Raw genomic sequence first — 64,827 nt, forward strand, 5'->3', positions numbered from 1 at the left:
CAAATTTGGCAGCATACCATGTCCAAAATTTAACTTATGTCCAGCAGTTTTTTTACCACTAGTCTGATATGATTGCTGCATAACCTACTGCTGCCGAATCCTCACATCTACTTCAGGTAGCAATTACTTTGAATGTCAAGTAATGAGCATTTAGGATATGTTGTAAAATGTTGAAGAAGTTGTGGGACATAGTAAACTATATGTTTATTTTGTCCCCCATGCCTGGTTCATTCATCCCGACCAGGAGGTAGGCTACGAACATAGGCACATTCCACTTTTGTAGAAATAATTCATGAAGGTTTTTTTCAGAGCTGAAAATGCAACACTATTTGACAAAAGACAGATGTAGTTTTGCTAGTGACAAAATATTAGTTTTCAGTGTGGGACAAGTAAGGGATAATCAGAAATCAGAAATAAATGGACGACGCGTAGGCGTGAACAGTCCGACGCTTCGCTTCGCGTCGAACAGTTGCTTCCGCGAAGTCCATTTATTTCTGATAATGGACGCATCGAAGGGAATTATCCTGTTTATCCCATGGTCACTTACGAAATAAATAAATATGAAATCAATTATAATAACTTTTAAAGCTAAAATCGTTAGTTTTTTCAGCTGTTTATCACAACGCTGTAGAATGTTGATAAGTTACATCTGAACAGACTAACTCAGGCGTTGTCAAGCAACGTCATAATAATTTTATAGGTGTAGTATATCACTTTTTAATCGACACCCTTTTCAACCTAGACCATGGTATAATCTCTTTGAAATTATGTTTAACTCAAACATGTTTCAATCATCTGGGCTCTCCCTTATAGTAGGCTAATGGTGTCTCATTTCCAAGGGGAATATTTTCACCCCTATGTCTTGCCACTCAGTTTCAAGGACAAGGGCTAGGGGTCAGACAGAGGGAAAGGGGTAAGACAGAGAAATGGGATAAAGCTAAATTTTACCTCAACTAGAGATGAGCATCAGTACTCAGGATGGACAGAAATGAGCATCAGTACTGGTAAGACAGAGATGAGCATCAGTAAGGATGGCTTCAAGAAATGAGAAATGGATGCTAAAGCTTCACAGAAATGAGCATCAGTACTCAGGATGCAACTAGAGAAATGAGCATCAGTACTCAGGATGCTAACTCTTAGCTTCACAGAAATGAGCATCAGTACTCAGGATGCTAACTCTTAGCTTCACAGAGATGGGCATCAGTACTCAGGATGCTAACTCTTAGCTTCACAGAAATAGGCATCAGTACTCAGCACTCTTACTTTGACAGAGATCATGGGCATCGGTACTTTGGACCTGGACCTTGTTGTTCATTCTCAGTTGACAACTCAGATAGATTTTCCTACAACTAGGAATGCCTTTCCTGGTCAGAAACATTCCATTAACTATATGCTACACTGCTCCATATTGCAGCATACTTTAGATAGATAGATAGATAGATAGATACTTTATTGATCCCCAGGGGAAATTCAAGGAAACACACCTTTACACTCTTGTTTACAACATTATAATCAGAATAGGATTTTCAATAAAGATTTTAAAAAAATGCAACTAGAGTGGACCATTTTTGTTGGTCATTATTGTTCTCATTTTAATGTGTTGTGAAAATTATCACTCATTCATTATCATTATTATTATTATTATTATTATTATTATTATTATTATATCTTTTCTTCGCCACCTTTGGGATGCCAACAATGTCTGAGCAGTAGGCTAAGAAAAAATCCATCTTGTTAAAAATACCTAATGTTTTTCTGTTATGCTAGCAGAGCACAACTATAACTAATAGATCAAGGAACTGCAACTCCAATATCCAATGCACCAATACCCATCAGCTTTGAAGAAAGTGTAGCCAAATTCCAACATTTGGAACCAGATTGGAATTTGGTTGACCATGTTGTTGGGCTGAGATATGGTGACCCTCAACCGTGTCTGAAAATGTGAAGATGGAATTTTAATTTGGCCAATTGGACCATTCGTTTGAGTGGGTGAGACAGATTGACCTTATTGGTTAATTATCTGATTGGCAGCTCTATATGTAATTTGTTGTACCAGTCAGTGTATGAGTCAGTGGGCAGGGACCTGAGTATGACCCCCTTCGACCCCTACTGGGAAGTGAGGGTTATGATGTTGAATTTACATAGATATAAAAGCCAGGGAGTGTATTGTATTTCAATACTAAATAGTTACTTCTGAAATAGGTCTTCAATGCCCTGTCTAACTGGGTGTGATTCTACTCACATGATGGATTCACCTGTGAGAAAGTATATTCGATCTTTCTCCAAACTCACTTTTCATGAAATGTAATTATTTTCAATAGAAGACTCTGTACAATACCACAATTGGGCTGCTTGCGTTATGACACATTGTTAACTTGCCGTTAGATCTCAGGGGTTCGCTTGCACTCCTACTGATAATGTTTTGTCTTCCTTGACAACACATGATTCTTTATGAAACACTAGGGGGAGCTAGAGATACATCGTTGCCCTAGTCTAGTGCCACTTTGCAGATCCCCTGCATTCCTGCAGTGCTCTCTAGTGGGTGCAAAGGGAACAGGTGCAGAGCATGTTCAAGGTGTACAGCCCCCTCTGGCATGCTGGAAAAGACATGGAGTAGACTCATTTACATGTGAGGAAATAAAAAAGAGAGATATATTTTGTTATTTATGTTTCCCTCACCATAGATATTAGAAGGCTAGATACTGCATTGTCCATCAAGTTCTATTATATGGCATATGTAAACACAGCCGCCATATTGCGGGGGGCAAACACCTTACTGTCTATGGGCAACACTTGCTGACATTCAGAGACACCTGTCTGTTCTGGAGCCACCAGGCTCTGATGGCTCATGACCTTTGATCTGCATCATGATTCGGCACTGTGTATGTTTTAAGATTAAAATGTTTAAAGAAGATGTTCATGATGCTGTCATGCAGTGGTTAAATTGAGAAATTGAAAAATACATGTAAGCGGAACCTAACACAGGCTATTTACCTTAATATGTAATAGGTTAGGCTGCATATAATTGTATTGTAGTCTACTAATTATAAGGCATTACAAAATCCTTGAGGAACAAGAAAGACATGCAACATGGAAGACCCTGTCCTAAATATTTGTATTAGATAGATAGATAGATTGTTGGTGGAATGGGTTGGCCAGTAGGCCTAGGCCTACTCTCATAAGCGGAGGGGAGGGGGGGGGGGGGGGGGCGGTCGCTCCGGGCCCACGACCTCAAAGGGGGCCCACTTTTGGCCAAATCGATCTTGATTATTTTTTGTATTTACGATGCTTATTTGTACTGATTGCTGGGGAAAATTATAATAACAAAATGCTACTAAAGATGCCACTGGTCCGTAATGTAGAGTGCGCTCACAATGGGAGTTCATCTGTCATGCTGCAAATGAAATAGCCCGCACTCTCCCTCTCGCTACACCGTTTTAAAAGCGAAACTGATGCCGCAACCGGTCTGGGTTTGCCGAAGTAGCCTATGCTACAGGCTGCATTTAATACAAAAAATCAAGCAACATAGCAAGTAGGTCTATAGAGACAGGAGCCTAAGCTTACCGCGACAACAGCAATCACTATCAGGCGCACCAGCAGGAATGAATGCTATGGTACGCACACCCATCTAGAGACCCCCTCCTCCGTGCGCAACGAAACATTTAATGTCTGTATCCCGGTTTCGCTCGTGCATTGGTCACCTAAAAAGTAGCCTAGTAGCCTACAACATCCATATATGGCTTTAAACAGCGTGTGCGCTTTAATCCAGATGTAATGCTAACGTTTTGACAAGCAAACCAATTTTGACTACCTTGTTCATCTGACATACTCCTCTAGCGCTAGAAATAACTAATATAGCTTCGCTGCCTCCATCCTTTTGTTGTTTAAAAAAAACGTTTTATATCCATGATAGCCTTGAAGTCTTGAGTTAGTGACCTTGACATTGTGTGCTGATAACAGGCAACCATATAGCCTAGTAAAAAAAAGCAACAAGCCCATAACTTCTGTAATTGCTGCGTGCGTTTGTTGGGCTATTATTCTCTCTCCTGCTCAAACAAAAGGTGCGTGCATTAAGGAGATTTTGATAATGTGTTTACAAACTTTACAGAAAATTGTAAATAGCCTATTGTCAAGCAGTTAATGGGATACTGCACAGAAGCAGTTGGGAAGTTATGGTGGGCTAACCTGGTGTGAATACACAGGGGAAATTATCTCTCTTCTCTCTCGTTGTTGCCTCTTTTAAAACTATTTTTTTTAAACTAACTTTTTTTTTAACTATCCTAGGCTATTGTTTTACTTTGTAAGTCGCTTTGGACAAAATATTCCATAACCATAAACATAAATTGTGCCCCCTAGCTTTGAACCCTAACGTTACACGGAAATTATCAAATGTCGAAACCGAAAGTAATTGTCGCCGTCTGAGATGAAGGTAGGTACGCGCTGCTTTTTCGTTGGCATTTTGACCAATATTAATGTATCAATAGGTCGAATATCAGGTAGACCTAAGCACTGTAATTAAAATCACGAGGCATTAATCTAGAATCTAGTTATTCCTACCCAACCGAAAACTTTTGCACCTAGTCTACTTTATTAGAGAATTTTGCAAACACAATAGCTGACCGAAAAGAAACGAGGTGCTCGACTCACACAACTTTTGTGATCGTAGGCCTGTGGTTTTCATCCCAGTGGCATACGGCATCCGTGTCTAAACTCTAGACTAGTCTTCTTGCTCATGTTGATTGTGACTAAAAAGGTAGTTCCAAAGGACTTCGAAATGCGTGTTGTATTAGCTTACGCTACGAGTTGGAGACTTCCAAGTCAAAGGTCTGTAGCCTTGGCTACTAAGCGGATACTGAAGTCTAGGCTAAACTTGTTATAGGCTACCTGATTAGTCGACATAGGCCTACTAAGTAATTCGATTTGAACATGTTATGCTCAATATGTGTTTGGACACTTCACAGCTGTTGTGTTGAGTGTTGTATTTGGAGCGGACACTTCAGGTATAGGCCCAGGCTATTTATTAGCATGAGACTCCTCCTCGTGGCCTATACAAATATAAAGTGCAACAACCCCTTAAAAGAAACCTTTAGGTAGCCTACTTAACTCTTTACATAATTTGTCTGCTCTCAACGTGCTCCATAGTTTATATGTACAGTGACATTTTCATGATAGACCTACAGTTCATTTTTATTGTAGACTTAATTGCCTTAAGTCAACTTAAATAGCCTTAATACCTGAGTGACTGGTCTGCAACTCAAATTAAATATTTGTTTAAACTTTGAAGATTATTAGTCTACAGTAGTTGCCTCAAATATATTGGGTTAGTTTAACCATCCAGGTTTACAGTGCTATTTATGTTACATTTTCATAGGGGAGAGCCAGGACAATTGAACAGGATGAATAAAACACTGTGGTTTTCTCCGAGTGCAAAGATGAGAGTTAGATATTATGAACCGGGACGAATTAAACACTTTTTTTAACAAGACATCGCACCACACTGTAAGCTAATATTTTGTCACTACAGTTGCATGTTCAGCTCTGAACAAAAGCGTTTAGGAGTTTAAAAACAAAAGCTGAATGTGTGTTTTGTTTAATTTGTCTCTTCTGGACATGGTTTTATTTCATCCCGTACTGACTGTAATGCACTCTTCTCTTCACTCAACAAATCTGTCCTCTACCGCCTGCAGTCCTTTCAAAACGCTCCTGCTAGATCACTCACACAAACCCCTCCTAAAAAAACGCTCCTGCTAGATCAAACAACCCCTCTGCTCTGCTCCCTACACTGGTGCCCTGTAATGTACAGGATCCAATTCAAAATTCTCACCATAACATATAGGGCTCTACACGGTCAGGCCCCTGCTTACTGTATCTTACAGACATAATTCAGCTCCATACTCCTTCCCGCTCTCTTAACACTCCTGTTGTGTTCTTTTTATGTTTACTAGTTTTGTGTTCCCGGTCAAAAATGACTGCTGCATTATAACTTATTATTAATCCATTGTAACACATATATTATCATCTAATGTTGTGATAGACCTTTGTATCAACTTGAGTTCTATTGGATATTACCAGTTTTGAACTTCTATTTACTATTTATGGCCTGCAGGCCTCATTGACCTGAGCTCATGCAAGTCAGAAAGGGGGTAGATACTATTGGGGAAAGGTTCCGGTGGAGGCTGGCTTAGATGCAGAGGGGGAGTGGTGGTGTGTGTGTTTTAATGTATAGAAGCACATCTATAGTCCATCTGATCAATAGGTATGTGCCTGGACTCAATTGTATACACTGACAATTTTCTCACCCATTCATTTCTAATGGCTGGTCATTTTTGACTGGGAATACACAGGTATTCTGAAAACACCCAAATTGTTATGAAAATTATCAACGTTTGTTTTGTGTGTTCAGATGCCCTCTGTTAACAAAGTCATGGAGCCTCATGATGGTCAGAATAGATTAACAGTATTTTTTAGAGAAAATAATTGTCCATTGGTCAAATTTGACCGCAAACACAACAGGAGGGTTAAGTCCATTAATCAAAACCTTTTGTTAGTCCCACAAACTTCAGAGGTGTGGGGATAAAGCGTTTGCCTCTACTGCCCCAAAGTCTCTGGAATGCTCTTTCAAATAGCATTATAGGTTTGCTGAAAAATATTGAGCGTTTTAAGGGGCAACTGAAGACTCATTTATTTAGATTAGCTTTTGGGTAACTTCTTTGTACAATATCCTATTCATTTTATTTGTTTTTATTAAGTTTAATTTTATCTAATTTATTTACCCTTAAATTCTATATTGCTATTACCGGTATGCTTTTATTTTTCATGCATTTTTTGTGAAGCTCTTTGTGATCCTGTCTGTGAAAAATGCTATATAAATAAAATGTACTGACTCACTAAAATAGCATCTTTAGGACCATTAATGATGGGTTGTAAAATATTGGAGCTGTGGGAAATTGGCAAAGCTTAAACTGTTATGTCAAGAATTTACAACTCAGTAGTGGATATATCCAAAGAGGAAATACAGGATATATTGGCATTATTGCATACATTAATTGAACGATTCATTCATCCATTGACCTTTATTGACACACAGAAAGACACCTTGGGGCCTTGTCTCTCTTATTTGTCCTGGGAGTACAACAAAAAAACAGCTGAGACAACTGCTCAGGGACAACGGTCACAGACACTGAAGCCACCCCAGACTCCAGCCATCCAGTAATAATAACAATTGGGACCCCAAAATGACCGCAACCCTGAAGGAAGTGATGAGGAACACCCTGGACAATCTCACAGGGGCTGACTTTAAGAGGTTTAAACATTACCTACGAGACCAGGGTCGATTCGCATGGGGGAAGCTGGAGAAGGCCGACACAGACGATGCTGTGGACATGATGGTGCAGGCAAACAGCATGGGAGCTGGGGGCGTCATGTTGACCATCTTGCAGAAGATGAACCACAACCAGCTGGCCATGGACTTGGAGAGGGATCTGGCAAAATGTAAGTGTATACCTGACAGTCTATGGACCCTTTCAAAAGAGTTCCATTATCAGCATCATAGTTGGCCCCACAAGACTTCCGTTTTAACATTCCATATGTTATCTTAATGCAGAGGAAGTAGATTGGGGCCCAAATAGAACGTTCAAGCATTGTTTTTGTTTTTATTGATGAAAGGGTCCATAACGACATGCTTGTTTGGGTATATGTGGGAGGAGTTATGTGCATTCATTGTTTCTTTCTCTCTCGTTTCTTTTTCTCCCTTTCACTTTCTCTTGTGTACTTTCTCTGTGACTCTTGCTGTGTCATTGTTATCCTTTTCTTCCTCACCTCTCTTTCTCCCTGTTATTCTCACTCTCTTTCTCCCTCTATACTATACCTTCTTTCTTTCTTTCTTTCATTTCTCTCTCTGACTCCCTTCCATCATCTCTTATTCCTTCACTCTCCATCTCTCTATGTATATCCTTCACTAAGTGGGGAGTCAGCCGTGTAACCCGTGGCAGGGCGGAGGAGGTGGAGGGGTCAACGTGAACGTGGCGGCTCACTCTGGAGGGATGGTGAACGCCCCGTCCATGAGCGGCTGCACCATCAACGGCCCTCTCACCTTCAGCTACGGAGGAGTGCCCAACGCACAGCAAGGAGGGGGTAAAGACCCACTGTCAGCCATTTCACATTTGGGTTCCACAGCATGTCAAAAATGAACAGCAACCCAGGTGTGATTATGATACTAGTGAGTAGGTCAGCCTTGACGACAGACTTATAAAGTGAAGTCATCATTATATCAGTATATCACGTCTTTACATCATTACCATTATAATAGTTAGTTACTTACAGAATCAATGACAAAGGGAGAAAAAACAAGGGGAAACAAACACAGGTAATAGGGATGTAAACTGCTACAGAAGCTAATTTCCCTTCAGGCTAGTCTCATGTTTATTTTTTCATTGTTTTTCCACATCTCTGCTATGACGTCATCACAGTCCCTTACTATGGACAAGATCCGTTTGGCATCAAAAAAGGAGGTATGTTTTTGTCCATTCCCTCTCCTTCTGTGATCATTTACAGAACAGCCTGTTTGTCCTTTTAAACTGTTATCATTATTGTGGAGAGCACGATATTATAGGTGCAGTCAATATGATAAACACTTTTATCAAATACAGTGTATTGTTCCTCAGGGTCCTCTAGCTAGCCATTCGGTATTTCAACTCAATAGTGGCAAATGGCGCCTAAATGCTGGCTCAACTTTGGATGATCAGCAGTACCAGCCAATAAACACTGTGGTTCAATAGCACTGAAGGAATGGTATATTTTGATTTGATTGTGGCTGTGTTGCTTAAATATAACCAACTTATTTTTTTAAATCAGGCCAAGAGTTTTTCTGCAAACACAAGTGGGACCTAGAGACACGTCTTGGTGTCCTTCCACCTCTTCTAATCGAGCTGGAGCGTTACGGTGTCCTCTCTCGTCTAGAGAGGGAACAGGTGCAGTGCAAGCCGACCAGCCAAGAGAAGAACCATGTTCTCCTAGACATGATTGAGAGGAAAGGAGCCGTGGCCCAAGAGAAGTTTTATGAAGCTCTCCAGGCTCATGAACAATATCTGGTGCAGGATCTCCAGCAATCAGCTATGTAGATCTTCTGCTATGTTTTTTTTTTTTAAACAGAAAATTAAGTTTTAAACCCGATGGTTTGGCTTGTTACCAGGAGAACCAATTGTGGTTCTACACAGGTCTCATAAATTCATTATTATATGGCTCTGCGGGTAATGGTTTGTCAACAATTAACCCTTAAATGTGTCTGCTGAAAACATGGACAATAGTTAACTTACAATATATAGACTAGATGTATAAAATGATGAACGGATCGATTTTAATTAAAAAAAAAGAAAACACACTCATTTAAAAGTGCTATGTATAGTTTGTCTACACATAGCTGCCCAGATAAAGTGAGCTTTAGTGCCGGCGCTGGGCTGCCTCTCTCGTAATACCAACCAGCTATAGTGCCGGTGCTGGGCTGCCTCTCTCGTAATACCAACCAGCTATAGTGCCGGCGCTGGGCTGCCTCTCTTGTAATACCATTTTGTTCCATGTGTGGCGCTGTATCAAATACAATGACCATGATATGACGTCAAGACACCCTGAGTCCTATAGAACTCTACACATAGCCCCTTAAAATGTACCATGTTGTTTCTCTCAGGTAAACTAATGTAAGTAAGTCCCGACAGGGCGAACCGGACCCCGCCGCGCAGCGGAGGGGTCTTGTTCCGCCCTGAAGGGACTTATTTTCCCAATAATGACCGGCGTTCTATACATTATCCCTATTATTACATGGCTACTTGCCAAAACGAAACAATAAACTCCCCACGATGTGACTCTTTAGCCTACATAGCCTAGGCTATAGCCTATTTGTTACCATTTCATCGTGGCTTTTGGTGAGAAACAAATAGTTCTACAACAGTTCTACGCTGAACTTGAATCAAACATTCTTTAGAACACAGCTGATCCACCGTCTGCTTTCACTTTTGAATGAAGTTCTAGTCCTTGCATAGTGATATGAAAGACGTGAAATAGAAGCACAAAGCCCATTTTCCTTGACAGCGGTCTGTTATACTTAGCAACGGTCTGTTATTGAGAATTAGCAGACGACCGAACGTTGGGAAGGCCCATTCAAGTGAATAGAGCATTCTGCAGCATTATGAAGAGCCGTGTAATAATGCAAATATATGAACTTACAATGCAGAAATACTGTATGCCGCACAAAAATCATGTATTTCACATTGCTTCAAATTGACCAACTAAAGGAAGTGCTTGTACACTGTCCCTTTCTCTGGGTCCAGCACACTGACATGGTGACCAAAACCCTCCAATTTGGCTCTAATTCGGATCCAAACCACATCTGGGCCAGATCACAGACAGATATGTTCCAAATGTGTTCCAGAGTCTGATCCTCTAATGGTACTCCTGTGTGAACAAGCCAAAAAACATTTTTTTTTAATCTGATGAAGATTTTATATTTCCCTATAGCCTTAAAACGTGGATTGTATGTCTCATATGGATTGTTTAATTATTTGGCCATTTCATCCCCAAACTATTTTACTTTTGAAAGATGTTTTGGTGACTTTTAAAAGATTTGCTTAAATTGTGACATGGAACCTATATAAGATTTTAAAGCCAAACTATTTTATCCTGAATATTGATATGAAAGACTACAGCTTTCAGTCTTGTCATTTGTGTAGTTATTATAATGTTGAAGTCAGGGATTTATAGGTCTACCAGGATCATGTGCATGTTCATTGTGACAGCCAAAAGTGACCCATGATAGCAATCCTTCCATTTGTGGGAACTCAGAACATTACATATTCCTTGAGGGACTGATTTATGTTATCTTTCCTGATCAGAAACATTCCATGTTATAACTATGTAGCATACTCTTTTACACTCTTGTTTACAACATTATAATCAAAATAGGAATTTAAATGAAATTAATACAAAAATGCAACCAGTATTCAGAGAGTCTATTTTTGTTGATCATTATTGTTCTTATTTTAATGTGTTGTGTAATTAATCAATCACTCATTTACCATTATTATTATTATTATTATTATTATTATTATCTGATTATGGCTTCTGATGAGCATCTGTTGTGTCAACCAGTCATGAACGCTAGGTCAAATTCAAGACTCTTTTCATCAGTGGTTCCATGTTGGCAGAATGAGTTGCCCAGTGGTCCTGTGATAATTTTGGGTCTTTTAAGAGGGGTCTAAAGGCATATCTGGTCAGCATGCACTTAATTCATTAAGCACTTCATATGTGTTGTGATTTGTATAGTATTGTTTTTATTTTCATTAAAACTGATTGATTAATTTTACATTGTTGTTTAGGCATAAAAAAAAGGTTTGGTTCCTGTTGGTTGTCAGTTGAGGCCATGGGTCGGTAGGGAATTTTTAAAAAATTTCCCCAGTGGCAGTAAGGGATAGGTAGAAAATCAGTCCCTCCAGGATTTCACGAGGTTTTTTGAGAGTGTTTCGACCTAAAATGCCTGGATGGAAGTTGCGGTGTTTTTAGCTGTTTCTTGTGGAGAAATTGCGGGAGTAAGTGAAAATTGCAAAAATAGTTGCGATTTTTTTTTTTTATTTAGGGCAATTAAGGTTAGTAAGACCAAAATCACACTGATAATCTTGATGCTTATTAAAAAATGATAATCAAAGGTAAACAGTAAGGATTACAGAAAATCAAAGTAGGCCTACTTTATTTGTGAAAATGCTTTGACTGAGGTAATTCACAAAGCAGTATAACCTTTAAGTAGAACTGTCCAAAAAGACAGTCACCTAAAGAGATGGCATCATGTCATATGTTTCAATACATTCATATATTTTGTAATTCATATTAAGTTCATATCTTTTTAATAATTCATAGTCTGTGGCCTGCATAATTACTAATAGCCAAGTAAGTATCTAGTAATTTCATATTGATGTAAACTGACTACACTTCTGTTTAATGTCATTACATTGGTGGTCTAATTGACTAATTGACTGCCTGCCCCTTTAAGGACGTGAGAGTAGCCTAATTACATTTCTGAGTGGATTGGAAGGCTTGCATCTCACTGTGTTCAGCTACGAGTGTAAATCACTTTTTGCATAGTGCATTACGATATGTGGATGCAATTGGGAATGTCTTCTATGTCATTAGTTAAAATAAATGTTAAAAAAAAAACAACTCGAATGAAATCATTCTTGGATCATAGAAGAGGTAAATGTCTTGCAATTTTAATAATTTCTATGATTTTGGTAGCACTACTCAAACTAAGCCCACAAGCTAAAAGCATAGAATATATATACTGACATATATCTATGAGCTAAAAGGACATATCCAGGTAAACGTTTGCCAATGGGTTGCATAGCCTACTCAAATGTCAGTAAACCAAGTAGGCCTTAATTAACTTACTTGTATAGCCTAGGTAGGTTAGCAACACCAGGTTGAGAGATGCAAGTAAGCAGATCATTAACGTTAGCCTTCTATTTATTGTCATCAAAACTGCAGAGGAACGAACACGTTAGGGCAGTCTTTGGTGTCATATGCAGAAGGTGCAGAAGTAAGTGTGCCATCTGGCTCAGGGGCGCAGGAGGCACGGGAGACGTGGGGGATGTGTCCCACGCAGTGCTGAAGAGACAGCCGTCGTCCCCCTCACTTTTGATAAGGAAAAAAAGCCTTATATACGCTAAATAAATAATAAATAGGGTTTGCGCTAACTATGTAAAACTCCCCATTAACAGCATCACATCACTAACCACAGCCACTACTGTAATGTAAGACTGCACAATCTCATATTCACTCTGTTGGATATCTGAAGCCAGTTTGTCTACTAACAACCATCATTAGAGATGCTTTTCGTTTGGAGCAGCATACTGGTAGGCCATCAAAAGCATAACATTTTCGGTTTGGTTTGGGATCTAATTTACTGTTGGACTGTTTGATTATATTGCTAAATGTTGGGACTGATGGCCACTGAACTCTGGGAGATATTTGATGGTTCACTGTTATGTTTCATGCAGTTGTGTCGGGATTTCCACCGCTGTTTATTGCGAGACAAGGTAGCCATTCATTGAATAGGGGTTGTACTGTAATAGAAACCTTTTTGCGTAGCCAAGTAGCCTAAATTGAGTTATTGTTTAATTATGCATGATTTAGTAGGCTACTTTTTATTAAATTCGTAGGCTGGAATGCCTTGAGTCACGCAACAATTAAATGTAGTAGGCTTCAGCCTCTGGCAATTAGCTCGAAAGGGGCGGCAAGACAATGAGCTTGAGAACGTGTGTTGGAGACCCATGGTAGGAAAACGACTCCAACCAACAATATAACCAACCAACAATATAATAAAATATTAAGAAGAGGTGTTATTTCATTGACTTAAATCGTATCGATTTGACAGCACTCGCAAATCTGAAGAAGTCACCCTGCTTTGATGTGAGTGTTTTGTCTATTTGCATAGGCGTTCATTGGGCTAGCCTACGTGGTTTGATACGTGCTGAAAAGTCCTGTTTGCTGTTGAACTTGCGCTTTACCTATTTTATGTTGATTGACAAAGCCATACATTATGGCCCATAATGCAGCCTACAATGATTGTGTTGTCTGATCTAGCTATCCTCTGCCATTCAGAGCTCCGGAAAGTTCCCAGCTATTTTGAAACACCTGTTAGCAATCTCTGATGTCGGAATATTCAATGGCTACCCGACAATATCTCAGTGCAAACTCCAAAATTGTTCGTCTATTAATTTCCCACGGTTCAACACATTAGCCTACTAGAACATAGTTTGGCTGGCTTTATTCATTTCTGCCAGTTAGTGCTTTTTCCCCTGTGTATAAGTTACACTACATACATTATTGTGTTTGACACTGAGGATAGCCTATCTGAGACGGTGGTCTGGTTTAAATGAGTTACGTTGTGAAATTGAGAATGGCACAGACTAAATCGTTTAGTCTATTTCTTTGTATTGTGAAATTGAATTGAGATATGGACTATTATAATCAATAATATGTTGAAATTAATTAAAAGTAATCATTTTCTATGAAAAATCTATGTCTGTTGTATGCTTGTGTCAAGGTAAAGCCTAGGCCTACCGTGCGCATATACTCTACTGCGCAAAAGCGCCACTTGCGCCTAGGCTATTTCATTGTATCGCCTTGTTAGGCTATGCGCGGGGTGTGTCAACTTTTTATGAGATAGAGAGACCCCCTTAAAGACAAAAAGATAATTCGAGCCCTGTGTCCGGCTATAAATAGAATCGATCCCGGGCATAATTTGAGGATTTATGGTAGCCTATCTCCTGCTCAACATGACATTAGCTGTTATGTTTATTGATAACAAACTCAACTAGCCTACTGATCAACTCGTTTTCACTAGCCTAACTATAAAATACAAGTATATAGGCCTACCCAAAGTTTTTGTTCTAAGACATTTATTTCAAACATAATTTCAAGACACAAATTGGATACTTCAGTTACCTTGGTGCATAAATCCCAGAGAGTAGGCGACCACACCCCAGAGTGATGGGCCTTTCTTACGCGTTCAGTGTGGGGTATAAACAAGCTGAGAATTTAGCGGTGTCACGTCTGGCTGTCACAGACATGGGGAGCTCTTTGAAGCTTGGGATAATGTGGTACAGTTACTACAGTAACAGTATTTTATTTTACTTCTCATGTAATTTTTTTTTTTTTTTTTCAATTTTATAAATGCTTTGTTTAAATGCTGTTGGAACAAATAGTTGATTATAAAGGCAACTTTCTGTTGCAATTTTCTGTGTGTTCTAGACTGGTAACTTGTTAAGCCAACATGTTCTAACATTGCATAAATATTAACTGCAGACACATAGTGGAGAGTTGATTTGGTTTATACCAGACAATTTAGGTACTGTAGGCCTAACTAGGCTATTTGATCATGTAGTCTATGTTTGGATCATAGGCATGATGATTCATTCATGGCTTCATAAAATATCAACATCATGTTGCTTTTTAGAGTATTCTACCATTGGCCCAAGTAATGTAAAATAAATCTAAAAAATTAGTAGAATTGCACATAGCACATAGCAAGAAGCTGGTCTGAGGGGCAGATCTGGCATTGTGCTCATCTCACAGTTTTGACAATTTTAATCAAACAATATTTTGAAAACAATCAATGGTATTATCTTAATATTCTGGCAAGTTTAAAATATGATGGTCGAAAGTGGGCCAGAGGTGGCGATCCGATATCTGGAAATCTGATTTCACTATGGGTTTGTGTTCACAATTTGGTCCCCCTCATTTTCAAAATATCTCCTGCGCCCCTGATCTGGCTCAATATTCTGCACTAGGGACTGTTGTGGTAGGTGAAATTTCACGGTGAAACTACGATGATTGGACAAATTTGCGAAAAAGTTGCGGTGTTTGGACAAAATTGCGAGTGCCTTGGTAAGTGACGAAAACAATCGTCTTCGCCCATACAAAAATGGGATATATGGCAATATATGTAAAGTACATATATTATGTATATGTCAATGTATGTCTCACACATATAAGTCACATACATGTCAAATATAAGACACATACATGTCAAATATATTTCAAAATATAGCAAAATTGGCCGTTTTTATATATGTCACATATATTTTCCCAGATATACAAATATATTACAAATATATGTCAGTTGCATATATGTTAATATATGATAAGTTATGTATTTGTACGCATACTAGGGATACCAATATATTGCAAATATATGTCTATGGACATATATTTGCACTCAAAAATATATTGCAAAATATATGTAATGTTCTGCTATGTCACAGTTATAGAAATATGTCACAATATATGTATATTTCAGAAATATAACATTGTTGATATTCCAAAGAAAACACACAAAATATTTGTTTAACCTTTTATTAAAGTTTAGTTTTTCTACACAAACAGTGAGTACACTCTCCAGGTAGAAACTTTTTCCCTGTATGGAAATGGCACACATTGATTTGGCATATGCAGAATGCACTCAGTGTTCTCAGGGCAGCAGTCCTCACAAATCACCACCTGCAAACAGGGAACAGAGAAGATTAATATGCTGTAAAACACACAGAACATGAAAAGACCATCACTGAAGCACTACTACCTTCACATGCATCTTTAATAAACACACACCTTGGCACAAGTAAGCTTAAATAAGGGCTATGAGATGAACATTGATTGAATGGACATGTATAAGAATTATTAACATTTATTATTGCTATTCTCCTTATTATAGTCTGACCAGCATCTTGTATGTCGCTTTAGACAAAAGCGTAATCATAACCATTCTTCTTCTTCATCCCAGTTCATTAGATCCCTCTTCCCTCTTACAGTGGTTTGAAATGGCAAATTTCAGATTTTCCTGTGTTGCTTTCATTCTTGTTGCATGGGGTGAGTGTTCCAGATGTTTCCTTCTCACATTCTTTCTGGTGTTCCTTTTTTTTGTGTGCTGAATTGCCGGCCTGTCTCTCCTATGTACGTTTTATTGCATGTTAGGCAAGGGATCTCGTATATCACGTCACACTTTTTCTCACTTTGAACATAGTAAGTAGCCTATTCTGTGTCTGCAGTGACATAGTAAACCCCACTTTACAGTAAAAGTTACACATATGAATGCAGGGTCGGACTGGGAACAAAATTCAGCCCTGGCAATTTTCTCCTGGACCGGCCCACTACTGTACCGACGACCCCCCATCCCACACACACACACACACACACACACACACAAGCCCACCGATACCAAAATCCCCCCTGATTCCCCCCCATAAATAACAAACACACAGTATCATGCTGTAGCAACACTTCATAAACTGAAGCCATTTAGATTTGGACCTATAGGTTATTATAATCATAATAACACGGGGGTCCGTAGGGGTCTCTCCGGGATTTTTAAAAAAAATTCTGGTTGCTAATCACACCATTTTAAAATGATTTGAGAGGGACGGGATTCAGGGATAGGCTACTAAAGACAGGCTCATCTTCTGTCTGTCTCACGTCATGTTATCCCATGCATTAAACCACATCACTGCTTGACTAAATGAAAAATATAGGCTACTGAACATGCATGGAGATCGTCATAGTTGACAGATTACGATTTGTGCCAACATGTTGTAGAAACACAACCACAGCCTTTAGGCCTATTTGGTGCAAATCTTCTCCTTTACTTTGGTTATAGTCAGCGATTCACATTAACTGTAGGCTATCACCACAAGTGTATACTAAACGTTTTTGCCCTAGGTCTAAATGACGGGCCGCAAATAGGCTAAATAACTTTAAAAAAAAAAATGGGCCAACATGTGGACCGGCCCACCGAGCAAATGCCCGGTTGTACAGATTACCAGTCCGAGCCTGTATGAATGATAATAATAATAATAATAATAATAATAGCAATAATAATAGCAATAATAATAATAATAATAATATTTATTTAATTTCATTTCAATACCCCGTAAACAGAATGCTTCACATAGGGAGGAAAACAACATAGTCCTAAACTCATTAAATGTTAAAACACAACAGACAAAAGCTTTTAAGTGTATTATACATACATATAGATAATTCAAAAGGAATTAGAACTGAAGCCAAATCACAAAAAGCCCTCACAAAGGGGCTTCAATAAGGGATTTAAAGGAAACAATAGAATCAGCCATCAGACACAAGTGCTTTTTGACTGATGTGTATGACATAGTCATCTGTCTTTTTTTGCTGGTCTTTCATCCTCTTACTCATCCTCTTCCTCTTCTTCCTCGTCCTCTCCTCCTGGCCCTTGGCGGCTCGTCGTCACGGTGACGGACGCCGGCAGCACCCTGAGCGGGTAGCGGCAGTGGCAAGCGGTGGAGACGTACGGCTGGAGCGACTCTCCGGCGGCCGTGTGGGAAAACGTGTACAGGTGCGTGTGGCGGTCGGCATCGGTGAAGCACACGCGCCCAGACCCGTGGCTAACGCGCACCTTGACCCTCCGCAGCCCCGGGGCTGTGTCCGCGGGCCCCTGCAGCCTGCGGCCTCTCTCACCACAGAAGGACAGGGGGAGAGGCGCGGCGGGGGACTCCGACGCCTCGTAGCACGAGCGACGCAGCGACAGCGCCCAGCGGCCGTTCTCGGGGCACGCGGCCACCGGCGACTTCCTGGAGACGGAGCGGCGGGCCACGCCCACCATCCAGTTGCTGTTGTCGCCCACGTCCACCACCCAGGACGTGTAGGCAGAGTCAGCGGCGTCCGCACCGGCAGGACGGCGGCAGCCGCGGCCGACGCCAAAGCCGAGGCTGCGGCTGCGGCTGCGGCCACGGAGGGGCTGACGCTGTGCTGACTCGGAAATGGAAATGACCTCGCAGGCCAGCATCTCGCCGCAGCTGGTGAAGCGCTCCGGGTTGTCCGGGAGACGGTTGTTGTCGTCGGCGTCAAGGATGTCACCGTCAGCGTCGATGTCAACGCCGCTGTTCCGGACGCTGGTGAGGTCACCAGAGACGAGCAGGAAGGGGCCAGCAGTGTTGGGGTCAAGGGTCACTGGAGCTGAAGAGAGAGAGAGACAGAGAGAGATGGAAGAAAAGAGAAAAAGAAGAAAAGGGTGGAAGAAAGGATAGAGTTATGAAAGAGGGACATGAGTAAGTAAGGATATGGAGAGATAACAGTAATATGAAAGAAAGGGGGAAGATATAATGGACATATGATGGTTTCGAACAGTCTCTTAACAAAATGTTAACGCTACGGTATTCACAAGCAAGAATGTTAAATTAGCTTAATGAAGCTAGCAGGTAGAAAGTTATCTGACATGATGGCACGTATATCAGACCAGACGCTATCAATGGTTACAAAAATGGTATAATCAGATAGCACAGTGCTTATTTCTCACTAGATTTTGCCAAATCTAAGAAAAGAAACAAATGACATTTCAACACAATCAGCAGCCATTACAAGTGTCATCCGCCATCTGATAAAAGGCAGCAGTTTTTCCCGTTTCGAATAGAGCCGTAGAAAAGAGCCGTAGAAAAAAAAGAGTGAAGAAGTATGAGGGAAGGGTTAGAAGGTGAAGAGAATAAAGGAGGACATGGGGTCTTCACAGAGGTGAGGGAGAGAGTGGACAGCAGACATACAGCATGTACATTATTTATTTAGTGTGTAGAATGAAATTAGAGAAATGCCACACACACATACACACACGCGCACACACACAGTACTTACAGTAAGGACAGATCTCTTTCATTTTCTCCCAGACCCTGAACCTAAGGTTACCCACGTGTTTGGGGACATCAATCAGGGAATCATAACTCTTCTCTGGACTCTGGTTGACTTTCCATACTCTGTAGTAACATTAATGTGCACACACACACACACACACACACACACACAGAGACACACACACACACACACACAGAGATCAACACAGATGTAAACTTTCTGCTTGCAAAAAGAAGGGCAATATACAGTGTGAATTGGAAGTAAAATATCGATACCTCTTTAATGTCTTCTTGTAATTCTGGAAGAGAGAAACAAATTACTTCATTGAAATGGCACTGATTTAATTTTTAAGGGTTTTGATAAAAAAAACATTGCAACATTGAAAGGAATAAACAAAACCAACATGGTAACGATTCTTAACACCACAGTCACATCACACAACACAAACATCCTTTATGGACACCACCACACCAATAGCCTCCCTGTGTGCGTGAAATGTAGCCAGACCTACATGAAGTGTAGCCCATCTGTCTCAAAAACCGCACTTCCTCACAAACATCATATATCACAACCATCTGGACAAGAACCAACTCATCTACTGTACAAGTTACAAGTGACAACACAAACATCACGTCACCAACACCACATACAGTATACAACACAAACAAATCTGCCTCTGCGGTGCCTTTGAACGCTGCGCTCCGTCTCCTACTGTACACCTCACGATCAGCACCCCATGGCAAACAGAACAACAACATCAACAACAACACACTGCATTGAAACAGCGCTTGTCAAGGCACCCAAAGCGTTTTACAGGGAAGGGGTATTATCACTAACCACCACCCACAGCACATCTGCTATCACTCGCCCGCTGCATGTGCGTCTGTCTGACCTGCAGGAAGTGTAGCCCGTTATCCTCGCCCTCCATCTCCATCTCCATTTGGGAGGCCCGGAGGGCGTGAAGGAGCTCGCGCACCTCCCCCCGCATCCTCTCGGCCCTCTCTCGGAGCGCACGGGCCTTCCGCTCCTGCTCCTCCCTCACCGCGGCGACCCGCGCCTCCTCCTCTCTCCGAAGGAAGCGACGCAGCTCCTCAAACTGGTCCTGGATCTGCCGCTCCGTCTGAGCAGACTGACTCTGCAAGCACAGGACAGCAGCCATTCACATTCATTAAAGGAGTAGTGAGTAATTATCATTAAAGGAGTAGTGAGTAATGCCATTAAAGGAGTAGTGAGTAATGTCTTTAAAGATGTAGTGAGTAATGTCATTAAAGGTGGAGTGAATAATGTTATAGAAGGTGTAGCCATTCAAATTATTATGGTGAGTCATCAATATCATTAAAGGCATAGTAATTTTATCAGCCATTTGATATGCGCATCATTGTCTATGACATTATGTCATTGAAGCAACACAGAACACGATGATCAGGTGCCATTTGATAGGATATAACTGTAAGTGACATTTGATTGGATATAACTGTAAGTGAAGATGATATTTGATTGACTGTAAGGTATTTTCTGTGATGCTTACTGGAAGGTGCTTGGCCATATGTCTGTAAGTTTCTTGCACTCTTTTGAGATTCTTCAGACTTTGAAAGATAGGCTGCATGGAGATGCTCACCTCCACCTGGGAAGACGGCAATAGGGAGAGATCAGATGGAATAAAGGAGAGTGTGTGTTATAGAGAGATCAGATGGAGTAAAGGAGAGTGTGTGTTATAGAGAGATCAGATGGAGTCAGATGGAGTAAAGGAGAGTGTGTGTTATAGAGAGATCAGATGGAATAAAGGAGAGTGTGTGTTATAGAGAGATCAGATGGAGTCAGATGGAGTAAAGGAGAGTGTGTGTTATAGAGAGATCAGATGGAGTAAAGGAGAGTGTGTGTTATAGAGAGATCAGATGGAATAAAGGAGAGTGTGTGTTATAGAGAGATCAGATGGAGTCAGATGGAGTAAAGGAGAGTGTGTGTTATAGAGAGATCAGATGGAATAAAGGAGAGTGTGCATGATAGCATGGAAAGCTTACATGGAATAAATCTATCTATCGATTAACCTTTCTAAACAGTCAGTAAGATTATCCACTGGACAGCAAGTTGTTCAAAGGTTTAGATGTGATTGGCAAATGTTACGAGAAAGCATATTATCCACCACTGGCAGAAACCAAATGGGCAGCATGCAATTCTATAGGTATACTTACTTTGTGTCTGTGTGTGTGTGTGTGTGTGTGTGTGTATCTGTGTGTGTGTGTGTGTGTGTGTGTGTCCTACCCTGCTGTCCTGCAGTGCTTCCTCAGGGGCACACACTGTGTGTCCATCGTGCGGTTCTGACAGGCCACAGGCCCAGCAGAGAGGCAGCTGCTCATCCACACAGTAGAGCACCGGCCTCCTCAGACACTCAGGACACTCGGACTCGCCCTTCACTTCTGCTACACACGCACCATCCTCATCCTCCTCCTCAAACTCTTCCTCATTCTCATTACACTCCTCTTCATCCCTTCTTCCATCATCCTCTTCCTCATATTTCTCCCCTTCTACCTGCCTTTCTTCATCTTCCTCCTCCACCTCTTTCTCTTCATCCCTCTCTTTATCCTGCACATCATGCTCTTCTCTTCCATTGATGTTGTCCTGCTGTTTGTCTCGTCTCTCCTCTTTTCTCCCATCTCCCTCTCTCTTTATCTCCCTCTCTACCTCCTCCTCTTCTACTTCATCTGTGCAGCTGTTTTTTTTCTCCTCGACGGTAGAGCATTCGCCATTCTTCTTCCAGTTGCCTTCCTCTTCATCCCTCTCTCCTTGTTCCTCTTCCTCTCTCTCTCCTTGTTCCTCTTCCTCTCTCTCTCCATTCTCCTCTTGCTCCTCGATCTGTTCTCCTCCACCCGTGGCACCTCGTTTCTCCTCAAAGCCGGAATACACCTCCTCTTCCTCCTCCTCGTCGCCCCTTCTCGTGTCACCTCCTCTCCCGTCCTCTCTCTCCTTCCCCGTCTTCACCTCTTCTCCTCTGCACATCTCGGCTTCCGATTCTCGGCTTCTGATTCCATTCTCCTCCCGACTCACGCCGCCTCCTCCTCCTTCCTCTCCTCTGCCCACTCCCTCTCTATCCCCCCTTTCTTCGGTTTCACATTCCTCCTTCTCTCCGTTGTGCCATAGATTCCCCTCTCCGCTCACCTCCCTCTCGTAACGCCGAAAACACTTGAGCGCCTCCTCTTCCTCCCTCTCTCTGCCGCAGTCTTCCTCATTCCCCTCACCACTCCTCTCCCCGTTTATCCTCACGAGTCTGTCATCCTCTCCTCCACAATCCCAGCAGTGCTGTCGCTCGAGTTCCCTCTCTCCTCCTGGGAAGTGGAACTGGGGGTATTCCAGTTCCATTCGTCTTCCTATTCTTCTTCTTCTTCTTCTCTTGCTGTCCTCTTATTCTGTTGTTCTTTTTTTTTCAGTCTTTCACAAAATGACTGGAATGGGGAGATGTGTTGGTCAGGCGAAGGAGTGAAAGTTAAAGAGTGCTCTTTATGTGAGAGTAACTCCAATGAGAGAAAGAAAGTCAATGAGAGACTGACCGAGTCTGTGTGTGGAGGGTTAAATGCATCAGCCAATGAGGCAGCAGGGAGAGGGTATATAGAGAGAGAGGGAGAGAGAGAGAGAGAGAGCAGAGAGAGAGGAGAGGGAGAGAGAGAGAGATGGATGAGAGAGAGTGAAAATGTGTGTGTATGTGTGTGTGTACAGTATGTATGTGTGTGTGTCTTCTTACACATGTGAATGTGCTTTGGAGGGAGGCATTTGAGCTGGTAGACTGGGATGCCTGTGTCTCATGCATGACTGAGAGGCCACACACATGTTTGTGTGGCCACTCATGGTTTGTGTAGGGCCTTTCAGGAATCAAGCCGTGCTGAGTGTATGGACGCAGAGTAATTACAGAGGAGGTACAGAATGTACTCTATGTGCAGAGAGAGAGAGAGTGGGTGTGTTGGTGTGAGGGGTGTGTGGCTGGGGGTGTGATGGGTGTGAGAGTATATTTCAGAGAACCATATACACCTTTTCACTGCAGTCTTAAGGAGTAAAGAAATCACCTGTAGAGCTCTCCGCGCTGTGCTATCAAAAGATATATATTTCCATAAAATACATTTTCAGTTTAATTTAATATCTGTTGGAAAAGTGCTTAATGGCATGATTCTGCCCACTGCATTGTATGGAGTCTTCTCAGTAAGCTTCCCATGTAGTCCACACATGCAGACTTTGTCACGCAGGCCAGAATCAAAGTCACACAGGCCAGAATTAAAGTCACACAGGCCAGAATTAAAGTCACACAGGCCATCAAAGTCAAATCAACATGATGTGAATGATAAAATAAAGAGAGATTGTTTGGAACATTTGGTTAATCAGTTAAAATCACAACAAATGCTATCTGAGATGTCACACCATCAAACAGGTGTAAATTAGAGAGGGATCTCCTCCTCTAGTTTAAGACCTTTAGAAAAACAATACCAAATAGTTATGTACAGTTGTACATAGGGGTATGTATACTTAAGGCCCCTTTTTTTTTTTTTGAGGAAGAACAAAGATTTACTTACGATTCATTATTCATTCACAAAGAAAATTGGTGTCTTTAAAGGTTGGATTTTTCCTCATTTTGCTAATTAAGACATTAACTCATTGAATGCCAAGCTGTTTTCGGGAGCTTTGTCGGGGTCTAGAGTGCCAGCAATCTAGACCATTGTTGATGATATTTGTACAGCCACAGCTTCCGTAGCAGCAACTGGAATCCATGCATTTTCACAGAATTATTTTTGGAATCTGATCCCTTATCATACCTGTTCATTCGTACTCGTCGCTCGACTTATCGTGACTAAATTCAAGATGGCGTCAAACGGTAAAATTCCTTAAGGTACTGTCTGTATAAATCGTCTTGTAAATAAACTACCAGTGCTTTTTCTAAGTTCTCTATGTCTCGTTTTAAATGTCAAGGCCCTCGGAAGTCTACCAATGAAGTATGGAGCTACTTTGAGCCTCGTAAATGGTGTAAAACAGTGATTTATTTGCATGGCTAGGCCGATGCCCGAGGCACCACAACGAAACACTGTGTTGGTAGCATTGGCTAACTAGCGCCAGATTTCTGAGTGCAGGGGACAAGCCGAGGTGAGCTATGAGACATACATTCACACTCGTTATCATGTTTCAACACACTTTAGGTCAAAATCACACCGGAATTATCCTTTAAGCTCTCGGTGGGTGCAAACCGTGTATTTCTACACACCTCTGTTCCTGAGAAATCCCAAGCTAAATAGTGGCTAGTTTTCATCAACATCGCTGTTTTTTTCTAGAAATGGAGATATAACGCCTTTCATGAAATATGAAGTGTTGCCTGTTACTTACTTGTGTAAACTTTCTGGGAAGTGATCAGCGAGACCTGGGCGAGACTGCCACCTAGTGATAGACCCACGAAAATGGCCTGGTTTTGACCTGACGTGCATGCGTCACTGATTCGACCCAAAGCGGCAACCGAGTTATGATAAAATGTCCAGATAAAATGTCCAGATGTGCATTTTCATGAGTTTCTGATCGTCATATATTTCATTTCCATTCATCACAGAGTTCCCAAAACCACATATAAGGTGTGTTAGAGTGTTAGAGTTTCGTAATTTTTAAAAATGATCGATTTTAGCTTTTTTTAAAAAAGCTAAAAACGTAATATTACGTTTTTGGCACTCAACACACGGGAAGGTTTTGGCACTCAATGAGTTAAGATCAATTTCCAAAATATTATTTTTTTATTCCTCTTCTTAGTCAACTTTAGCATGTGTATAGGGTATGTAAAGTTATTTATAGACCCATAGAGGCAGGCATATTTGTATTTTGTATTTGTATGGACATCCTTTTCCACTTTCAAAAAACTCCTGAAGACCCAGCTCTTTAGAGAACATCTACTCTCATAGCAACACTTACAACAAGTCTTACTGATCCTAGCACTCACCAGCCATTTTAAACTGACAAGTAACTGTTAAAACAGCACTCACCGACGACTTATTCTTTACTGTATTCTAATGTTTTTTAAACTGTCCTAAAATTGTGAGAATTGTTCTAAAACTTACTGTTTACCATGTTGTTAGTCGCTTTGGTTAAAAAGCGTCAACCAAATGTAATGTAATGTAATGTAATTTTTAAAGGCCAGTTATTTCATGGATCCAGGCCACTATGCATCCTGGTAAAGTTCCCTTGGCCTTTGAAATGAAAATAACCCCACTTCATCACATACCCTTTACAATACCTAGAGCATAAAAGCTGGTTTGATTTGCATTGAGAGATAATCTTATGGAAAGTACCCCATGCCAATCGTGATATATATGAAAGGGTGTGAGGATGTGGGGCTATTGTGTCATTTCAGTACTGCACGATGCATTGGTAACACTGCACAAGAGCTAGAACGGCCGTGCCAAGAACACACAGTTAGAGAGTTAGAATGTTGTGTGTGTGTGTGTAGTGTGTGTAGGTATAAGAGTGAAAGAGTGAGAGACCTACATAAACTTGTGTATATACTTGTGTGTGTGTGTGTGTGTGTGTGTGTATGTGTGTCTTGGTGGATATAGAGGGCATGCATGCATTATGCGCGTGTGTGTGTGTGTGTGTGTGTGTGTGTGTGTGGTTTTGTATGTGTGTCTTGGTGGATATAGAGGGCATGCATGCATTATGCGTGTGTGTGTGTGTGTGTGTGTGTGTGGTTTTGTATGTGTGTCTTGGTGGATATAGAGGGCATGCATGCATTATGCGTGTGTGTGTGTGTTGTGTGTGTGTGTGTGTGTGTTTTACCAGTATGCACTCCTAAAGTGTTAATAGCCCCATAGGGCCTGTGACTCCATATTAAATGTAGTAGGTGTGACTATGGAGACAGCAGTGTTAATACAGCTGTTAGCGTGTGTCTGTCCTCGTGTGTTTAGTTAGACACTTTTACTTTAAATCACATGAGGACAAAAGACACGACACTTTAAATCACATGAGGAAAAACACTTTAAATCACATGAGGACAAACACACGCACACACACACCGGTGTTAATACAGCTGTTAGCGTGTGTCTGTCCTCGTGTGAGTTAGAGGGAAAAGACGACACTTTAAATCACATGAGGACAAAACACTGTCCTCGTGTGGTTTAGAGGGAAAAAGACGACACTTTAAATCACATGAGGACAAACACACGCACACACACACCAGTGTTAATACAGCTGTTAGCGTGTGTCTGTCCTCGTGTGGTTTAGAGGGAAAAAGACGACACTTTAAATCACATGAGGACAAACACACACACACCAGTGTTAATACAGCCAGTGTTCTGTCCTCGTGTGGTTTAGAGGGACAAAGCACACACACACCAGTGTTAATACAGCTGTTAGCGTGTGTCTGTCCTCGTGTGGTTTAGAGGGAAAAGACGACACTTTAAATCACATGAGGACAAACACACGCACACACACACCAGCAGTGTTAATACAGCTGTTAGCGTGTGTCTGTCCTCGCAGGTGGTTTAGAGTTTTCACAACAAAGTTCGTGTCCTCGTTGAGTTAGAGGGAAAACGACACTTTAAATCACATGAGGACAAACACGCACACACACCACCAGTGTTAATACAGCTGTTAGTGCGCAGGTCTGTCCTCGTGAGTTTGAGGGAGGGAAAAGTGTGTCTGCGTGTGGTTTAGAGGAAAAACACTTTAAATCACATGAGGACAAACACACGCACACACACACCAGTGTTAATACAGCTGTTTAGCGCAGGTCTGTCCTCGTGTGGTTTAGAGGGAAAAAGGGACTTTAAATCAAAGGACAAACACACACACACACACACCAGTGTTAATACAGCTGTTAGCGGTTGTGTCTGTCCTCTTTAGAGGAAAAATCACACTTTAAATCACATGAGGACAAACACACGCACACACACACCAGTGTTAATACAGCTGTTAGCGTGTGTCTGTCCTCGTGTGATTTAGAGGGAAAAAGACGACACTTTAAATCACATGAGGACAAACAAAACACACACACACACACACACACAATGCATGCATGCCCTCTAAATGCACTTTCAGTTGACACTTTTGTTCAAAAACGACACTTACATTTTATTTGAACCAGGATGAATGTTTTTATTTGATTTGATCTTTTTTACAGCATGAGGATTGCTGAATGTGACAAAAAGTGTATGGTTAGAAATCCATTGGAATCACTTACAATTCCTTTACACACACACACACACACACACACACACACACAGACACACACACACATATTTGATTATGCATCTGTCCATTATTATTTGAAATGACCAATACTGATTAAAACAAGATGGCATTCATATATTCACAAAGAGCCTGTTCTGTTTCACCTGACAATACACTGTGCTAGTAGTCACAAATACTTAATATGTATGTTAAGGATAGAGATGGCATCACCTTCAAAATATCCAAACGTTTAAGTCCGCTTAAATAGACCACCTGTCTAGTAAAAATGCACAATTTAGTAGAGGTATACATACAAACATAGTTGGCTATTTGTATTGTCTGGGGACTTCTGCTCGTAAAGCTGGCAAACAGCTGCAGACAACATGATTTATAAAGCAATAACCTACAAACAACAAAAATAACGACAAACAAGCATGTACACATTCCTGTATATTGCTGTATTTTTCTGTGCAGGTGGAATGTTCTTAAGATGAGATATATGACTGGGTGAAACTGCGGCGGTTAGCCAGTAGCTGTGTGGTTTGGAAGTGTAAATGATCTGCTATGGTGACTCTGCGGCGGTTAGCCAGTAGCTGTGTGGTTTGGAAGTGTAAATGATCTGCTATGGTGACTCTGCGGCGGTTAGCCAGTAGCTGTGTGGTTTGGAAGTGTAAATGATCTGCTATGATGACTCTGCGGCGGTTAGCCAGTAGCTGTGTGGTTTGGAAGTGCTCTCTGGTGACTCGGCGGGTTAGCCAGTAGCTGTGTGGTTTGGAAGTGTAAATGATCTGCTATGATGACTCTGCGGCGGTTAGCCAGTAGCTGTGTGGTTTGGAAGTGTAAATGACCTGCTATGATGACTCTGTGAGTCTAGCATTGGTGCTCCCACAGCAACAGTTTGTGTAACCTAATGCTGCAGAACAGAGTCCACATTATGGGACACACACACACACACACACACACACACACACACACACACACACACACACACACACACACACACACACACACAGACACACACACACACACACACAGACACACACACACAGACACACACACACACAGAGAGAGAGACACTCACAGACACACACAGGAAGCAACAAGTGCACATACAGTACACATGCACAGCTGACATACATCCTGACATACATCCCGGCACATTCTGAACACTCTGAGCCAACCAGAGCACGTATAGAGAACCATACATAGAGGGTATCAGTAAACACACACACACACAAACACACGCACACACACACACACACACACACCCGAGCCCTCCCTCACGCACATCCAAAGGTCATTAGGAGTATTAATAGTTCAGACAGGACATATATGACGGTACTCTGTGTACACTGGTGCATATTACTGACTAGACCTTAGAGATAGCTATTCCCAATGACCTACATAGCCAAGTGTAAAAGCCTCCATCATATATATCATCTGTGTGTACACTGATCACACACACACACACACACACACACACACACACACATGCGCACAAACACATAGGTCATATATATTATCTACTTGTAGAAGTTGTTTTATACTGCATGTTCTTGATATAGTTACTGTGTGTTTCTAGTTGGTGATGAAAAACTACACTCCTTTAAACACTCCTATGAATCCAACACCCCCTACTCTTTTTCCTCTCTCTCTTACTCTCTTTCTCTCCCTCACTCTGCCCTCTCTTCTTTCCCCTTTCGACCTCTCTGTCTTTCTCTGTCAAATCCTGACACATACACACATACATATGCACACAAGATGGACATCCTGCTGGAAGTAGCCGCTCCAGAGCCCACCCTCCCTGGCGATCTCTGCCCAGCTGGGGTGGACCTCTGTGGGGAGAGTGGCCACAGTCTCTCCCTGTCCTGCACGGAGGAGCTGGAGCCCGACCGCTGCTGCTGTGAGTGTGGGGCGCCCGGGACGAGTGTGGGGTACAGAAGCTGTCACTGTCGGGACACAGCGCAGGACTGCGAGGTAGGATACACACACACACACACACACACACACACACTCTCTCTCTCTCTCTCTCCCTCTCTCTCAAACCAAACACACACACACACACCAAGCATGTGGCTCCCTTGCAGGTGTGTAATATCATGCGCAGTGTCTTATTAACATGGATGTGTGTGTGTGTGTGTGTGTGTGTGTGTGTGTGTTTATCAGTGTTATGTGTAGATGTGTCTCTGGAGGCATGTGTTCTTTGTACTGTATGTTCTTACTGATGTGTGTGTGTGTGTGTGTGTGTGGGGGTAAATGTTTACTGTAGATGGTAAAGACAGAATAGATGCTCACTTTATCGCATACAAAGATTAAAATGAATAACTCAAAGAACTTAAAACTTGTGGATGATGTGAAAAAAAAAAATGTCATTACAAAACATGCAGGGGTGTGTCTTCTCCCCAGAGAAAAATATGTGTGTTGTTCACCTCAAGTTCAGTTGGGGCAGAAAAACTGTTCATAAAGCAACACTTGCTGCGGGTGCTGACTGAAGTGGACATATTAGTTTCTAAATATATACAATTACACAGGCCTAGTGTAACATGTCATTGCCCTAATAAATATGCCCGACTTTACTTTCGAACTACACACACGTGTATATGTAAGTTTAAATGTATAGTAATACTATCTCTAGTGCATGTGTTAACCTGCTGTGCATGTACGTGTGTGTGTGTGTGCATACTAACCTCTACTATATCATGTCACTGAGGTTGTGCATATACTGTAGGTTTGTGTATATGCATATTGTGTCAATATCTCATATTTTGTTGTTGGATAGTAATTTGAAAGAATTTGAAAGTGAGATGAGAGTATGTGTGTGCATGCCCCTGGACACATGATTGCATTGTGAGTATACGTCTGTGTCTTTTGGATAAAACCATCAGCTTTATTGAATGAATAAATGAATGAATGAATGAATGTAAATATATCAAACTACGGTATGTCCCGTCCCATTTATTTGAATTTCAGTTCTGTTTTTGAACTGCAGGGGGAGATAGAGAGATTTGTGCTTCAATTCAAGGAGAGGCCCTGGAATCATCACCTCATAAAGGAAGCCAGCCAGTCAGCAGCCCAACATATACTGGTAATCCATAATCATAGACTGTGTCTCAAATCGCGTACTTCTGCACTTACAATACCTAATTTGAGTGCATGAGGGTGTTCACACTGAAAATTCCAACGACACGAAGGGCGCTGCAAGTTCCCGGATGGTGCACTCATAACGGTCAAAAAGCTGAGTGTGCAACGCTGGACACTTTTCGCCTTTTAACGGACGCCATCTTGGCCAAATAGCGAAGGGGAGGGAGCGTTTTCAAACTCGTGGTAATCGCGGTTGAGAAAGCTGAAGCAGCAGCAGTGGAAAACAGACTTTACGGAGGTACAAGCAAGTTATAACATAAACGGTTCATGTTTTGACACAGTATGACCATGTCACTGTCGAATTGAGGACGCCAATAAAGTTATATTAAAATGTTTGCGATCGTCATTTCCGTGAAGTGCACGGAGTTAGTGTTTGATATGAGACAATACTATTTTGTTAAAATTTGCGCACTCCGCCAGTAAGCACACAGTGCACATAGTGTACTACACAAAAGTGTACTCACGTAAGTACACCAATTGAGACAGACTCATAATGTCCCTTAAGCCAAATTACGCAGGTACATGTATTTCCTGTTTCTGATGTTTGTTTGTTTTCCAATCAACTAGTTAATAACAGAAAAGATAAAGAAGTTCACCTGCTATTCAATATGCAGTTTTGTGATCCAATTGAGTTGCTATATAGTATAGTCTTTGTACGCATTACATGAACTTCAATATTAGTAATGTTTTACATGATCACATACAGTACACACATACATTTTGGAAATACATGGAAAAAGAAAAATGCAAATATGTCTGTAATATTCAAATGTATGGAGCCTATTATATAGCCTGGTTTCCGCCGTCTACATACTTCCACTCACTTTTGTTTCACTTCAGTACTGTGACTGGTACAGATGAGCTCTCTTAAGATTTCTTGTGTAGAAAATCTACAGAGAGCTACCAACCAACCAGCAAACAGAGGGCGTGGCTGAGAGAAATGATGTTACACAGGCATGATCTTTGAGTTTGCTACATACATAAAACATAAATGTGCCTGAAATTGCATAAAATCCCTGGCTGCAGCTTTAATAACAATACCTTTAATGATTTTAATGACCACACCTTTAATGATTTTAATGACTACAACTTTAGTGATTTTAATGACTACATCTTTTGTGATTTTAATGTCCACACCTTTAATGATTTTAATGACCACACCTTCAATGACATTCATGGCTGATCTCCTGTGCAGAGCCAGTCTGAGCAGACGGAGAGCCAGATAAAGGAGCAGTTTGAGAAGCTTCATCAGTTCCTGAGGAGGGAGGAGGAGGCGCGGATAGCCACGGTGAGGGAGGAGGAGGAGCGGAAGAGGAAGAAAGCGAAGGAGGAGTCTGAGAAAATGGACAAACTGATTCAGGCGCTCACAGACACCATCAAAGACATTGAGACAGAGCTGGACGAAGACGAAATCTCCTTTCTGCAGGTAATCATCTAGTCTTGTCTGATCTCTAACAGGTTATGAGGATGAAATCTCATTTCTGCTGGTAATCGTCTAGTCTTGTCTGATCTCTCACTGGTTATGAGTATGACATCTCATTTCTGCTGGTAATCGTCTAGTCTTGTCTGGTGTTTCAGTCGTTACTATAACATTTACTTACTTTTTCTAAAAGAAGCCTCTCTTTACAGCACTATGAGAAAACTATAAAAAGGTATGTTTTTTGTCTTTAATAAAACATAAATTAAAATAAAAACAACAACACAAATATGACCAAAATAATGTACACTAGATTGTCACTTAATTGGCCAAGATAAAAACGTCAAAAACAGAATAGATTAGAATATCAAACCAATTTGATAAGCAATAAGGTCACAATTATATGTGCATGTTCCACCATTATGCATGATGTCAACTGGGTCTCATTGACATGTTTCCAAGTGGTATTCATTTGTTTGATTTTACTGACCCAAAGAACATGGAAAGATCTGCAGCATCCAGAGAAGAGTTACGATTCCCTGATTGATGTCCCCAAGCACGTGGGCAACCTGAGGTTCAGGGTCTGGGAGAAAATGAAGGAGATCTGTCCTTACTGTAAGTACTGTGTGTGTGTGTGTGTGTGTGTGTGTGTGTGTAAAAATGAAGGAGATTTGTCCTTGTCCTTACAGTGAGTATCTCTCTCTCTGTGTGTGTGTGTGTGTGTGTAAAAATGAAGGAGATTGGTCCTTACAGTGAGTATCTGTGTGTGTGTGAGTATATGACAATAATACAACAAGAGCAATGCACACACAAGTGTCCTAATATAGTTGAATATTTCCTCAGCTCATGTGACTGTAGACATGGATACACACAAACAAACATTCTCTTGGTCACACACACGCACACACTGTTTTCCTTAGCTGCTGTGATTTTGGAAAAAGACACACACAAACATAGTCTTACACACACACACACACACACACAGAAACTCATACACACAAACACACACACACACACATCTCCTTATGTGTTTTATAGAGGTATTATATAACTAGAGAGAATGAGTAAGTCCCGCTTTACCTACCCTCGTTATAGGCGTAACTTTATTTCATTGGCTGGGATAACATTTTGGGAATGTTGGTAGAAGTTTGCCCTGTGTCTCAAAGTCCTATGTTATTTAATGTGATGTTCATATGTGATAATAAACACTATTGAGTAAGGATTTACTTTACTACACAAATAATGATCCCTAAATTCTATATTTGGACAGGCTGTATTATGCCACTAAGTGCGCTATATGTATCCAACAAAAATGATAAATAAGTAGAATTATACTATGGTCTAGGTTGAAAAGGGTGTCGTTTAAAAAGTGATATACTACACCTATGAAGTAGATCTGGTTAAAAAAAGTTTAATATCCGCCGTTCCATATCAATGCTTATGAATGGTAACTATAACAACGATAGTAGGACGATGGTGGAGCCTGGAGGCAGGCTTCGCAACAATGGAATCAACTGTAAACAGCTGAAAAAACTAACGATTTTGGCTCTAAAACTCATTTAGTAATAATTGATTTCATATTTATTTATTTCGTAAGTGACCATGGTATAAACGGGATAATGCCCTTCGATGCGTCCATTATCAGAAATAAATGGACTTTGCCGCTTCGCGTCAGACGGTTCACGCCTCCGCGTCGTCCATTTATTTCTGATAATGGACACCTCGTCGGGCATTATCCCTTACACAAGATTTTTGCTGCACCCAGTGTGAATTTGCAGCTTGTTAAACCTACAGTAAATTTCCAGGCGGGCAAAATGAAGCCAACTCAAATTTAACTTACTGATAAAAGCGCACATCCCTCAGGTGTAGGCCTATTGTGGTTCGAGCAACCAGATATTTCCGTCTGCAACTGCTGTCATTATCAGACACTTTCCTTTGACGCTATCAATTAGTAGGCCTAAAGGGGACAGACAGGGTAATTGGATTTAGGTCATTGCTACGCATCTGCTAAAATGTACAAACATTGACATAGTTAACATTGTCATAGTTATCTTGCCAACCCACAAATAATGCAAATAATAGTAACCATGACAAACATTTACTTTTTGCTTTTATTTACCACAAAGTCTGGTATAATACAGCCGTGTACCATGTATGCAATAAGTCAAGTATCCGTAGCTTAATCCAAGTAGGCAGTCGTTTTATTTGTCATCTTCCAACATGGACGCGCGAGGTGCATGAGCTGTCATCTTCCAATCAGAATGTAAAAACTGATGCCGGAAGTGCCAGAATCAACCATGTAACGGCATGTTTTAAAAAATGTCGGTGGCCAAATGCTAACAGGCTGAAGCTAACCCTCCAAATCCTGACCACCTGGTTTTCCTCCACAGTCCCCGTGAGTGTGGACCCAAACAGCGCCTCCTGTAGTCTCGCGGTCTCTGGCGCTCTCACCTCCATCGGCTGCAGTGGCACCAGTCCTGCTCCACAGCACCCCCTGCTGTCCCCCGCAGACGCTGAGCGCTTCCACCCTTACGCTGCCGCCCTGGGCTCTGAGGGTGTGACCTCTGGGCTCCACCAATGGGACGTGGAGGTGGGCGACAGCGCCAACTGGACACTGGGCGTGGCCTACGCGTCCGTCAAGCGGCGCGAGGAGTTCGAGGCGTGCCCGGAGGCGGGCCTGTGGACGGTCGGCCTACGGGATGGCGTCTACATGGCGATGATGTCGCCGCGCGAGGTCCTGCCGATGGACGAGGATCGCCGGCGGCCGCGGGTGGTCAGAGTGCGCGTGGACTGCGACGCTGGGCAGGTGTGTTTCAGCGACGCTGAGCGGGACACACACCTGTTCACGTTCACGCACACCTTCACCAGGCCACTCTACCCGTACTTTGAGACCATCTGTAAGGAGCGCCACCTGGTGGTGAGGCCGCAGAGAATCCACGTGCTAGTGGAGGAAATTCAGCCGCCAGATCAGGACCAGCCAGCAGAGACCACGTCTGAGGAAGAGGAGCCTAATTCCTGATTTGTACTAGTTATAAATTTGCCCTTTGTGTGTTGATTTTGATTTGTTCAGTTTTTGGCCTTCTGAGTTCCTGAGTCATGTATGATAAATGTTGCCTTTGTGTTAACACTGGATTTGTTAAAGGAATCATGCCACCGGAAACCTTTTTTGTCTGTATTTGGATTTATGAAGATTAATTTTCTTTCTTTCCGTTTGTGTGGGCATTTTCTGAACAAATGTGGTATACTTTCTATAATATACACATGATGAACGTTGACTGTGTGTTTACACTTTGTAACATGCATGTTCTTTCAGGGATCAATTAACTTAGAGGTACAGTTAGTGATTTTACACAATTTCGAGCCAATACATTTTTTTGGTCACATTCAGAAAGAAGCAAATTAACTCCTCAATCAAATGTCTTAAGGACAGGTGAGAGGAGAGCCATGGTATCGATTGTAGCTATCTTCTTGAACACAACTGTGCGTCTGATAAGGTGAGTGCATGATGGTGATGGATGTACAGTATGAAGCACCTATTGAGGATTCCTAGCTGATGTCACAGACGTGAGAATTCTAATAGAATTCTATTTTTTGACTCCTAAGATGGCAGCGTTAATATCAAAGATCCTTGATTACTAGCTCCGCTTTAACCCTCTCTGTTAATATCTCTATTCTGGTTGTTATGGGAACAATAAGGAATAGTGACATAGGCCGGAATCCTCAATACCTATAGATGTGGTCAGAGCTCAGCATTGTGCAGATGTGAAGATGTGTGCACACAGCTTACATCCAACCTGAAGACAATCAGAGTGAAACAGGAACTAAACTGTGACTAAACTAAATGTGAATGAGACAATGGAGATCATCCCATAAGAATGCTCAATATGGGCAAAACCATGATCATGACACCAACAACTTGAGGGAAGCTACTGCATAGACAAATATTCAGCAGGGGGTTTATTGACAAACCTACATGGTTTAAGTGGTAAACCTCCTACAATAAGAACCATATGGTGCTGTTTTGTTAGGAGAATAAAGCCATACAGCTCTTCTATTAGGAGGTTTACCCCTTACTCTGAGTCAACTTACCCAGGTTTGTCACTAAACCACGTACTTGGAATACCCCCCAGGGGTCCGTTGCACAAAAACAGAATTAAGACATCCGGGATAAGTTACTGAGCTGCGCGGATCCAAAACAAGAGCATACAGGCTTAATTGGTTGCACAACGAGCAAGCCAGGATGAGCAGACACAGATTCACCAAGCCAGGTGAAACCTATCCTGGATAAGTGCGCGCTCACGGCTCCCTCAAATAGACCCCGCCACCGATCACAGATTCACTGATTCACCATGGCAACTAGAGGGGCTTCATTGCTTCTTCTACGGTGTGAAGTAGGTAGCGATAGCCTTTTCACCACAGCAACACCTCTGTTTAGGAGAATATTGCAACTAGTGCCGCGACCACCACGCGCAAAATGGTTAGGCACTCCCGTGACGTCACATTGGCGCATGACAGGTCGGGAATGGCAAGTATGTAAAAGTTATTTAATGATCACAAACGTTTAAATAATGACAGTGGGTCCAGGTATAGGTGATAACAATGTGTAGTGGGCAGTGGAATAACTATTGGTTTCCGTTTGTGGTGACTGCTGACTGAGATAAGGGATGAGATTAAATAGATCCTGGAATTTAGCCTGGTCTGGAGCAGGCTAGCTCCACAGAATAAATCGCCATGGTAACTTATACCATAACATATCCTGCTGCCCCCTATTCCGCTTTTGTGCAACTGGATCACGGATAAATTGAGCCAGGATAACCAAGATATCCTGTCTTAATCCCTTATCCTAGTTTTGTGCAATAGGCCCCAGGTCTTTTGCATGGTAGAAACAACACACAGAAAAGAAATAAGCTCACACCAACACAGCGCTCGATGGTTTCCTTGTTTTGTCAGAGTTAGAGCATTTATTCCAATTCCTCAATGGAGTACAAACAGATCAACCTCTGTCTCAGTTCGAGGGTTAGGTGCTTTAGAGTCCGCCCGCCAGATCTGGCAGAAATGATTCACTACTTTGTCAGTATTTACAGTCAGGCACTTATGGGTTTGTCATAGCGTATTAAAGGCATAGTTGTATATTCTTTTGTTCAAAGTGTGCAGTGTTTTTTTTTTTTTCTTACTCGGACCGGAGTGTGGTTCAAAGACGTCATGATTGGTTCACCCAGCAGCATCAAAAGATATGGGTGGAGCTTATTGTGATGGGATACATTATGTGTGTTTTACTTTTGCTTTTTGAAATCACATCTTTCTCTAGCTCTCTCTCATACACATATAAACACATACATGCATTTGAACTCTTACTGGATACACACACACACACACACACACACACACACACACACACACACACACACACACACACACACACACACACACACACACCAAATCAACCATTAATACAGTAACATCTTAGTCAGCATAGATCAGCTTGAGGTTTACATCCAATTCAGTCTTGCCCTATCTGTGATTAACAGTCTTTTGACCTACAGATACAGCATATCAATATGAGTGCTTTTGCTTAAACACATTAGTAGTCAGACACCTAGGGCTTAGACTTCTGAAGTTCGCCTACAAAAAAGCTGCCACCTTTGAGATCCGGTATCTGGCTAATTTTCCATGGGGATTTTGAATTATCACACCTGTTGAACTCTTGCGGGGATAAAAAAGTCTGAAATGCAGACGTCTTCCTGAACACACATTTTTGTCCTCTGCCTTCGATTTGATATTGTTATCTCTGGTACGTGAAGGTGGCACACTTTGATTTTTGCTACCCCAGAGCTAATTTGCTAACTAACTTAATGGGAAGTTGCATCGCAAGTTTGCTCTGGGGTAGCAAAAATCAAAGTGTGCCGCCTTCACGTACCGGAGATCACAGTATCCACTTGAAGGAAGAGGACAAAAGTGTGTAGAGCAAAACAATTGAATTTCCCGCAAGAGTTTAACAGGTGTGATAATTCCAAATCCTCATGTTATTTTCCCATAGGAAAAATCTCAAGATACCAGGAATCTCCATATATGGGCAAAGATGGTAGCATTTTTTGTAGGCGAACTTCAGAGGTATATAGCGTTTGCCGTTATGTCACCCACAGTGGCAGATGCTCCTGTTGCTAAGTAGCATGCTAACCAGTAAGTAACAATGAGCTAAGCTAACAATAGAAGAGCAGTCCAGATAGCTGTTAGAAGATAGAAGATAGAATACAGTTGGAAATGGAGTTTTTTTTTCAGTGTTTTTGTTTGCTTGTTTGTTCATTAACCTGACTCACTCAGCATGAAATGGTCAGATGTATCTTATGATATTAAGCTTGTCATCAATTAAATAAACACCAGGATCATTGACAGCTAATCACAGTTACCTCTGAAGTGCCTAGTGCTTGTTGAGTTTCAGTGCCAATGGAAAGCTAACAAAAATAAAATATTAAAATAAAGTCAAATAACAATGACACGGCATTAATTAAAGTAAAACAACTACACGGCACTAATAGAGTAATAATAGAATAATAAAATAAAGAAACTGAAATAGCAGTGACACAGCACTACTTCATGAACATCTCGTCCAATGGCTACATCTGACTAACTCACCTACCAACACACATCCTCCTATGTGTATTATCCGCCCAGATAGCAGCTAACTCTCAGCTCACAGACCCGCCGGATCAGGGTTAGATCAGACTCGGAGTCAGTCGTTATCCAGGCTGCACGGTTCAACACACAAAAAAATTTCTTCACAGTATTGATTCCCAGAGACCTGAGAACAGCGCTTCCTTAACAGCCGGTAGGGCTTTTGGTGGAGCCGTCTACTTTGCGGTGGCAGGCGGGAGCGGGGGGTTGCGGGGGCTGGTGATTGGTGAGCAGAATGTGCTGGTGATATACATCCACCCCACACCCCCACCTCCATAATGCCTCCACTACACACAAACACAATCACACAGCACACCCTAGATAGCAAAAACAGCCCTGCCACACAGACAGGAATAAGCAGACACTCTTGTCTCTCTCTCTCTCTCTCTGTGTGCGTGTTTCAGAGTTTATCTACCAGTCTGTCCAACTGATAGTCTTCATCCAGCTATTCTAGTCAGTCTACTTGTCAACATGTCCGTCTACCTCTTCATATGTATGTATTTATGATGAGATTTGTCAGTCAAGCCATCCTGACCTGTGGGTTTGTGGCGGCTAACTCATCGCTGCATACCTCAGTTCATCAGTAACATTATGCTGGTCTATGCATCAGTTTAGGTGTCAATCTTGCGGTCTATCCATCCATCCATTCATTCATTAGTTCATCCATATTTCTAACTAGCCCTTCATTCACACATCTATAAATCTAACCATCTCTCTACATTCATTCATTTATCCATCCATCTTTCTGCCCATCCATCCATTAATTAATTCATCCATATCTCCATCTGGCCTTCATTCACACATCTATATATCAAACCCATCCCTCCATCCATCCATCCATCCATCCATCCATCCATGCCCTAGTATAAGTGGGATTGGTTATCAGTCAGTCAGTTTGTCTGCCTCAGCATACACATTACAATCTGTGTGTCCATCAACACAGCTATCTGTCTACCTAACTAGTTTGCTATGCGACTGTAAACCCCAGAGGGTCGCAGACAGCCTCAGATGCACACTCGTCCTTCCGTGATGGCGCTATAAAGGTCCTCAGTCAGAGCCTCGTAACGCCCTGCCCGACTGTTCAGGAAGTAGATCCGGTCGGCGGAGTGCCTTGGGTCGTATCCTTCCCTCTGAAGCCGTGTCTTCTGGATCTTAAAGGTTCCTGAGAAAGAGACAAGGAAGGAAACAAAGAAGGAAGGAAGAATGAAATCAGAGAAAAAGAGGCAGACAGAGAGAGAGAGAGAGAGAGAGAGAGAGACAAAAAGACAAAACAGTTTTTAGACATCAATTACATGAAACACGAAAAGTTGAACGTGCATCAGAAAAGTGCCATTGCTATGCAGTCAGGTAGGGCTTGCTAACCTGTGGTGTCCACCTGCGGTGACAGGCGCAGGAAGATGGGTCTGGCGTAAGGGGGAAGTGCAGCCTGGACCCCCTTCAGGAACGCCTCACAGTCAAAGCCTCCAGTGGCCTCAGCGATCGTCGCCATGCCGGCCTTCCCCTCCGCTCCTACAGGGGGCCGCAGAGGCGCAGACAGGAAGAAGAAGACTCGGATTAAACAGAGGCTGTTTCTCAAAGTCAAGATTGGATCCTTCAAGGCTACCATTTGAAGGATGTTGCATCATCATGTCCCACCGAAGCACTGTTCTAATGTCAAGCATCCATCAAAGTCTACCAAACTCTACCAAGGCCAATGTAATTTGTTTTGCCGAATTTTCGAGGATGCAAACGTGTGCTTGGAACACCCACAATCCTGTGCACACATTTTGGTGGATTTAAAATCTGTACTAAACAAGGCGACTCACTATGTATCTTTGTAAACATAGCCTTATTTTCACTATGTAAAGTTGCCTTAATGAAATATGGGCTCAGGTAATTTTGACAACTTTTAACTCCTACACCGTAATTGTGTGAGGAAGGCATTTAGGAAAGGTATTTAAACATTTTCCAATGAGAGCAGTTGTGAGCTAAATAGTGCACTTTTCTCTTTCTCTTCAATTTTGCTTAATAGTTGCTGCTCTGTGGTTTATTCTGGCAAATTAATCAAACATGTATAATTTTAGAAGAATGACAGTGGTGCATTCATTGTTTTTCAAAAAGAAGTAGGCATGAGCATGACTTTCAATAACGCACACCTGCAGCTTCCTGCACACTTGCTAGTCTGTTCCATTGTGTTTTTCGAACGCTAAGAAGCCTTGCCTCGTCTTTGAAGGATTTGACTTGGCACTGCTCAGAACAAGCACGAATCCTGGAGGATCCTTGACTTAGAGAAACAGCCTGAGACTTTCTAATGAGACACAGCACTCAAAGAATCCTCCATAGAAATTCATGGGGTTAGTTTGTAACGCCAATATGACAGTGGTCCCCATTGACTTGAATGGGAAAATAACTGCCTGTTAACTGCCCAAAGTGCGTTACCAAGATGGCTGCCAAGGGAGGAACTTGTTTATAAGAACTTTGACTTAAACTCCAAGATGGCAGTGCAATTTCAAAGGATCCAACAAATTGCAATTCCAATTTTTACAGGACTTAGATGGTTGTAAAAAGGGACAATAAAGGAGGCAAATAGGTGAGTGTTCTATACCTGGCACGGGCACCCCATACACCGCCACGTCTGCCTGGCCCAGGAGACCGCTCAGGGTGCCCTCCACCTCGGTGGTGGAGACGTTCTCGCCCTTCCAGCGGAACGTGTCGCCACTGCGGTCCCGGAAGTACATGTAGCCAAGGTCGTCCATCACTAGCACGTCACCTGCAGGGTGGAGAGGGGGGAAAGGAGGGAGAGAGAGAGAGAGAACAAGAGAGGGAGGGAGAGAGAGAGATAGACAAAGAGAACAAGAGAGGAAGGGAGAGATAGAGAAAGAAAGAGAGAAAGAGATGGAGCAAGAGGAAGATGGATAGTGTGTGAGAGAGAAACCTAGTAAAAGTCTGTAAAAGTGAGAAATACGACGGAAAAAAAAACAGAACATACAGCAAAAAAGGGAAAGAAAAATAAATAACATGTGTACACGTGTAAATAATAGCATGTTACCTGAGAGGTAAGCCGCGTCTCCCTTTTTGAAAACGTTGTGAGCTATCTTCTTATTGGTGGCATCCTGGTTGGCGTAGCCATCGAAGCGACGCAGAGGGTCCTGCTGATTTATCTTCCCCACAAGCAGTCCAGGCTCCCCTTTATAGTAGCACCATGTAAGAATTGGTCTTTAGCCCCTTTAGTGTATTTTTTTCAATCCATTGGACTGACCGATCTATTTGCCAGACTTAAATATATAGATATACTCTTTTGATCCTGTGAGGGAAATTTGGTCTCTGCATTTATCCCAATAAGTGAATTAGTGAAACATACACAGCACACACAGTGAGGTGAAGCACACACTAACACGAAGCAGTGAGCTGCCTGCTACAGTGGCGCTCGGGGAGCAGTGAGGGGTTAGGTGCCTTGCTCAAGGGCACTTCAGCTGTGGATGTGGGCATGGGAGACCAGTGCTCAACCACTTCCCCCGCCCACATTTTTCCTACTGGGTCGGGGATCGAACCGGCAACCCTTCGGTTACAAGCCCGAAGCCCTAACCAGTGGGCCATGGCTGCCCCACAAATGGCCCTGTCCATGCCTGAATCAAGGCAGCGTGTTTGAGAATTGTATGCGCTGTATATATAGTTGTATAGTTAAAACACAATCAACAGACAAATAAACAACATAAACAAAAAAACACAACAAATTATATCTCTTCAGTAACATTTCTTTATTAGCTTTAAAACACCAATGTCTGTTATCTCACCTGGTCTGTAGGGCTCTACAGATTTCAGTGATCAGGTCTCACCTGGTGTATAGATCTCAGATCTACCCTAGTTAGTCAGCTCTCGGACCTGACCTCATCTATCGGCAGACCTCACCTTGTCTATAGATTTCAGACCTCACCTTGTCTATGGATTTCAGACCTCACCTTGTCCACAGATCTCAGTTCTCACCTGATCTATAGGTCATAGATCTCACCTTGTCTACAGATCTCAGTTCTCACCTGATCTATAGGTCATAGATCTCACTTGGTACAAAATGTTTCACTTTGTCTACAGATTTCAGATCTAGCCAGGTTTTCAAGTCTCAGTCTCAAGTCTCAGCTTTCCGTGTCTCACCTGGTCTGTCACACCTGCTCTGTGCGTTGCATGTCTCACCTGGTCTGTGCGTGTCTCACCTGCTCTGTGCATTGCGTGTCTCACCTGGTCTGTGTGTGTCTCACCTGGTCTGTGCGGGTCTCACCTGGTCCGTGTGTCTCTCACCTGGTCTGTGTGTGTCTCACCTGGTCTGTGTGTGTGTCTCACCTGGTCTGTGTGTGTCTCACCTGATCCGTGTATGTCTCACCTGGTCTGTGTGTGTCTCACCTGGTCTGTATGTGTGTCTCACCTGGTCTGTGCGTGTCTCACCTGATCTGTGCGTTGCGTGTCTCACCTGGTCTGTGTGTCTCACCTGATCTGTGTGTGTCTCACCTGGTCTGTGCGTGTCTCACCTGGTCTGTGCGTGTCTCACCTGGTCTGTGCGTGTCTCACCTGGTCTGTTCTTTGTGTGTCTCACCTGGTCTGTCTCACCTGATCCGTGTATGTCTCACCTGGTCTGTGTGTGTTTCACCTGCTCTGTGCGTTGCGTGTCTCACCTGGTCTGCATGATATACACAGTCCCCTGCTGTCCCGAACCAGCTCCATGCTCTCCTCGTTGACCTTCACCAGCTGGATGGGGTACACACCGGGCAGGATCCTGCTGTTGAAGCCACACGCCCCCACCTTCAACATGTCAAGAAACAGAAAAGGTTTGTCAGTGTTTCCTTTCATTCAAGATGACGTCACATCGTCAAATGACTTCAAATGCCTTGTTTTGTCCATACACCAAATGTGTTCTGTCATGAAATAGTAACTAGAAAATTAATGTTAAAGAGTTTTATTTCATTAAAAATGACTCAAACCGATTAATCGAATAGTTGGCGAAGTTAGTCAAATAGTTGGCGATTAACTAACTCGCCGACTAGCCAATTAACCCTTAAAGGAGTACCGTCACACTGGTGTGACGGGAATGTTGAGAAATGAACGTTCTAAAGAATATCTGGGTTCATTGAATTCAACATAGAATTTTAGAACCTTCAATTGTTGCGGAACTTAGAACGTTCTAAAGAATATCTGGGTTCATTGAATTCAACATAGAATTTTAGAACCTTCAATTGTTGCGGAACTTAGAACGTTCAAAAACCTACACCTTTAAGGGTTAACCGATGCTGCACTGAAATGCTCTCATACGTTTCCCCTCCCACTTGACCTATCCAACCTTTCCGTCCATGTTGGCGATGCTGCAGTTACACTCCGTGGCGCCGTAGAACTCTCCGACCTGCTTGACCCGGAAGCGCTGGGTGAAGGCCTCCCAGACGCTGGGCCGCAGGCCGTTGCCCACGGCCAGACGCACGCGGTGGGATGCCTCCGACGGACGGACTGGCTGGGAGAGGAGGTAGCGACAGATCTCACCAATGTACTGCACCACCTGGGGACAGACAGAGAGACAGACAGAGACAGTGAGACAGAGACAGAGACAGAGACAGAGACAGAGAGAGAGAGAGAGAGAGAGAGAGAGAAATAGACAGAAGGACACACAGATAAAATTCCCTGACTTTTATGTCTGGAATAGACTTTCCAAAATTTCATGATATTCCAGAAATTCCATGACTCGTGGGAACCCTGTAATTATAAACTGCTACAACAAAATTCCCTAATATTCCATGACTTCGCCCGAATATGACACAATTCCCTGACTTTTCATGATACTGTAGAAACATATTACATCTGAGAACAGATGTTTGAGATGTATGTGGTAATTGTGAGTAAGAACACATACAGAGGATGTATTCCACTTGGGGACTGAGGCAAAAAGTGGTCACACAGTGCCACCTACTGGACATAAATACATAATATAATAGTGTCAGTGATGATGAGTCCGACCAATCAGTACAGGGAACCTGCTAATTTCCCTGAAAACGGACCATCTTCTATCCAGGCCAGTGATTGGTCACCAAACCCACCACCCTCTTTGATGGGCTTGTATAATTGGCTGACAGACTCACTGTGCAGTTGTACTTGATGCAGTCGTCCCAGAAGCGGCTGGCGGAGAACTTCTTCTTCACCACAACTGTGAGTCCATGCAGCAGGCACTGCCCCACACCCATGATGTTACCTAGGACACCAATGGGAAGAAGAAGCAATTTTATTGGTCAGCTGGTGCTACAGCCCCACCCCTTGTGATGTTAACCTGGGCAACCAAAGACAGATGGAGACCTCATTGGCCAATTTGCATTCCTGATGCAGCAGCCATGATATGTGATACTGCACTTTTTCTTAAAAAAAAGTCTGAAATGTAAATGAAGTGACTCAGATGCAGGATATCGCAACAGGCAGACAGAGAGTCCATTGTGCCTCAAATAAAAAAAGAGAAGCGAAATGCTCGAGAGAGAGAGAGAGAGAGAGGGGAAAAGGGAAAAAGAGGAAAGGGTCCTATGAGGGTGAAAAAGGAGGAGTGTTCACTGAGAGCATACAGATACGGACAAAAACAAGCAGTATTAGTGTATTAGTGTGGTGTGGTGTGTGTGTGTGTGTGTGTGTGTGTGTGTGTCTGTGTGTGCATGCGTGTCTGTGTGTGTCTGTGTGTGTGTTCTCCACACACCTGCTGAGTGGTAGAGCGGCAGGCAGTTGTAGATGATGTCATCTGACCGCATGCTGAAAGAGTGGTACCCGAAAGCAGCGATGCGGAAGTACCTGGAAAACACACAGACAGGGAACACTCTAGAATCTTCCTCTTCTCAAGACCACACACACACAATTAGAAAGACTCAACAACACCGTCTGGAAACACATTCACCAAGTCCACTTGATCATGCCCTGTAGACTTGAGTCAGTCATTACAAAGGCTGTCCAGGATGCCCATGTCTTGTCCCCAAGCCTTAAAGGCGGGAACCTCAACTGTGGAGTTCAAGTCGGACGAGGCGTTGCAAAGCATTTGATTCAACTCAACTCAGTGGTGCGTTGAACACTTGTTTGCGCAAACGCAGCCGAGAAGGCCATTGTTTGCTTTCCAAAATTTCAGCCACCAAATGAGAGAAAACGCGTTGACCCAACATGACGCTCAGTCAGGAAACCGTAGCAGAATGATCCAAAACGTTGCTTCGACTTTGAACTTGCCCCAGACAAAAGGTAATTTGATATCAACAGCCAATCACGTACAGTGCTCTGGAAGCCAACTGTTGATGGGTTGGAATAGTGGTGTAGTCTAGTTGACTGTAGTGGATATACTGTGATGTAGTAGTTAGCTGTAGTGGGTATACTGTGATCAACCCCAAATGTTAATACGTATCCTTGTCTATTTTATGTTGGTATACTGAGATGGTGATGCTTTTTAAGTGAGTATACTGCGTAGTCCCCGCGTATCATGTAGACTACACCACTGGGTTGGAATAAAGCTCTTTTCAAGGTAAGTGTCAGTTTCAGTTTTTTGAGTGTCAATATTTTTAGCTTTTATTCACAATTTTATTTGGAAGGCACACACGATTTGGACAGCTAAAAGATTTATCAGAGACAGATCTAATGAGACACAGTACTCAAAGAATCTCCCATAGAAATATATGGTGCTAGTTTGTAACATAAACAAGGCCGTCGTCTACACATATTTCAACGCTTCCGCCACCAAGAGTTCACATGTGAATATACAGCATCATGCCAATCATGTGGTATGTTGTGAATATATTGTGCCAATCATGTGTTGTGATCTCGCAGCTTTGCGCACGCGCAGTTCTGCCCGATAAGTGCCCAAAATGCATTGCAATATGGCCGCCTTGTGGAGGGACTTCCCTAAAAGGACTTTGCTACTACCTTTAAATGAACAATATACACATTAACAGTTTCAGTCAAACCAGCTCAACCACATCTGCTCACACACAGCTAATTATAAGGTCTTCTGTATGGGAAGTGACCTACACAAAGACCCACTTCCCTCTTTCCTGAGTGTAGCTAAACCTTTCTGAGGTAAACAGAGAGAACATCTCAGACGTCAGTGCACCATCCTATTGTGGACTACATGGGCGCATGGACATGGTGTGATGTTCGGGCACCAACAGAGGGAGTCCACTGGTGGCCATGTGCGAGCGTCTCCTGTCGTCAGCTCACCTGCTGTGTACCACGATGGCGGCTTTGGGCAGCCCAGTGGTTCCAGACGTGTAGATATAGAAGAGTCTGTCTGAAAGGTGAATAGAAGGAAAGAAAGAAAGAGAGAGAGAGAGAGAGAGAGAGAGAGAGAGAGAGAGAGAGAGAGAGAGAGAGAGAGAGAGACTTTTAAATAACTTTCCATTTCCAACAACATTTGATTTTCAACAACATTTGATTTTGTAAATCTACTGACATATCACAGGGGGAAAAAAAGAAAATGTCTCCTTCACACACCCTTTGTCCCTGAACTGTCTGGCTGCTGTTGGAAGAATGTGAACTCTTACCACCGTTCTAGTTTCCACCAGAGACTTAAACATGTCTCCTGGCCTCCACTTTTTACTTTATAGGACAGAGGGCAAGAAAGAGGGAAAGAGAGAAAGAGAGAGAGAGAGAGAGAGAGAGAGAGAGAGAGAGAGAGACAGAGAGAAAGAGAGAGACATACAGAGAGAGAGAGAGACATAATATCTTTATCATGCTCTGGTCTTTTTTTTCCGTTTATGTGAATTTACTGTGCCACACCAGCAGTCCGCTTAGTTTATTTGGGTTATAGACATACTGGTACCATCATGCTGGGGTCAGGGAGTCCACCTGCTAAGCCAAAATACCTGTGTTAGCGATAACCATGAACACAACTGAAACTATAACGATATTAAAGGAACATGCCAAAAGACCTGTGTTAATGGTAACCATGAACACAACTGAAACTACACTGATATCAAAGGAACACACCAACTTTTCGAAAAGTTAGCTTATTTACTGTCTTCCCCAGAGATAGATAAGATAAAACGTCTCTTCTGTGTGTGTGTGTGCGCAATAACCCAGTCTGACACCCCCACCATTAACTTTGCATACAGGAAGCAGAACTCGTAACACCAGTTAACCTATAGCTCCCAAAAAGTCACAAAATAGACTTCCTAACAACGGTTCTGAACTATTCTCATGTTGGCGAAGCACCACTACCTGGGATTTTGTCGTTTTTGTTATTATTGGCAGTGCAGTTTTTTATATATATAAGTATATTTTATGGGCTTTTTTTACCCTTACTCGTTTAGGACAGTGAAGAGTGAGACAGGAAGTAAGTGGGAGAGGGAGATGGGGTGGGAATCGAGAAATAAACCAGGTCAGACTCGAACCTGTGTCCCCCTGGGCACTTGGACCCGTATATGGTATGGCCACAGTGCCCTCCCGGCAGTGTATAAAAAAAAAGGTCGTAGTTCAACATCATACTGAGGAAGATAATATAATGCAATCAGTAAACAGTCCTTCTGTGTACGCACACATAAATAAGTCATCTCAACTAGCAAGCTATATCAGCAGGCTATGTCACACACAGACACTCACACATGAGTGCAAACGCTCGCGCACTCACACACATACAGTACACCGTTTAAAATTAGTCTTAACCATGTGTCAAATAGTATGCATCTTCAGCCACCTGTTACAACATCGAGTTGCACAGACACACAAATGGAATGCCAAATATTTTCCTGTTTACATCAGGTGGCCCATATGTGTGTATGTCAGCCTTTCTTTCTTTCTCTCACATGCATGAAAAGCGCAAAAAACACACACACTGCACAGTGTGACTAGTCAATCCGGTCAGACTGCCTTGTGCTTGTATGTGTGTTTCCAGTAAGGTCACCCTGTCCTGAACTGCCCTGAATCATCACAGAGTCAGCCTATTGCTGTTGGATTCTTCACTACACACTAGATAGTGCACACACACACACACACGCTCACACCACACAGACACACACCACACACACACCACATAGACACACACACAGACGTCCTTGTTTCTTCTCCACTTCATGTCATTTCCTCCCCCTTCTGAAACCTCTGCTAGACTCCATAATAATAACGTATCTTCTTTCACTGGCAGCAGGCCAGGCCAGATCAGTCCCACTCTGTCTCATACAGCTCATACTCTTCATATATTGAGTAAATACATGAAGAGTTTGGTTCCAAAACACTATATCCAACATTTTAATGAAATGTAAAACATAGTTTTTTTTTACATTTTGTTTTCTGAGTAATTTCAGTAGAACTGCAATAAGGTATTGTTATTTGATTCATCTTTACTCAGACAAAACAACACAACTGCAATTTGATTGATATTACCTGAAATACACAATTAAATAGCCTGATTTTTTAATGTTTTTAAAAACAGATACACAGCGTTTTGATACCAAATTCTTCACACACTTCCACATGTGTGTCATACATAGTGTCTGGTTTAGTTTCTGTCATGTGTGCGTTGTGATGTTAGTTTAGCCTACAGTAGTTATTTAGTAGTCAATGCTGTATACTGTAATGTTTGTTTAGCTTACTGTAGTTAGTTAATAGTCAGTGCTATAACGTTAGTTTGATGTTGTACTAAAGAGTAAGTAAAGTGAGTGAGTAAATACTAAAAGTCATGTGTCATTCAAGACTGAGAGAAAACAATTAGTGTGTGAGTGTGTGTGTGCGTTAACTATCAGTGTTTGGCAATAAGGAGGATGAGTCAATATGTGAGGAGTCTATGTATGAGTCAATATTACTCCCACAATTTCTTCATTATCTCTTACTCTCACAGACACTCTCACACACAGGACTTCATGTTGAGCCAGTTAAGTTTCATGGCCTTCATTCTTCTTTCATTCTACTCCTTTCTCCTCCTGCCATCACTCTTTTCTCTGTGCTTTCTTTCCTTTCTGCTTCCGTTACTTAGTAGAGCCTTGAGCCAGGCTTCACTGACCCCTCTTCACACACACACACACACACACACACACACACACACACACACACACACACAATTTGCATTCTTCTCTTTGACTGCTGTGTTGTCATTGCTCTCTTTCACACTCACCCACCCCTGCAAACACACAGCAGCTCTCTCTCCCTCATTCACAAATGCCCTGCACTGAGCCGGTATGTGAACTTTACCCTACATCCCTTCTCTACCTCTCTCTCTCTCTCATAATAGTGTGTGTGTGTGTGTGTGTGTGTGTGTGTGTGTGTGTGTGTGTGTGTGTGTGTGTTATACATTTTAACCTTGTATCCATTCTCTCTCTCTCTCTCTCTCTCTCATACACACACACACGCAGTAGGCCTTACGCCCTTATTCTCTTGCTCATAGCAGTGTGTGTGTGTGCGGGTCTGTGTCTGTATGTTTGTGTGTGTCTTTTGTGTGTGTGTGTGTGTGTGTGTGTGTGTGAGTGAGAGTGTGTGTGTGTGTGTGTGTGAGAGTGTGTAAACATTCTCTCTGTGTGTCTACTGGCCTAACAGCTCTGTTAAACTGGTTCATTAGCCATATAAAACCCCTCACCCAGCTCTCTAAAACACACCCCCAGTTACAGTTACTAAACAGTGCCTTTGTATGTGTGTGTGAGAGTGAGTGTGTGTGTGTGTGTGTGTGAGAGAGAGAGAAGGGGGGAGAGAGAGAGATTCTTATAAAATGCTAATATGCGTGTGTGTGTGCGTGTGTGTGTGTGGGTCCAGCGATGGTGTGTGTGTGGGTCCAGTGATGGTGATTACATTAAGTGTGTTTAGCCTAAAGAGCACAGCTGAAGTTAATCTAACTCAAACACACATAGCAAAGCTCAAAGGCTTCCCACTAAGCAGTCAGTCCTCTGGGCATTTAACAGCATATGGCACACTGTAGATGTATAGAGACCCAATCGTGTGTCTGTGTGTGAGAGAGAGAGAGAGAGAGAGCCAAGCTCAAAGGTTTCACACAGAGTAGCTCTGCTCCAGGTAAACTTCTCCCTCTGAGTCTCATTCTTTAGAGCTCATACCACTCTGAAGATGTAACACTCAAGAAACAAGTATGTGTGTCAAGTATGACAAGCCAAGCGTCATGTGTGTCAGGGTGTGTGCGCGCATGTGTGTGTGTGTGTGCGGCATGTCTGATATGGACTGTGCACACTGTAGTTTATGTAACGTGTGCATGTATAAGCATCTGTACCATGTGTATTGGCATTGTAGACGTGTGTGTGTGTCAAGTCCATCAATGACCATGTACATACTGTGATCGTAACAGCGAGCATATGTACATGCGGGCCGTGTATGTGCAGTCGTACATGTGTGTGTGTGTGTCCACCAGTACATTTGTGATGTAATAAGAAGCTGACACACTGACAGGTACGAGCCTAGACCTGCAGCCCTGAACTTACTTAAGTGAAAGAAAAACACAACACACACACACACACACACACACACACCAACTCACCTCCTGTACAGCTCTAAACACACACACACACACACACACACACACACACACACACGATCGTAACAGTGAGCATATGTACATGCAGGCCGTGTATGTGCAGTCGTACATGTGTGTGTGTGTCTGAGTGTGTGTGTGTGTGTGTGTGTGTGTGTCCACCAGTACATTTGTGATGTAATAGGAAGCTGACACACTGACAGGTACGAGCCTAGACCTGCAGCCCTGAACTTACTTAAGTCAAAGAAAACGAACACACACACACTCCACACACACACACACACACACACCAACTCACCTCCTGTACAGCTCTAACACACACACACAAACCACACCCACACTCACCGTTGAAGCTCTTGTTGTGTGTTGGCGGCGGCGGCGTCTGTGGGGTGGAGGCCAGGACACGGTCCAGGTTCTGGGCAGAGAGGGACTGGAGCAGTTCTGCACTCAGATCACCTGTGCAGAACAGCTGCATGGATGAGCCCAGCGATGAACTCACCTCCTGCACAGCTGTAACACACACACACACACACACACACAGAAAGAGAGGTTAGAGAATTGATGTCTGTATGATAGAATATAGAATTTATGATAGAATATAATTTCCCTCACGTGATCAAAACAGCATACTTAGACACACACAAATGGTTCCCCACACACATCAAATTGGTGAATCAAGTTTACCCAGACTATGTCCAGGTGGCATTTACAGCTGTCCGCTCCCCACTATAATGACACTACAGGCCATACGAGAGATCGAGATTGTCCTCGCCAAGACACTGTATCTCTGCCAATATCCATATCCTAAAGACACACTTTATCGGAGCTGAACAAGACGGTGTGCCTGGTAAGACGCTGGACAACGACATAGTTAACGAACAAAAGACTGTTCAGAACACTTACCAACCATCCCCCTACCAGCCCCCTCCAACCCCAGCACGGAGAATAAATTAACCAAATGTGACAGTACAACAAATCCTTGCGATACTGGGTTGGAGGAGCTGGTAGGGGGACATTTGGCAAGTGTTCTTAACAGTCTTCTGTAATAAACTCCGGGTTCGCTAACTACATTGTTGGTGCTTCGTTAAAGATAAAAAACAAATGCTATCACTAGCCTATCAATCCTTCACATAACCTGTTGCGTCTAGTGCGTACTGTGATAGATTCCAAAGGGCACATTGTAAACTCACGCCAGTGAATGCAACTGGCAAACATTCAAGTTTCCTAGACTGTTCTGTGACATTTGCTTTAAGGACTTGCACCATATCTTTCTGTCTCTCAGTGGCTCTTCAAGGTCAAATGTGAGGGACTACTCATGAAAAGGAAATGCGTGCATACACTCAGGCACACACACAGACACAACCATCATTATCAAATATAGATTAAATAGACTACAGTGTCAAGTACACACATACAAATAAATAAGGCAGTATTCATGTTCAGTCAACTGGGGCAGAACCTGTAGACACAAGTAGCAGACACTCACTATCCTCCACCTGGATCTTAATCTAGGCCCTTTCTCATACGCGAGCACGCGCACGCGCACACACACACACACACTAGGGCTGGGCGATATGGCTGAAAACTGTTTCACGATATAAGTATTTCATATCAGTCGATATCGATAATTATTGATTTTTTAAAAAAAATCTATTTCAGACAAGGATCAGAAGAAAAAAAAGTTCAATTTAAACACTTTTGTTTTAAACTTAACCCTCCTCTGATTTGAATCACCTCAGTTATCAATCAAAGCAAACAGGGAAAAGAAATAGCAACACAGTCATGAAAAACACTCAAATAAATAAATGTGCACATAAGTCTGAATGAAAAGCAGCACTGGTTGAAGCCTGGAAATATTGTAAACAAAGTAGCTTAATTTGCTAGTTTATCAGTTTCCCCACTTTTAAGTTTCAAATGAATACTTTTTCTCCTTGGGACAGGCCCGTTTGAGTCTTGGAAAATACTTTTCCATTTGCATCGGGATTGAGATGATTAGAATTTAGCAGTTAATTTGAATGCAACAGTTTTGAACAAATTCTTGCAGCATGCTAATGATGCTATCCGGATTTAGCCTGCAGGGTTGCAACACCAAAGGCAATCTTGAAGTACGTGCCAACTGGCAAGGTGTTGAAAATGTTGAAAAATGTTGTGTTACATGTTGCCAACTGGAAGACGACAAGGTTATTGAAAGGGAGGACAATGAGGAAATGAGTCAATAATGATTAAGAATGATGCGGAAATAGTGTTGCAATGAAAGGGGGGGAAATGTCACTGAGCTTCCAGGTTACAACAACGCCTATGACGCCAAGGTGTGGCTGTGAAGCCAATGAAAATATCAACCTATGTTATTAAGTGGGAATTCCATGTTAAGAATTCTTTTTATACTTTACATTTTTTTGAGGGGGTGCAAAAGAAAACAAATGTTGACAAACATCAAACAAAACAAAAAAATGGCCAAGGGCCAAGTGGAGTATAACACTATGACAGTGAGAGCAGACAGAGAGAGAGAAAGAAAGAGACAGAGAGAGGGAAAGAGAAAGAGAGCAGACAGAAAAATGGAGAGACAGAGAGATAGAAAGAGAGAGAGCAGAGAGGGAAAGAGAGAGAAAAAGAGAGAAAACAAAAAAACAAAACCACAAAGACATCAGAGTAAACAGTCCTCTGAGAGACATAACACTTGTGCAGTGTTGTTTACTGACATTTACACAATGAGACAACTATGGCTGGTGCAGGGGGCTGGGGGGGTAGAGAGCTCTCAGAATCCCCACAGAACAAACGGAACACTGCCGGTGCATTCTAGAACAATCAACACTTGAGTCGAACCTGGTGATGCCATGGATGAACTCAATGCTAACATTTAAGGTCAACCAGGTTGAACACAGAGGTCAAAATGTCCACCAGAAAATCAATCAAAATCTAAACCAAAGTAATACATTTGAGTGGATGAGTGGATTTGAATCCCCCGACATGACTGAGCGCATTCACATAGACACCTGAAACTTGAACAGCCCAGCAGTCCCCCAGTCTGACTCACTAATAGGCTATGTGAGTCAGAGGTTGAGGTTGGGTACGGGGTGTTCCCTAGAGTGGGAGCAGAGAATTGGCAACAACATGGATTGAACTTTTGTGAGGCACTCCAAGTCCCAGTGTGTGGTCCCAGTGAATTTTCCCTATCTATCTATCTATCTATCTATCTATCTATCTACAGTATCTATCTACAGTATCTATCTATCTATCTATCTTGGTGCCAAATTCCTCCCAGGTCTGGCTCTCAACACTCCTCCATGTGAACTTATAATCAAAACTTCATGGTCACTGATTGACAATAACCCTTGACAATAACCCCCACACACACACCCCCCCACACACACACACACACACACACACACACACACACAGAGAGAGACACTCACCGTCGGCGAGCTCGGCTCCAAACACGAGCGCCCGTGCTGCGGACACGCTGACGCAGTGGAGCAGTGCGTGGCGGCGGAGGTTAAAGTTCAGCAGCGCCGCCTCCACGCCCACCTTGGCCAGGCCCAGCCACAGCGCCACCAGCTCCGGGCGGCTCTCCGCGTACACGGCCACCACGTCGCCCGGCGCCCACCCCCGGGCCAGAGCCCACTGGGCCACCGCGTCCGAGCGCCCGGCCAGCTGGGCGAAGGTCCACGTCTCGCCCGTCGACTCGCACACGAGCGCCGGCTTGTCGGGGTGGCGCGCCGCTGTGGCGGCGAAGATGGAGGGGATGGTGCTGCCCAGGCGCAGGTGCCGACGAATGGAGAACTTCACCCGCAGGAGCACGTACAGGCCACTGGGGGAGGGGAGGAATCATACATGTTAGAAAGAGAGGGAGGGAGGGAGGGAGGGAGAGAGAGAGGGATTGATAGAAATGTTAGAAAGAGAGGGAGGGAGGGAGGGAGAGAGAGAGAGAGGGATTGATAGAAATGTTAGAAAGAGAGGGAGGGAGGGAGGGAGAGAGAGGGATTGATAGAAATGTTAGAAAGAGAGGGAGGGAGAGAGAGAGGGAGAGAGTGAGGGATTGATAGAAATGTTAGAAAGAGAGGGAGGGAGGGAGGGAGAGAGAGGGATTGATAGAAATGTTAGAAAGAGAGGGAGGGAGGGAGGGAGAGAGAGAGGGATTGATAGAAATGTTAGAAAGAGAGGGAGGGAGGGAGAGAGAGAGAGGGATTGATAGAAATGTTAGAAAGAGAGGGAGGTCACTACTATAGTTAGATTGATTTGTTTAGATCCAGTGAAATTGCTGCCTTGACAACGCTACGTCTTGGCTTCGGTACTCTATTACACCTACACTACATTCAATCGTTATATTTCTCATTCATCAATTGCGCAATAATCTGTTGAAATGATCATTTATTCCTTTTCTTCCTTTCTTTCGTATTGCGCCACTCATGCTTTTATTCATTCATACACTCAATCATTCATTCATTTCGCATAACACAACCCAACCCAAGGTGTTCTGTTTCTGCAGATGTATTAAACATTTAGGGGGCAGCTGTGGCCTACTGGTTAGCACTTCGGACCTGTAACCGGAGGGTTGCCGGTTCGAACCCCGACCAGTAGGCAAGACTGAAGTTGACTGAACCTCACTGTGTGTACACTGTGTGCTGTCTGCATTTATCCCAATCCGTGAATTAGTGAAACACACACGTGCTGTGTGTCTGCATTTATCCCAATCCGTGAATTAGTGAAACAGACACAGCACGTGTGTGTTTCACTAATTCACGGATTGGGATAAATGCAGACACACAGTACTATAAGTACATACTCTTTTGATCCCGTGAGGGAAATTTGGTCTCTGCATTTATCCCAATCCGTGAACCCCCCCCCCTGAACCCCCCCCCCCCCCCCGTACCATCACCTATAGTCTTCTTTGCATTAAACATATTCAACATTGCACTCACAACAGGTCTCTCTTAGCTGTCCTGAGTACCACGTAGAGGAACCTCCAGCCCCCAGTGCCCAGGTAGACGCCCAGCCCCGCAGCCAGGCTCCAGGACCAGGGAGTCCCCAGGAGCCGCAGCAGCCCCAAGGAGCTCACCGCCACGGGAACCCGGACCAGTCCCAACATCCTGGAGAGGAGAAGGAGAGGATGGGGAAAGGACAGGAAAGGGGGAGAAGGGAGAGGGAAAAAGAAGAGGACAGGATGGGAGAGGAGAGGAGAGGAGGAGGAGGAGGAGGAGGAGAGGATAAGGAAAGGATGAGGAAAGGAGAGGGGGAAGGGAAGAGGAGAGGAGAGAAGACGAGAGGAGGAGAGGAGGAGGAGAGGATAAGGAAAGGATGAGGAAAGGAGAGGGGGAAGGGAAGAGGAGAGGAGAGAAGACGAGAGGAGGAGAGGAGGAGGAGAGGATAAGGAAAGGATGAGGAAAGGAGAGGGGGAAGGGAAGAGGAGAGGAGAGAAGACGAGGATGTATTGGACAGGATGAGGCAGAGTCAAAGAACGGAGAGCAAAAAGGAAGGCAGGCAGGAAGGAAAAGAAGAGGAGAAAGGGTAAATCGACAGCATATATAGATAGATAGGATAGATAGATAGGATAGATAGATAGATAGATAGATAGCGAGAGAACAGTAAAAGGATCAGGGAGAGATGTAAAAGGAAGAGAGGAGTTGAAAGGGGAGGGTAGTAGAGCAGAGGGCAGACGAGCATGATAGAGCAGGGGGAGGTCAAGTGCAGAGGTGCGTGAAGGAGGAAAAGAAAGAGAAGGAACGAGTTGAGAGAAGCAGGGTTGTTTTCACAAACACAACACATTTAAAATTTTACCGACATTTACTTGAAAAATGCGCTTTTAGAATGCTTTGCATCTCAGATGCAATGAAGCCAAACACACAAAAGTGGCTACTTAAGATTGTTTCGACATGCCGTTACTGTTACAGGTTAAGCAGGCTACAGTTTCATACAGAAATTGTTTACCAACATCGCGCCAGCACACACATAAGCTAGTAGCCTATTAGCACGTGAAAGCGCTTACCTGCCCCCAACTTTCCCTCTCTTCCTGCGATATGTGTTTTGGTAAATTCAGGGGTGGACGTCTGTTTTTCAAAAACTCAGTTGGCGTCAAGTGTTGGTCCCTGGCGGATGTAGGGTGGCTACCAAGTGAGTGCGTACGTGGTGTTTGAAGACTGCCGAGTGCGTATGTGTGTGTGAACGATAAAAAAAATAAACTACCAAACAGTCGTTTGAATATATAACCTGGTATGCTATTCGGTAACCTAAATGTATGCAGTGCTACGATGTTACTTTTTGGTACCATTCACTGGCGTAGCCTATCCTCTGCAGTCTACGGGGCTCTATCACGCAAGCTCGACAGCAAATCAGACTCCTAGCATGTAAAAAAACCCACCCACTTTCACAGCAACCCACGTGTTTTCCCTGGGATCCTACTGGATTATTCAGATGTCCGTCATTCAATAAGCCAATTGCATTGGGATAAAATATGGTTGACCTCTACCAACGCTGAGTCGCACCGCCCTCACCATTTTGACAAAATGCAGCTACAGACTTAGCCCTTCATAGGACCCAAGGAAGTTTTGAAACATTAGGCAACTGGTATCACAGTAATTGTTTATGGCGCGGGAATCGTGCCTAAAACCTTCCGACCGAACGCCATACCACCCGCCTTACTTACATGTATCAGAATAATTGCCTTTTTATAAGCAGCCTACATATACCTACACGTATCCAACATGTGCCCAGAATTGGTGCAACATGTACTTATTCATGATGGATACATGTAGGCTTGTGTTGGAACATGAATACATGTAGGAAAACTGTACAATGTTGAAACTTCATTAAATGAACATTCATTAGTCTATTTGTGTCGTTATTAGTGACAAGCTATTTTTATTGTTGCTTAAACTATTATGCGTAATAACCATGATATCGGCAAAACAGGACTACCAATTATCTGCAAGATATGAGAAATGCCATAGGCTGGCCTTAGGGGAGAGTGGGGTAAAGTGAGACGTTTTTTACATTTGCTCCCCTCCAAGTGAGCTAAAATGATATATCAGTTAAATTTACAAATTTCCCATTAATTCAGGATGTTTCCTTGTTATTGTAATTATCAGAATGTATTCAGGATGAAGGGCAGTGAAAATATGATGTTTTTTAAAAAAGTGGTCTTGTGTCTCACTTTACCCCAGCTTAGGGGTAAAGTGAGACAGACCAGAGAAGTCAACGGGGGAAAATGAACCAACTAGGGCTAAAATGATCCACTTAATTTTTCCACTCTGAAACTACCATAACAACATATGTTGTAACAGGTTAGAATCCTGACAGCTAGCCTGACAACCTCACATCCCAGAACAAATGCCAGACTAGTAAAATAATCATTGGAATTGGTCTATTAAGCACATTTTTTCCTACAACACTTGAAAGTAATTCTAAACAAAATCAAATACAACATCATGTAATTCAAAATGTTTTATTAACATTCAAATGAGAGGTATGAATCACCTTGCTGCAACTCAACTCCTACACTACAAAATATCCCTTTTTTATATGTATATAAAAGTCTTAATATAAAAATGCCAGGAGCCTATGTACAATTGAACACACAGACACTTAAAAAAAAACAGCAAATAGAACACAGTCTCGGGGTCAGAACACAGGACCTTTAGAGCCAGCTAGAACAGCCTGGGACTCAACAGGACTAAATCCACAATCAGAGCATCAGTCATTCTCTACAAATACAGTAGGCCTCTACAACTACTCCACATTCCAGCCCTGAAGATTGCAGGGAAAGATGAAGAGTTGTTCTCTACGTGTGGTCCCTCCACGCCTCTTAGGTTGAGGCAGCTTCTTCACCACATCTGCTTTGGGAACATGTGCCACATCTTTTTCTTTAATAGCAAATGTGGGTCTCTCCCACACTTTTGTGTTTCCCTGAATTTTTCTAAGGAATTGGGTAAGAATTTCATCATCTTCAACTTTTTCAACCATGCCAATATACCGGACGCTCCTGTGTTTTGGTTGTAAAGTTAATCATGACAAAGTCACCCACAGACAGATCTTTGTTTCCTGGATCACTTCTCTCATCCTCAGAGCTCTCTTCGTCATTATCAAGTGGGACAGGGACATCACTCTCCTCAGAGCTGCTAACTACGATTTTCCTTTTGGTTGCTTTCTTTTTCGGTTTTCCCTTTTCTTTGCTATTTTGCTTTTTCCCCGCCAGTTTCTTTTGTCTTTCTTTATAAGCCTCTTCAATTGCCTGCTTCTCGGGAGTATCAGTTATGATGGCTGTCTTCACACGCTTTCGTTTGGTTTGTGTTCTGGGGGGACATTTGGGAAGTGGTAGTATTTCACGAGGTGACACATATCCAGGTCAGCTGGGAAAACGTGGCACATCTGAGTCAGCTGGCGAGGCACATCCATGTGGACCATGCGCAGTGGATGGATAAGCATCAGCGGGTGAATTATCTGCAGCGGGTGGTTCGTCTGCAGGTGGATCATCTGCAGGGGGTGGACCATCCAGATCATCTGCAGTGGCAGGCTGCAGCTCAGGGTTTGGCCGGTCTGACACCATGGATGGTGCAAACGCTTCATCAGGGAAAATGTCTTGGTTATATGGGAAAATCCCAGTGGACCTAAATCCAGAAGTGATGTTGCGTGGTGTCACTGCTGACATGAAAGCCTCATTCACAAGTCCTGCAGTCTGGTAGATGGAGACTGTTTTGCCAGGGTTAGACCTCATCCACCCATCAATAGCACGGCTGTATTGGGTCTTGAACGGGCCATACACGGTCACATCGAGAGGCTGCATGCGATGGGATGTGTGGGGTGGGAGGGTGAGCAGAACAATTCCGTTGCTCTTGGACATTTCTATTGCCTTGAGTGAGATGTGAGCTTTTAGATTATCCAGGATTAGCAGCATGGGACGATCAGGGGTGCAGTTAGTGTGCTGTATCAGGTGATCAAGGAACTCAGGCCAGATGTCTTCATTCATCCATCCCGTTCTGGTGGCGGTACCTTTGGCTCCTGGAGGTGCTCCTGTCATGAAGCAGTCCTTAAACTTGACTCTGGGGAAGACAAACATGGGAGCTATGGCATTCCTAGCAGCATTCACTGCACACACCACAGTCACCAGTTCTCCTCTTTCAGCCGATGTGACAGAACCAACTTGCTTTTTTCCTGTCTCTGTCACAACCTGATCAAATATAAAGTTTAGAATCAATGGCATGTGCAACCAGTGTTCTACTACTGGTCTAAAGGTACAATGCATTTCTTTTCATGTCCAGTTCACAGATTCACAGCATTATACATGTACCAGCACTTTACTGTCCACTGCACTTTTATATGCACCAGCACTTTACTGTCCACTGCACTTTAATATGCACCAGCACTTTATTGTGCACTGTACTTTAATGTGTACTAGAACCATACTCTTAACCTAATCTGTACCAGCATTTTTAAAATGTGCTAGCTCTTTAATATGCCCTCTAGTGTATGTGTAGTTTACCTGCTGTGGCTTTTGTACTGTAAAGACACCTGTTTCATCCACATTGTAAATCATGTGTGGAGGGAAGGCATGTCTGTTAAAGATGAGAGGCAAAGTAAGAACCTTATCAGAATCAAAGCCAAATCTTACAGGTAATGCCTCCGTAAAGCATTTGCGACTAAATAATTAATTCTGTCACCTGTCCATCACTGCAGCCAGATTGTCAAAGAACTCCCTGACTGTAGTTTTATTGAAGGCTGTAGCCCTTCCCACGGATGTTGCCTCTGGAGTTCGGATAGAGAGATGGCGACGTGCTAGGAAGCTGCGAAACCAATCTTTACCTAGAGTAGACAATTCATTATTATAAGATTTAGCTGTGTGCCAAGATGAGTTGGCCTTAATTAACCTACATAATCATGTGATCTCTTGCACACCCTAGCCTACCTGCACATTGTGTCTTTGTCCAATTGTCAGGGACAGGGATATTGTTTCTTTCTGCATATTCAAAGGCCAGTTGACGGGACTTAACTGGAGGAAGGCCATGGAACTGTTCAGCTAGTTGTTTCAAGTGTTTGGCAAGCTCCTCCTCCATCTGATCTGTAATAATTCTCTTTGCCTCAGCTACTGCACCCCAGGCTACTGTTTTTATTTCCCCTTTCTCTTTTTTCTTTATGAATCTTAAAAGGCTTTTAATTGTCAATATTTCTGTCCCTTGCAGCTGCTCTGATAGACTTCTTTCCTTCCTTGACCTCAGCGGCTGCACTCTCCATCTCCTCAAGGGGTGTTTTGCCCCAGGTTGTCTTCCTGGTGTATTGCCTTGGCATGATGTCTTTTCTACAATGATGACATTTAAAATATTACATTACATATGTAATTAATGTAATATTACATTACAAATATGTTTATTACAAAAATATGTTTAAACTTAACTTGTGCCTCATGGTGGGGTAAAGTGAGACACTGTATCACTTTACCCCACAGCATTTGTCTCAATTTACCCCACCTCCACCATTTTTTGAAAAAAAAATGACCTTTCTTAGCAATTCAGGCTAACCTTCAGCTAGCATCATCACATGGTTTTATATGTTGGTAGTTCATCAACAGGTATGATATAAGTTTTTCTACCTGAATCAATTTGACATTTAAACAGTTGATTAAGTTGACAGCAAGAAAATTTACTTTTACATGCAAAAAAAACATTTTGTTGGAAAAAACATGCTTACCTCAGCTAAATGAGCTTCTCTCCTTTATGGCCAAGGGGAAATGGGAGGAGCTTGGAAACAAAATGGTCACATGGGCACAAATGTGTTCTGTTGCCTAGATACAGGGGTTGTCTCACATTACCCAGTGTCTCACTTTACCTCACTCTCCCCTACCACATTTTCTCTTTCTTAGGCATACATCAATACGTTATGGAAGCATATGAGCCCACTTCAAATCATCTCCAAATATGTGATTATGTATCCTAGCCTATAGGCTAAGTTTAACAACGTTTTATGGACAATATCCCTCGGACTGCAATTTGAATAGATTTTGCTGTGCTGTAGCCTACTGTAAAAGTAGGCCTACGGCCATTTCTTAGAGTGGCTTGAGATTAACATAGCCTAAATACTGTAATGTTGACACTAATAAAGATATGTTTATTAAGTAGGCTAACAAATGAAAAGTGTTTTCAGCTGAAATGGCATGAAGGCTATATGTGGACCGCCTGGACCTTTGAGCAAAACATCAGCAGACAGAGAAGCCCTCAGTGTAGCAATGCAGACTGCTCGGGGGAACCTGCTTATCCAACTGTGGGTCGCCAGTCGAACTGACAGGCTTATCATCATAAATTCGCATTTATTTCAATTTGGCTTTAGGCTACGATTAAAGTTCCTATGGTTCACAACTACTCGCAATATGCTATCGACACTAGTTAATCACAATTTGTAGCCCTATTGGTCATGTTAAGAGTTACTTGCAATGTGAAACTAAAATCTAAGACAGTAGAAAATTATGTTTAAACATAATTTTCTACTGTCTTAGATTTTAGACAAACAGACAAAATGCACCAAAAACAAACCCTACGGAGAGGTAGCTACACATTTGTTGTTGCATGATAAGGCAATGAACGTGCTGGTAGGCGTTTGACATGATGTTTGATGGATCAACCGGTTGGTAGGAAGGGAGGTTTTTGGCATCATTCCCGCGCTATAATTGTTGGCCCGGGTCGTAGCCTAGATCAGGGCAGTAGTTTAAGGCAGAGCTAAATTTATCCGAGCAACTGCCCATTTGCCCTCTTTGTCTGAGCTGCGCTGCCACTCTTCAGCCTGAACACTTCAGGGAACAAATAGTCACATAACGAGTAGCCTATCCAGTCTAAAATTCCGAAAGACCAAATTAATGGTTCAAATTTTAATTTATTTTCTATAAGCAAGAGATGTTGTATAAGCAAGCAGAGAGATGTTGGTCCGAATGTTTTTTGTTTTTTTAAGGGGCTCAAAGCTTTAGTGAGGGAGGCATTGGCGTCACATTAGGTCACCATTAGTCTTCGATTTACGGTGTTCCTTCCAAAAGGAAGGATTGTGTGGTGGTGTAAGACATGGACCTAGGCCTATATTATTCAAATAAAACATAGGTCTATGGTATAAACTTAGCTGTCTGAGTTTACATTGTATGTAGGCTAGCCTAATGTAAAAAAAATATAGCCTTTAACGTTAGATTTGAAAGGACAGTCAATTGGCTCTTCACTGTTTCATAAAAAAACAGTAGGCCTATTTTGTCTTTAGCCTACAATAAGAAACAGTAGGCCTATTTTATCTCTAGCCTACAATAAGAAACATGTATGTCTATGAAGCTTCCAAACAATGCATCCCTTGCTCCGTACATTGGTTCTAATGGCTATAAAGGAAATACACACCATGCAAATCTCTAGGTATGGTGAAGGGTATGTGATGATGTGGGGCTATTTTAATTCCAAAGGCCAAGGGAATTTCATCAGGATGCATAGTATGGATCCATTCAATAACTAAAATTCAACATGGGTTTAACATAGGGGTATGAATACTTATGCACCCTGTATTTGAATGAAAAACATTTATTTATTTACGATACATTATTCATTCACAAAGAAAATTGGTTTCATCAGGTCCCTTGCCACAGGTGTATAAAATCAAGTCCATGCAGACTGCATAGTGATGGATTTTAAGACCAGTGATGTGTGTTCGATAATTTGGATGGTATTGACTAATAGGAAACTTACATAATACAATTGTATTACACACACACACACACACACACACACACAATCAATTCAACTTCAGCATAAAACAATGAATGGTTCAAATTATTTTCACAAAGACAAAAACAAATAGTCTCTTCAAAAACACTGTTTTATCACCATGATGCATCCATAGTCTTAAAAGCTTTCAAAATATGCATATTAAATAAAGTCAAAACTATATAAAAAGTACAAACAGACAAAGCAGGGCTTTTCCAATTTAAAATAAAGAAAAAAATAAATAAAATATACCTATTACTATGAGGGTTGTTATACAATGCCATTGTAATAATTTGTCACATATCTGAACATTATATTTTCCATGAAAATGACTGGGAATAATCGTAGAGTGATAGCTCTCATTATAGGAGAAAGCCCCAAATGCAATTTGTACACACTGTATGGTCCATTGCAAAGTGCTTGTCTAAAATAATTATTAGGATTAGCTTAATGTATTTTTAAATTTGCTGTAGTATTGTCGATGGGTTTAATAACACATCAAGGGAGTCCTTGGCCAGAACCTAGTGATATTTGTGGGGCCTTGTCGTGGAAAAGTTTGGGAACCCCTGAGCTAGCTCAAAGTCCTTTTAGGCAAGTCCCTCCACTCAGCGGCTATATTGCAACGCTTTTTGGGCACTTATCGGGCATCTATTTCAGGTAGAACTGCGCGTGCGCGATGCTTCACGAATCACAACACACCAACCTCGCTCCAGCTGCGAGATCACAACACATGATTGGGACGATGTATTCACAACATACCACATTATTGGCACGTCAACTTTTGAAGGGACGGAATATGTGTAGACGGCTGCCATGTTTGCGTTACGAACTAACCCCATACATTTCTATGGGAGATTCTTTGAGTGCTGTCTCCTCATTAGAAGTCTCTGGCTAGCTACACTATTGGACTGATGCCTGAACTGGCCCACCTGTGTTGTGATTCGTCAAAACATAGTTCCAAAGCAGAAATCCTCTGCCATGATATTTACTGCTTACTTTGCTCATTATATGTCTTGTAAAAAACAGCAGACATCATACGGACATGTTAACCATTCTAAAAACTTGATTTTAGAAAAATAAGATTGGAA

The 64,827-nt window shown here is 42.5% G+C and overlaps 4 protein-coding genes across 5 annotated transcripts; 2 read left to right on the top strand and 2 right to left on the bottom strand.

Moving 5' to 3' along the window:
* Positions 1-4,270: 4,270 nt before the first annotated feature.
* On the top strand, positions 4,271-9,771 carry LOC125298586. Of its 2 annotated transcripts, XM_048249368.1 has the most exons (5): positions 4,271-4,429; positions 7,088-7,491; positions 7,963-8,133; positions 8,469-8,510; positions 8,854-9,771. In XM_048249368.1, the coding sequence occupies exons 2-5, from the start codon at positions 7,236-7,238 to the stop codon at positions 9,117-9,119; spliced, it is 735 nt and encodes a 244-aa protein (XP_048105325.1). In that variant the 5' UTR covers positions 4,271-4,429; positions 7,088-7,235; the 3' UTR covers positions 9,120-9,771. The 2 variants fall into 2 exon arrangements, with proteins under 2 accessions (XP_048105325.1, XP_048105324.1); XM_048249367.1 differs by lacking the exon at positions 4,271-4,429 and having other exon boundaries at positions 6,264-7,491.
* Positions 9,772-17,421: 7,650 nt separating this feature from the next.
* On the bottom strand, positions 17,422-22,736 carry LOC125297038 (E3 ubiquitin-protein ligase TRIM35-like). The gene is made up of 6 exons (XM_048247184.1): positions 21,454-22,736; positions 20,720-20,815; positions 20,084-20,326; positions 19,467-19,489; positions 19,195-19,313; positions 17,422-18,525 (listed from the first exon to the last, which is right to left on the bottom strand). The coding sequence occupies exons 1-6, from the start codon at positions 22,546-22,548 to the stop codon at positions 17,738-17,740; spliced, it is 2,364 nt and encodes a 787-aa protein (XP_048103141.1). The 5' UTR covers positions 22,549-22,736; the 3' UTR covers positions 17,422-17,737.
* A 6,219-nt stretch (positions 22,737-28,955) lies between these two features.
* LOC125297899 (E3 ubiquitin-protein ligase TRIM35-like) lies at positions 28,956-35,205 on the top strand. The gene is made up of 6 exons (XM_048248455.1): positions 28,956-29,349; positions 30,362-30,457; positions 31,709-31,939; positions 32,143-32,165; positions 32,427-32,545; positions 34,321-35,205. The coding sequence occupies exons 1-6, from the start codon at positions 29,134-29,136 to the stop codon at positions 34,947-34,949; spliced, it is 1,314 nt and encodes a 437-aa protein (XP_048104412.1). The 5' UTR covers positions 28,956-29,133; the 3' UTR covers positions 34,950-35,205.
* A 1,653-nt stretch (positions 35,206-36,858) lies between these two features.
* Positions 36,859-57,328, bottom strand: LOC125297851 (long-chain fatty acid transport protein 1-like). Its single transcript, XM_048248372.1, has 13 exons — positions 57,013-57,328; positions 55,949-56,116; positions 54,443-54,837; positions 51,375-51,539; positions 46,787-46,856; positions 45,291-45,382; positions 44,695-44,804; positions 43,908-44,117; positions 43,246-43,372; positions 41,631-41,768; positions 41,187-41,351; positions 39,965-40,111; positions 36,859-39,764 (listed from the first exon to the last, which is right to left on the bottom strand). Exons 2-13 carry the CDS (start codon positions 56,113-56,115, stop codon positions 39,607-39,609), a joined length of 1,944 nt encoding a protein of 647 aa, XP_048104329.1. The 5' UTR covers position 56,116; positions 57,013-57,328; the 3' UTR covers positions 36,859-39,606.
* Positions 57,329-64,827: the final 7,499 nt, after the last annotated feature.

This window comes from Alosa alosa, chromosome 7 (genome assembly GCF_017589495.1).
Source record: "Alosa alosa isolate M-15738 ecotype Scorff River chromosome 7, AALO_Geno_1.1, whole genome shotgun sequence".
In the NCBI taxonomy this organism is placed as follows: Eukaryota; Metazoa; Chordata; class Actinopteri; order Clupeiformes; family Clupeidae; genus Alosa; species Alosa alosa.

Coding starts and splice junctions, on each gene's coding strand:
- LOC125297038 (XM_048247184.1), bottom strand. CDS start 22,548: ATGGAACTGGAATACCCCCAGTTCCACTTCCCAGGAGGAGAGAGGGAA. Junction 19,490..20,083: donor ACGGGCTACACTTCCTGCAG/GTCAGACAGACG, acceptor TCTCTCTTCCAG/AATTACAAGAAGACATTAAA. Junction 18,526..19,194: donor GAAAGAGATCTGTCCTTACT/GTAAGTACTGTG, acceptor CTCTCTCTTCAG/CTCCAGTGACCCTTGACCCC.
- LOC125298586 (XM_048249368.1), top strand. CDS start 7,236: ATGACCGCAACCCTGAAGGAAGTGATGAGGAACACCCTGGACAATCTC. Junction 7,492..7,962: donor GGAGAGGGATCTGGCAAAAT/GTAAGTGTATAC, acceptor TCCTTCACTAAG/TGGGGAGTCAGCCGTGTAAC. Junction 8,511..8,853: donor GTTTGGCATCAAAAAAGGAG/GTATGTTTTTGT, acceptor TTTTTAAATCAG/GCCAAGAGTTTTTCTGCAAA.
- LOC125297899 (XM_048248455.1), top strand. CDS start 29,134: ATGGACATCCTGCTGGAAGTAGCCGCTCCAGAGCCCACCCTCCCTGGC. Junction 29,350..30,361: donor ACACAGCGCAGGACTGCGAG/GTAGGATACACA, acceptor TTTGAACTGCAG/GGGGAGATAGAGAGATTTGT. Junction 30,458..31,708: donor CAGCAGCCCAACATATACTG/GTAATCCATAAT, acceptor TCTCCTGTGCAG/AGCCAGTCTGAGCAGACGGA.
- LOC125297851 (XM_048248372.1), bottom strand. CDS start 56,115: ATGTTGGGACTGGTCCGGGTTCCCGTGGCGGTGAGCTCCTTGGGGCTG. Junction 44,805..45,290: donor GCCGCTCTACCACTCAGCAG/GTGTGTGGAGAA, acceptor TTGGTGTCCTAG/GTAACATCATGGGTGTGGGG. Junction 39,765..39,964: donor ACCGCAGGTGGACACCACAG/GTTAGCAAGCCC, acceptor TCTCTTTCTCAG/GAACCTTTAAGATCCAGAAG.